The following is a 72,089-nucleotide window of genomic DNA, read 5'->3' on the forward strand; positions in this document are numbered from 1 at the left end:
ACACTCAAGTACCTTAGGTCTGTATCCCGCTGCGCATGCCTGCAACTTACTTATACCAGCCTGCACTCTCGACTGACAGAAACACTGTTGAATCCCAAGCAGCTAAACACCCTCACATGCTCATCGATCTTCTGGAGAATTTTCCAATTCTCCCCACTTATAGCAATGACTATCAACCACCGGTCGCCATTACCGACCTCCCTCAACAACCCTACACAACACAATCACTTGCACGCGAAATGATTCCGGCTAGCACTAGCAACCTTCACAAAATCACATATCAACACTGATCATCCCGAGCTCGAAAGAAACCCAATCTTCAGCTAACCAGTCCTCAGGCTGCAAATGCTACCCGGCATTCAGACCAAAAGCCATATTTCCACTAATAACGCTCATGAATGATAACCAACGAAATTCCCAATACTAAACCCATACCCATACCATAACCCTCAAGGAACAACGAATACCATAACGAAAACCACACAACGAGACTAGCAGATAAACAATACTCCTCAATGATCACAAGATAACAAGACATTAAGAAAGATACATACCCGCAGCTGCATCCGACACTGCTCTGACCTCCTCTACTGTAAGCTGAAAAGCACGACCCTGAGCCCTTGGTGGCTCCGCTCCACCCTGACCTCCACCCTTGACCCTCAATGTGGCCGGTGCTGAAGCCTGCACCGATCCTGCAGCAAGCTGTGGATAGTTGACCCTCAAGTGCCCAACCTGATGACAGTGATAGAAAATCCTCAAATCCCGAACCGGGGCTGACTGCCGAGAATCCCTCACATAGTGCACCTCTTTTCCGCACTTGTGACATGCACCACCGGACCTAAAAACTCCGGTGTGACCCTTCCCACACTTCCCATAAGCGTGGCCGCTCTAATCTCCCACCCTGGAATCAACGGTCTTGGACCGTTTCGACGCCAGCTGCGACTGCACCGGAGCCTGCCTCAACTCACGCAACTGCAACTCAATCTCCAACTCACGTCGCCTAACGACCTTCTACATCTCCAACAAAGTCTCGCACCTCTGCGTAGACACAAACTGTCTGATATCTCTCTTGAGAATACTCAGAGATCAAGACATCTGAGCCTTCTCCGAAGCGAACTCAGGGAAAAACATCACCCTCTCAGTGAACATCCTGGTGATCTCCGTCACCGACTCTGAATCCTGCTTCAGCTCAAGGAACTCCTGAGCCAATCTCTCCCTCTCGACTTGTGGAACATAACGAGTGCTGAACATCTCTCTGAACTGATCCCATGAAACCGCAGCCCTCTATGCATCCGAATATGACCCCGTGGTCAATCTCCACCAATCTTTCGCCCAGAGCCTCAACAGGTTCAGAGCACACCTCACTCTTTGATCAGCAGGGCATGAACATGTGAAGAAACACCCCTCCACGTCCGACAACCATCTCATAGAAACAATCGGGGCCTGAAGTCCATCAAAGGTAGGAGGGTTCGTATTATCGAAGTCCCGATACTAAAAACCTCGACCGGCTCCTCCCCCTGCCGCTACTACAGCCGATGTAACCGCCGCGGCAGCCGTCTCAGTGAGAGCCGCATAGCGCTCATCAAAATACTCATCCATGGCGGTCTTGATCGATCCAAATGGTTCCGACAGCTCAGCCCGGAACAACGCAACAACCTTATCATGCAGGATCTCACGAATCCTAGCATCCAACTCGTCTGTGCTCATCTGACCAATAACCTCGGGCGGTACGGACCCACCCTGACCACCCTCTTCGGCTCTCGATTCTGACTCGGATCCACTCCCTGCATGCCTCGGAACCTCTATACTGAAAAATACCACAAGATCTCAAATACTTCCCACACATCTGGGAACCAGCTCCCAGCCCAACCTTAGAGGTCATGGTATCCCTGATACGCGTATGGGTCCTGTGCTTTCAATAGTACGGGCCCATACTACCATGCACACCTACCCATATTTGTATGAAGTACTACTACAACACCCTAGTGAAAAACATATATAATAAGCACTCAACCCTCACTCCTAGAGGAACACCAGAAATCTCCCACGGAGGAACCCTAGGCTAGCAGGCATCATAAATCGGGCAACATTATCATGAATTCCTGAAGATCTCTAGCCTAATACTAGCATGCTGTTCTATGAAAGCTCAAAAACAAACATCATGTATGGTATTTTGGGGTTACTCACTGGCTCCGGCTGATCGTACCTCCGCGTCCTCCTTTTACTCATTTTGAAAACCATTTTAAATTTCCTTTTAAAAACTCTCCCTGCTTTGAGACTGGATTCACACGAATGTTCCTCCAATGCACTCAAACCAAGGCTTTGATACCAACTTGTAACGACCATGAAAATTCAACAAATTTTGACTTTTCAAAAACAACCCATTTTCTTAGTGTTATTACAAAAAGGTTTTCAATACAATTTTCATCAGAGTCTTCCCAGAATCACATCACAAAACGTAATCATGAGGAGCGGTACAATCATGCCTTTGCATTGCCACGGTCTCCTGTAGAACCTAAAAAACAATAAACCACAACTGTAAGCTCGAAAGCTTAGTAAGATACCCCCAATAAACCACAAAGCTAGCTTCTCCACTGCCATCTCAAACCCATGCTGAACTGGCTCTTGCATCTTCGGGTTGGGAAACCCGATACACTGACAACACCTCCAAACATCCGCCAGGATGAATTTCCACCACAAACATAAATCCTTGACCCAAAAACAAACTGGAAATCCAAGATGACATTCCTGCATTCCATCTGAGCCTTTTGGCTCTACACCCACGAAAATTTCTTCCGAGACCTCAACAACATCCATCCTAGTGCGATTCCATACTGCAGCCACAGACACACTTCTTATCAACCACGATTGGAACACTCCAATCATAACTCTGCACTACTACTTCCACTTCCGTGCATTTACACTCCCTCTCGGAGCTACATTTATTTCCCTTTACTTACCAAGGGAATCCACCCGGCCGCCTTGTCACTATGACAAGCACCTCAGTGATCACCCAATACTGTACCATTCTCTTATAGCATAACCGCTATCCCATGCACCACACATGCTCTGGATCCCCTCGCAAGGACTCCCAAGTCCATGCTCTACCATCCACTCACCACGATCAATACCCGGGGCCAGACCATCTAATGATATCACATCGCGACATACTCAATCCATTTCCTCGAACTGATCTAATAACGCCTGTAGAGTCTTCAGCATGACTGGACCGCCTGACCAGGCCTTCTGCCAATCTGGACCACTCTCAGAACATTCAGCCGATCTGGACCGCCCTCCAGCGCCTTCAGCCTGGCAAGCCCGTTCTCCGAGCCTTTGGCCTGACTGGTACGCCTACCGGCCTTCAGTCTACCCGGACCACTCAACTAGCATCCGTCCTTCCGGATTATCTCTCCGGGAAACCTTCCTATGCATACTGTTCTAGCCCTCAATGGTTCCGAGCTCTATCTCTCTCATACATACTCAATCCTGGCCAGATCCCAGGCCCTCCACACTCAAATACCTTAGGTCTGTATCCCGCTCCGCATGCCTGTCACTTACTTATACCAGTCTGCGCTCTCGATTGACAGAAAGACTGCTGAATCCCAAGTAGCTAAACACCCTCACATGCTCATCGATCTTCCGGAGAATTTTCCAATTCTCCCCACTTATAGCAATGACTATCAACCACCGGTCGCCATCACCGACCTCCCTCAACAACCCTACATAACACAATCACTTGCACGCGAACTGATTCCGACTAGCACTAGAAACCTTCACAAAATCACATATCAACACTGATCATCCCGAGCTCGAAAGAAACCCAATCTTCAGCTAACCAGTCCTCAGGCTGCAGATGCTACCTGGCATTCAAACCAAACGGCATATTTCCACTAATAACCCTCATGAATGATAACAACCAAAATTCCCAATACTAAACCCATACCCATACCATAACCCTCAAGGAACAACGAATGCCATAACGAAAACCACACAACGAGACTAGCAGATAAACAATACTCCTCAATGATCACAAGATAACAAGACATTGAGAAAGATACATATCCGCTGCTGCATCCGACACTGCCCCTGACCTCCTCTATTGTAAGCTGAAAAGCACGACCCTGAGCCCTTGGGGGCTCCGCTCCACCCTGACCTCCACCCTTGACCCTCAATGTGGCCGGTGCTGAAGCCTGCACCGATCCTGCAGCAAGCTGTGGACAGTTGACCCTCAAGTGCCCAACCTGATGACAATGATAGCAAATACTCAAATCCCGAACCGGGGCTGACTGCCGACAATCCCTCGCATAGTGCACCTCTTTTCCGCACTTGCGACATGCACCACCGGACCTACAAAATCCGGTGTGACCCTTCCCACACTTCCCACAAGCGTCGCTGCTCTGATCTCCCACCCTAGAATCAACGGTCTTGGACCGTTTCGGCGCCAGCTGCGACTGCACCGGAGGCTGCCTCAGCTCACGCAACTGCAACTCAATCTCCAACTCATGCTACCTAACGGCCTTCTGCATCTCCAAGAAAGTGTCGCACCTCTGCGTAGACACAAACTGTCTGATATCTCTCTTGAGCATGCTCAGATATCGAGACATCTGAGCCTTCTCCGAAGCGAACTCAGGGAAAAACATCGCCCTCTCAGTGGGCATCCTGGTGATCTCCGTCACCGACTCTCAATCCTGCTTCAGCTCAAGGAACTCCTTAGCCAATCTCTCCCTCTCGACTCGTGGAACATAACGAGTGCTGAACATCTCTCTGAACTGATCCCATGAAACCGCAGCCCTCTATGCATCCGAATATGACCCCATGGTCAATCTCCACCAATCTTTTGCCCCGAGCCTCAACAGGTTCAGAGCACACCTCACCCTCTGATCAGCAGGGCATGAACACGTGAAGAAACACCCCTCCACGTCCAACAACCATCTCATAGCAACAATCGGGTTCTAAACTCCATCAAAGGTAGGAGGGTTCGTATTATCGAAGTGTCGATACTAAAAACCTCGACCGGCTCCTCCCCTTGCTGCTGCTACAGCCGCTGTAGCCGCCGCGGCAGTCGTCTCAGTCAGAGCGGCATAGCGCTCATCAAAATACTCATCCATGGCGGTCTTGAGCGACCCAAATGGTTCCGGTAGCTCGGCCCGGAACAACGCAGCAACCTCATCATGCAGGATCTCACGAATCCTAGCATCCAACTTGCCTGTGCTCATTTGACCAATAACCTCGGGCGGTATGGACCCAGCCTGACCGCCCTCTTCGGCTCCCGATTCTGACCCGGATCCACTTCCTGCATGCCTCGGAACCTCCATACTGAAAAACACCACATGATCTCAGATACTTCCCACAAACCCGGGAACCAACTCCCAGCCCAACTCTAGAGGTCATGGTATCCCTGATACGCGTATGGGTCCTGTGCTTTCAGTAGTACGGGCCCATACTACCTTCCACACCTACCCATATTTGTATGAAGTACTACTACAACACCCTAGTGAAAAACATATATAATAAGCACTCAACCCTCACTCCTAGAGGAGCACCATAAATCTCCCACAGAGGAACCCTAGGCTAGTAGGCATCATAAATCGGGCAACATTATCATGAATTCCTAAAGATCTCTAACCTAATACTAGCATTCTGTTCTATCAAAGCTCAAAAACAAATATCATGTATGGTATTTTGGGGTTACTTACTAGCTCCGGCTGATCGTACCTCCGCGTCCTCCTTTTACTCATTTTGAAAACCATTTTAAATTTCTTTTTAAAAACTCTCCCTGATTTGAGACTGGATTCACACGAATGTTCCTCCAATTCAGTCAAACCAAGGCTCTGATACCAACTTGTAACGACCATGAAAATTCAACAAATTTTGACTTTTCAAAAACAACCCATTTTCTTAGTGTTATTACAAAAAGGTTTTCAATACAATTATCATCAGAGTCTTCGCATAATCACATCATAAAACGTAATCATGAGGAGCGGTACGATCACGCCTTTGCGTTGCCACGATCTCCTAGAAAACCTGAAAAACAATAAACCACAACTGTAAGCTCGAAAGCTTAGTGAGATACCCCCAATAAACCACAATGGTAGTTTCTCCACCACCATCTTATACCCATGCTGAACTCGCTCTAGCATCTTCGGGTTGGGAAACCCGATACACTGACAACACCTCCAAACATCCGCCAGGATGAATTTCCACCACAAACATAAATCCTTGACCGAAAAACAAACTGGAAATCCAAGATGTCATTCCTGCATTCTATCCGAGCCTTTTGGCTCTACACCCTCGGAAATTTCTTTCGAGACCTCAGCAACATCCATCCTAGTGCGATTCCATACCGCAGCCGCAGACACACTGCTTATCGACCATGATCGGAACACTCCAATCATAACTCAGCACTACTGCTTCCGCTTCCGTGCATTTACACTCCCTCTCGGAGCTACATTTATTTCCCTTTCCTCACCAAGGGAATCCACCCGGCCGCCTTGTCACTATGACAAGCACCACAGTGATCACCCAATACTGCATCATTCTCTTATAGCATAACCGCTATCCCATGCACCACACATGCTCTGGATCCCCTCGCAAGGACTCCCAAGTCCATGCTCTACCTTCCACTCACCACGATCAATACCCGGGGCCAGACCTTCTAATGCTATCAGATCGCAACATACTCAATCCATTTCCTCGAACCGATCTAATGACGCCTGCAGAGTGTTCAGCATGACTGGACCGCCTTACCAGGCCTTCAGCCAATCTGGACCACTCTCAAAACATGCAAAGTGAAACACAATAATAATTGAATCCAATATGGTATCAAAACCTATGAACATAAATAAAACACCTTTTATTTATCACCATATGATTACACATTATTCATTGTATACTGTTTCAGCTATCAACTTTATTATTGAATTTAAAACAATAGTAGTCCCATGCTCCAAGCATGTACACTATGTTTTCTAAACACTAGTCATGCCACACACCAAGTATGCATACTATGTTTGTCTATGATCTTTACTTTGTGAACTAGATCAATTGAACCAAACTTCAATGATTCTCTTTTCACACTCCCAAGTCCCTACTGAAAATGCAATAATTCCAAATTCATGCCATTTACTGAAATCTTTTAGATTCTAAACTTATATGCATTTGATCTTCTTGTAATGATTATGCACAAAGTCAAAAAGACTTGACAACAACCATTACAGAGCATTCCAAAGGAGATCAGCTCCTTGGAAACATCCTTGTTGCATTAAGTTTCCTAATCTTATACAGATTAAATAATTTCTAACTTTGAAACATTTCCAGATTCCATTTTGACTATCACTTCTGAACAAGAGTTGCCTCGTTATAGATTATGTCAATATGGTCCTTCCAGAATTATCACTATACTTCCAACTGTCCTTGAGCTACCAATATTTGGTAAACCTTAGATTGTCCTCGACAATTGTTTAATCCTTTTAGTCACATCCAATTCTAGACCTTTTCCCTTCTTAATGCCCCAGGCATTTGGAAAATTTTAGAAAGGATGAATATATATATATATATATATATATATATATATATATATATATAGCACATGTAATCGATCCTATTTCTGAAGCATATGGGACACGAATCATGATGTCTCACATAAAGACTAACCAAGTCTTTTGCTATACTATTTCCTTTTCAATTTGCCAAGTTCTCATAATTCAGATTATGAAAAGGGATGCCGTAATCATAATCGAATTTTATAACGCAAATAATGAACCTATATATAGAATTTCCTTATGTTGAGCCATTCCAACAGGAAATATATATATATATATATATATATATATATATATATATATATATATATATATATATATCCTCTAAATACTATTAAAACCTCAATCTAAGCTTTTATATTTGAGATGAAGTATAATTTCCTCTCCCTTAAATATAGCAAAACAACTTTTATCCCAATTGAGACCTTTTGTTTTTCTATAATTAACATTGCTAACTTGCAACCTTTATCATAAATATCATGCTCCCACTAACATGATGATTAATATCATAACACTTATGCTCCCACTAGCTTTGACATGTACCCAGAAATCAACTGGACTTCTAGAAATCAATACTTTATTGGCTTTCTTACCAATGTTTAGATTTCTGATACTAGATTGCCTTGATAAGACTTTATCAAAATCATACACCTCTTTGAGATAGCTCACATATGTGTCTAAACAATTATGAAGAGGGATGTCGTAATCATAATGTTTTGACCTTTTGTCATTCTTACAATTGCTATGTACTCAAAATCTACTTAGTGAAAGAGTTTCCTTACCATCTATTTCATGAATCGAAGAGAAACCTTATGACACTTAGATTTTATGGTGTAAGTGTTGCTATCCATGTGAATTTGTCAAAACCATAATCACAAGACTAGGTTAGTGACAAATCCTAACTCATATGGATTGAACTTGTGCAATCTTAACTTCTTGCCACCTGGCAGCTCAAGGGCCTGCCATTGCTTCCAAGTAGCTATACAAACAATTGAGAACATGTATAACTCAAATGTATAGCCAACTTAACTGGAATGTGCACAGAAATGTCAACACAATAGGTTATAAACCTCTAGTTGTGTGCTAGTAATGAAATACAGGTTTTTGTTCTTGATTACTTCTTGAAACCCTTTCAGGATCTTTTAGACTCCCACTGTCTCCTTGAAATACAGGTTTTTGTTCTTGATTACTGCTGAATCAGCAATGATTTGGAAGGCTAGTAAAGCAAATTTGATTAAAAGATCGACTCCAAAACTTTATGGACATTAACAATGATGACACTGGAAATCCAGAAAAAGAAACATTCTCTTCCTAATAGAAAGGGATCGGCCATAGTCAACTCGGTTGAACAAATGGTAAAGAGAAATGATAAGTCTGTGATAGTCCCATGTACCATTATCAAAGAGCCCATATGTTAAATTGCCAAAGGAAGGGGCATTGGTTACGAAGCTTCCAAGCTTACCTAAGGATGGTAAAGTCAATGAGTTTGACTTTATTTCAGGCAAAGTCCATTGTCTAACTCTGTTAAGCTCCTATTTGGAGATTCTTATTACATAATGTGATTGAGTCACATGGTGATGTTATAAGAATCAAAGAAAAAAAAAGAGAGAGAAAGCTTAAGGAAAGTATATGCTGCTTCTGATCGCGAGGATGGAATTCAATCGCATCAGAATTTTGAAGTTGTTACTCGGGAGTAATGACACATTGCTTAGGAATAGATAACAACAAGTTTTCATATGGATTGTAAGGATAAGTTCTTCCGTAAATTTTTTAAAATAAAAGGAAAATTTCTGATTTTATTTATTTTAAAAATATCCTTACAATGGCATCTGTGAAAATTTTTGTTGCTTATCAGATTCCATTAATAGCAAGACTGGAAATATGAAATTGATTCTTTCATTTGTGGTAATGTCTAAAGTTACCAAATAAGGAATGATTCTCATTACCCAAGTTTCAATTGGACCGGAACTTGGAATCATGTAAGTTGTATAATATGATGAATTAGAACTTTCAAGCATTGGAAAATTAAGACTAATTACGTGTTCACATTGATGTGTGGGTCAAGTTAAGGGATAAGGGATCGAGTACACAGTCATGTACACTGATCAAGCACGCCACAAATAATCGATAAGACTATTCGTCATGATTTCCTAAGGTTTAGTAAATATGATTATACTTACAAGCTTAATTATAATTCTGATACATTGAAAAAATTTCGATGTATGGCAGAACGAATGAGAAGAATCAAATTAGGCAGAAGGATAAAAGTTTCTCAAATCTGAAAAGATGGGAGAGTACTTTAGTATCATGTTATATGATCATCTTAATCATTAAGAGACCTTATCACAATTCATCCTCTAAGTGCATTTTGATAGCTAATAAGAGGAGCTATGAATTGTTGAAGTGGTCAAATCAAGAAGATGAGTCATACTTCATTCCAAAAAAATTCTTAGAGTCATACTCCAATATTGTAACGTGAGTGACATGTTTAAAAGAAGGTTTATTAACACTAGTCAAATGTAGGAGTAAAAGGTTATCTACTCTTGTACATTTAAAATTGGTAAGTTGTGATGTTTTGAATAAAACATAGACCAACTTAGGCCAATTGTGGGAAGTGTTTGTCTTGATAAAGAATCTGCACTATCCCCTCAATATTTGACAAGAGAGTCTTATATGTCAAGAGGACAGTAGGAGTCTTAAAGGTCTTGAAAGTCTCAAGAACTAATCAAGAATAAAACCTTAGGTTCTACACTAGCACACGACTTGAGGTTTATAACCTATCGTGTTCACATATTCTGTGCCCATTCCAATTAAATTTGGCTCTACATATGAGTTCTTAGAGTTCTCAATTGGTTGCATAACAACTTGGAAGAAATGGCAGGCCCTGTACTGCCAGGTGGCAAGAAGTTAAAATTGCACAAGTTCAATCCATATGGGTTTGGATTTGTCATTATCCGTGTCTTGTGAATAAGGTTTTGACAAATTCATATGGGTAGGAACTCATACACCATAAAAATCTAAGTGTCATAATGTTTCTCTCCGATTCATGAAAATGATGGTGAGGAAACACTTCCACTAAGTAGATTTGTAAGTAGATAGTAATCTTTGCATTCTCAAAGTTGGTAGTATGCACACTAACATGGACTTATGAGAAATAGAAAAGGTCTAAAAAATTAAGACTATGATTACGGAATCCCTTTTCACAGTTCTGAAATTGTTTAGACACACCTATGAGCTATCTAAGATAAGGTGTATGATTTAGATAAAGTCTTATCAAAGCAGTCTAGTATCAGAAATCTGAACTTTGGTAAAAAAGTCAATAGCTGATTTCTGAGTACATGTCAAAGCTAGTGGGAGCATAAGTGTTATGCGAATAATCATCATGTTAGATGGAGCTTGATAATTATGATAAGTATTGCAAGTTAGCAATGTTAATTATAGAAAACAAAAGCTTCAATTCGTGAGGTTGCAGGGGTTGAAAAAGTTGTTTTGCTATAATTAAGGGAGAGGAAATTATACTTCATTTCAATTATGAAAAGCTTAGAGTGAGTTTATAATCATTCTAAAGAGCTTACATTGAGATTGTAATCACCTTTAGTCAAGAATATATATATATATATATATATATATATATATATATATATATATATATATATATATATATATATATATATACACACACACACATATATATATATATATATATATATATATATATATATATATATATATATATATATATATGAATTTCATGTTGGATTGGTGCAACTTACGAAAATTCTATATATTGCATTCTCAAAATTCGATTATGATTACGGCATCCCTTTTCATAAATTTTTTTTGAGAATATGGCAAACAAAAAAAGTTATTATGGCAAAAGACTGGTCTAGAACCATGTCTTTATGTGAGACATCATGAATCGTATCCCATTTACTTTGGGTACAAGATCGATTACATGTGCTATATTAGTTATTCTTTATGAATTTTCCAAATGCCTTGGGGCATTAAGTAGGAAAATGTCTAGAATTGGATATGACTAAAGTGATTAAGCATTTGTCGAGGATAATCTAAGGTTTACTAAAGATTGGTTACTTAAGGACAGTTGGAAGTATAGTGTGAATTTTGGAAGGGCCATATTGACATAGTCTGAAAAGAGGCAACTCTTGTTCAGAAGTAGTAGTCAAAATGGGAATATAGAGTTCTCTCTATAGATAGTAGCAATCTGTCTAAGATTAGAAAGAACTTAGTGCAAGAGGCATGTTCAAAGCAATGCATACTTTGAACATAAAGCTTTATGTCCATGGAGTAGGTCTTCATTGGAATACCCTGTAATGGTTGTTGACAAGTCTTTGTGATTTTGTACACATTCATTGCAAGAGGGTAGTGCATTTAAGTTTAAAATCTAACAAATTTTGATTTAGGAGTGTGAAATTAGAATCATTGAAAGTTTGGTCAATTGGTTCACAAAGTAAGGATCATAGACAAATGTAGAGTGCATACTTGGTGTATGGCAAAGCTATTGATTAGAAAAACATAGTGTATATGCTTGGAGCATGGGACAACTAGTGTTTTTAATTCAAGTATAAAGTTGATAAAACCGAAACAATGAATAATGAGTAATCAGTATGGTGATAAATAAAAGTGGTCTATTTATATTCATAGGTTTTGATACCATATTAGATTCATTTATTCGTGTGTTTCACTTCGCATGTTTTGACTTCCATAATAACTAGGTTATTCTTCCGGAATGACTAAGTTATTCAAAACCATCCACAGTTGGTCATATGTTGGAAGTAGATATGAATCAAGACTGTCATGGGTTGGATTGTAGAGGTCAAAGTTAGTGGACAAAGTTGTGCTACAACGCTCATGAGTGCTCATAAGTTCTGAGTATTGGATTTAACTCGCGCTCGTTTGAATCACTTCATGGATTTTATCATGAGTGATCATGAGACGATAATATCTTATATTCTTCAAACCTAGAGATATGAGTTGTTACTATGAGTTGGTTATACATTGATTGCACGAAACCGAATTGGTAACTCGATGTTATAAAACGTCTCTTTGTGTATGATTCAACAAGTAGCAGAACAAGCCATATGAGTCGAACTTTATCCATTCCTTTTACCTTCGGGATAAAACCAATATCTGTGGGCCCCTTGATGATTTAATGATGATAAATGTGAGTGCTTGGCCAAGCCAGGACTGATTTGATTTGTTCAATCAGTCAGTCGTCATAAATCGGAAATCGGGAAACAACAAATTGACAGAGAGAATGATTTACAATCCATGTCTCAGTCCATATGATATCTAGAATGGAGGAATATATGATCCCTTATCTAATGGACAAGTCATTGACAAATGTCAGAGTTTATCTACAAGGTCAGAGTTCGACAGATGCTTTTGAAAGCTACGATTGCCAGTTGGTTCATGAAGTCATATGCAATAATAGTTTTAGACTTATCCAAGTGGGAGACTGTTGGATTAATGTCTAAGTCTATAACTATAATTGGTAAGACTTGACCCAACCCGACATGGTCCATTTAGGTTGCATGGCATCATGCATTTGGATAGACTATAATGAGAGAAATAACACTTAAGGTTTGTTAATATATTATAAGTTATAATATATTAATAAGATTATTTAATTAGTATTGATCAAGAATTAATCTAGAATTAATTAAGTGATCAAAAGAAGACTAATTAAATATATGGGTTGATTGTGTAAATCATCCATACTTGTATAGTGCGCTAGTGCTCCATGGATTATCAAGTTGGGCTAAAACCCATATGATGCTCCATGGTGTATTTGAACCCATGGATCCAAGGAAATGGAAAGTAATGACAATTAGGGTTTACACTAATTGTAACAACTATATAAGATCATATTCTTTGGAAAAATCAGCACTATGTGTGTGAATAGAAAGGGCTAGCCGATTTTCAAGAAGTGTTCAAGTTTCTCTCAAGTTATTACAAGTGTATTTGGTGTTGTGTGAACCATTTGAGGTGTCACACTTGGGGCACTAGGCACTCAAGCTTCTTGAGAACATTCTACATCAAAGAAGTATCTATTCTATCTTTTTATAGTTATTGTTTTGTATGCTAGATTAGGATAATACCTTGGATGTTCTTATTTGCATGTATAATAGAGAAAACATAGATCCAAGGTATTTAAGGTTGCATGTACATTTAGGAGTGTTAGAATGCAAAATAACCCAACAGATTCACCAATTTCCACCAAGATAAACGAAATGTATTATTAGTTTTTAATTGGATTTGAAACTCCTAGATGTTTGAGATTCATTGAACTGTTCAATGGCATGTTTCAATCTCGAGTGTGCCCTTTAGGTTTTGTGACTGGGATGCCGAGGATCACAAAACAAGGTGTGAAGTAACCATGCAAATTACTTGGTACCCTTAAGTGTTTACCCCTCAATCGATGTGCCGGTTAACCACACACGCTCCATCGATACTATGATATACATTAAGTTACCCTTTGCCTACCTTGCTAAATACGAGTTAGTGTGTCGGTTAACCACACACGCTCCAGTAACCGACTTAAACAAGGTGCAAAGTGTAATTTTATGGATTAGCACCTTATTCACATTTTCCTAAGTAACTAAGATTGGGTATTATTAAGAGTTTAGTTACTTAGTATTTATCATTAATACTTTTAATGAAGGGATAATTATAGTCCTGTCAAACCTGTTCGGCTAACGACCCTCCATCAGTCAAGGAAGCGGTGGGTGAGAGTGGACACCCATTAAACTGTCATTTTATAGGCAGTAACCTTATACCCCCCTTATATACCGGCTTCGTGAATGAGGCCTACTAATGGTAAGACTGACTTTACTCTTATATATATATATATATATATATATATATATATATATATATATATATATATATATATATATATATTATTAACTTAGAATATTATAAAGTATAAGGGTTGAATTTTAACTTTTAAAATTCTAAGGGCTAACGTGGAATTAAAGTATTCATAAGCGAAAACTTTTCAAATTCCAAAACTTGAGGGCAAGTTTTGAAACTATTCAAAACTAATTAATTCCATAACTTATGTGTTTAAAGTAGTTTTAATCCAAAAACTCTTCAAGTTCCATAACTTGAGGACAAGTTATGGAACACTTTAAACTAATAAAAGAATTAACTTTTCTTTATTTTATAACTTATCGAATTAATTAAGGTTACACTTTTTTTTATTATTATTTAATGAAGAGACTCTTGGTCCTCCATAACTTGAGGACAAATTATGGAGTCATAAAACCATTTAATTAGAACTAGACTCTTCATTTTGTATCCTTTGCCAACTTTTATGAGTTTTATAAAACTTTAATGTGACTTTTCATATATATTGAGGACAAGTTACAAAAACACATTTTAGAATCAACTCTTATATTAATTTGGATTGAAAACAACTATTTTACTCAACTTTTCTATTAATCTAAGCAACTCATAAGAACAAGATAATTCAAATCAAACTTTTTCATGTAATTAGTCTAAGCCTTAAACTAAAACAAAACATGAATCTATTGACAATTATCTTTGAAATTGGATTAGCATGAACATTACGACATCAAAAACAAGTTTATAAGTTCAAAAACAACTTAGGGTAATGTTCCTAGTCCATTTCTAGCCAAAAAAGTCGAATATATGTTGTCCGGGGGTCAAACTCGTCGAGTGCACGAACCAAATCGGCGAGTTGGATGCATTTTGCCTTGGACTCGGCGAGTCCATTCATGGACATGGCGAGTCTGCTGGGCAGACAGCATCAAAACTCGATTTTTCAGCTACTTTTGCAAGTATAACAAGAAAACAAGCCTAGGCTCTGATACCACTATTGGGTTTTGAGCATTCTAACACTCATGTGGTGTACATTCAACCCTATAAACCTTGGATCTATGTTTTCTCTATTATCCATGCAAATAAGAACTTTCCAAGGCTTTAATCCTAACTAGCATATTATGAAGCTCTTATACTAGAAAGTACTAGTTAGATGACATACCTTTTGATGTAGCTTGATGTATTCAAGCTTTAAGAGCTTAGCCCCAATAGTGTGGAAGCCTCAAGTGGAATCATAAATCACCAAAACACCTTGGAAGACTTTAAAGAATATGAATACTTGGTTCTCTCTAGTGAAATCAGCTAGCCCTCTTAGTGTAACCACACTAGTGCCAATTTCACCAACCAAGGACATCTTTATATAGTATGGAAACTAGGGTTAAACCCATGACCTTTCATTTCATATGATCCATGGGTTAAACACTCCATGGACTATCCATGAATGGTTAGCCCAACCTAAATGAACTTGGCCCATTCCATATATATAAGAGTCCATATTTAATTAGTTCATTTTGATCACTTAATTAATTATAATTTAATTCTTTATCAATACTAATTAAATATTATGATTAGATATTAATATATTAGAACTTATAATATATTAATATAAATCATAAATATACTATTCTCAAAAGACTATCCATATTAATTGTGTCGGTGAAGTGGAACCCAAATGGACCATGCCGGGTCGGGTCAAGTACATACCAAATATAGTTATGGACTTAGACATTAATCCAACAAGAAGATTATCATGAATCTGACTGTAGATTGTCTAAAGTGTTTTAGACATAGAAAAAGTTTGTTGCAGGGTTCGTGAGTGCTGCTATAAGATTAGAGTATTGGATTAAACCCACACTCACTTGGATCGCTTCATGGATTTTTTCTCGAGTGATTGGTGAGACGATAATATCTTATATTCTTGAAACCGAGATGTGTGAGTTGTATCTTGTGAGTCGGTTACACATTGATACTATGTAAACTCACCAATAACTTGGTGTTATAAAACATATTGTTGTATGTGATTCGATGAGTGAGTACAAGCGAGCATTGAGTCAAAGTTTATCCATTCCTTTTACCCAAAGTTGGATGAAAGCGATATTTGTGGGCCCCTCGATGATTTAGTGATGACTCCCTAACCGCTTGGCCAAGTCGGGACTAAGTTGATGTGTTCACCTGTAGTCAGTCGTCAGTCATCATAAATCGGAAATCGGGAAACAACCCATAGACTGAGAGAATGATTTCAATCCATGTCTCACGTCTATACGATATCTAGAATATAGGAATATATGATCCCTTATCTAAAGGAGAGGTTGCTGATAAGATCAGAGTTCGACAGCGTCTTTGGGAGCTACGATTGCTACTTGGATTGTACTTAAATTATAGTTACTAGACTTATCCAAGTGGGAGACTGTTGGATTAGTTGATGGGTTTTAAGCAAAACATCAATCCTATGGTGTACATGCAAACCCTAATAGCTTTTGGATCTAGTTTTTCTAATGAACATGCAATTGAATATCCAAAGCTATAAACCCTAGATCTAACATATAATAAACTGAATTAGGGCTTAGAGAATTACCTTTGATTGTTATATAGCAATAACAATCAATTCCTTGCTTTGATTGGCTTAAGAAAGCTTAGTGCCTCAAGTGCTCCACCTCTAATGGAGTCACAAACACCACTAAGCAACTAGATGAAGAAGGGGCAGAGACGAGGCACCTAAAAACGTCTAGAAACCCTAAGGATTCAGTTGCCTACGTTTTTGGGGCCTAAGGGTTTTTTATATACTTGTGTGGACTGCTAGGGTTTCAGTCAAAACCCTAATGGACAACTTAAACTCTAAGCAGCCCATGGAACCTTCTAAGATAAGGCCATGGATGAAAATATGATGGGCTTCCATCAAAATTTCGTTCACCCCTTGTTCCTTTAGCATTCCTTAGCCCACTAACTCAATTATCCAATAATTACAGTCCAATCCCCTATATTTAATTAATCTCTTTTAGCCACAAAATTAATTATCAATTAATTATTGACTAATATTAATTAAACAATATAATTTCTTTTCTAATATATTATTCTCATAATATACTAATAAATCATATTTTAACCTTTCTCTCCTTAATTCATCCTACATATTGCTATGGTGAAGGCAACCGAAAAAGACCATGCTCATAATTGGGTCAAGTACATACCAAAATAGTTATGGACTTAGACACTAATCCAATAGTCTCCCACTTGGATAAGTCTAATAACTATTTTCCGTATAACTTAAGAACCTGATCAGCAATCGTAGCTTTCAAAAGCCACTGTCATCTCTGATCTTTTCAGATAGCGTGTCCTTTACATAAGGGATCATATATTCCTCCATTCTCAAGATATCCTATAGACATAAGACATGAATTTCAATCATTCTCTCTATATTGTTTCCTGACTTCCGATTTATGATGATTGACAACAAACTATAATTGAACACATCAACTTAGTCTCGGCTTGGCCAAGCGCTTAGGTGGCATCACTAAATCATCAAGGGGCCCACAGATATCGCTTTTATCCCATTTTGGGTAAAAGGAATGGATAAACTTTGACTCAAATGCTCGCTTGCATTCAGTGATCGAATCACACACAATAATAAGTTTTATGACAACAATTTACTGGTGCGTTTAGTTAATATCAATGTGCAACCGACCAACAAATAACAACTCACACGTCTCGGTTTCAAGAATATTCAATATTATCGTCTCATTAATCACCCGTGATAAATCCATGAAGAGATCCAAATGAGCGTGGGTTTAATCCAATACTCTAATCTTATCAAAGTACTCATGAACCCTGCAACAAACTTGTGCTATGTTTAAACACTTTAGACAATCTACAGACAGATTCACGACAGTCTTCTTTCATACCTACTTCCAACGTATGATCGACTGTGGAGGTTCGAATAACCCAGTTATTCTGGAAGTCAAAACATGCAAACTGAAACACAACAACAATACTTAATCCTATATGGTCCCAAACTTGTGAGAGTAAATAAAACACTTCTATCTAACCACCATATTTATTACTCATTATTTACCGTTTACTGTTTCAGAAAATCAACTTATTACTCAAATTACAACAATAGTTTTCCCATGCACAAAGCATGCACACTATGTTTCCTATGGTCCATACTTTGTGAAATATATTAATTGAAATACTTTTTCAATTATGCTCATTTCATAATTCCCAATCCTTATCATTAGTGTTAGAACACAAAGTTCTTGCCACTACTAGAATATCCTAGATTCTAACATTTTATGTAACGATCCTTTCGCAAAGTCATAGCACAAAAGACACCAAGACTTGGCCAATGAAATTACAAACTACTCTATCGGAAATTGTTACAAGACAATTCCATACACGTGAAGTGCCACATTCAAAGTACATTCCTTTGAACATCCTTCTTGCATAAAAGTTTCTAATCTAGACATAGATTCTCAATATCCAACTACTAATATGGAAACATTTTCACATTTTCCATATGACAACTCATTCTTAATAGAATCTTATCTATTCATAATAATTGCGATATGGTCCATCCAATACCATACGTCCAACTACTCATAAGTGACCAATCCTCATCGAACTTTGGATCGTCCTTTGATAGTTGTTTATTTCTTTTAGTCAAAACCGATTCTAGTCATTTTCCCCTCTTAATGCGCTAGACAATTGGTAAATTTTAGAATGTTCAAATGTTATAGCATTTGCAATCGATCCTATACCTGAAGCATATGGGACACGATGCATAATGCCTTACATAAAGATATGATACTTTAACAATCTTCTGCCATAATATTTTATGTGTAACGTTCTCACAATTCGAACTATGAAAAGGGATGACGTAATCATAATAGAAATTTGAGAACACACTATGTATCCTTTGACTATATTTGTTAAAATTTCTCAATATAAGCTTTAGATTTTGAAACGAAGTATAACATTCTCTCCCTTAATTATTGCAACACAACTTTTCAACCCATGCAACTTTTCAAATTTAATCTTTGTTTTTTATAATTAATATTGCTAACTTGCAATTCTTGCCATAATAATGATACAAGCATAACACTTATGCTTCTGCTATCATGATGATTATTACCATATAATCATCATACTTATGCTCCCACTAGCTTTTACATGTATTCAGAAAACAGCTGAACTTCTAGAAAACAATGTCTATTGAATTTTTGAAATTCATATTTCTAATACTAGACGCTTCGATAAGCCTTTATCTATGCTTCTTAAACTTATACACCTTTTCCTTAGATAGCTCATATGTGTTTCTAAACAATTCAGAACTTATATCAATAAGTCCTAAATGTTAGACTAATTCCCAGATCTCCAAATTCGAACTATGGAAAGGGATGTCGTAACCATAATCCAATTTGAGAATACAATTTTCACAATTGCTATCTTCTTAAGATTCCCTCCTTCAAATGACTGTGAAGAAATCTTATGACAGTTATATTTTATGGTATATGAGTTCCTATCCATGTGAATTTGCCAAAACCAAGTTTGCGACAAATCCAAACTCATATGGATTGAAATTTCTTGACTTCTAGCCTTATGGTAATAGGAGTGCCCAGCATTTCTTCCAAGTAGTTTAGCAACTTGTCCTTACATATCTGTGACAACCCGAAATTTCCATTGTATGAACATTATCTATTCAATAGAAGCTAATCCAGTTTCAGCGATTTTTCATACTTTTCCGAACAAGTTTGTGTACATTAGGGCTTACATATAAGGAGATATTAGGAGAGTGGATGCTCCTGGTTTTGTGAAATTTGAGCATTTCAAGTTTCACAATGTTACAGTCCAATTTCCGGAATAAAAATATTTTCTGCCAAAATATTTCAGGACTATAAATAGATTTCTGAATTAAATTAATTCATCATTTACATTTCCAACTAGAGAAAAGCCCATTTCTCTCTCACGGATCTTCGGGTTTTCATCCCAGATTGTGAGTCTACTTTCCTAAATGTGTTTTAATGCTTGTTATATGCTTTATAACATTGATTACTTGTCTAAAATGCAAGATCCGGGACTTTACCGCCCAAGAACGTTCTTGCGGAGTAAACTCCATAATGGAGCTTTAAGGCTACCTAGTCCCGATTCCTTGTTAGACAACTGTTTAGGACTTATTGTAGGATCTTTAGAGGCTAGAAATCATCCAAGATCATAAGTCATTTGGAGTTTACGGCCCAAGAGTTCTTGGACCGTAAACACCATTTCCAAGGGCCAAAGTGAGCCCTAAACCACCCTTAAGGCTTAAGGCATTTACCTCTAATGCTTGTAGCTATTTTGGACACCAAAACACTTCAAAATCATGGAGTTATAGGAGTTTACGGCCAAGGATATCTCTTGGGCCGAAAACCCCTTTTTTAGGGCAAAATGTACCCTAAACACCACTTAGGCTTAAAGACAATTACCCTTGAATGCATAGGACTTGAATGGGGATTAAACTAGATCAAAACCATCCCTTAGAGGGAGTATACGGCCAAGGAACATCACTTGGGCCGTAAACTCCAAGTGAAGGCACAAATGTGTGCCTAATGTCCCCTTTAGCCTTAGATAAAAACATGGAAGCTATCCTACATGTGCAAGTGACTTAAATGAATTGAAACCAACACCCCATAGGAGTTTACGGCCGTAAACTCTAGGGGATATGGTCTTTAGGTCGTAAAATCCTCTATGGAGCATTTTAGGGCCTTAAACTACTTCAAGGATTATTCCAACAAAGCTAGGCTTATTCTAGGATCAAGATAGCATCTTAGAACACCCAAAACCACCAAGTGAGGAGTTCACGGCCATAAACTCATGAGTTTTCGGCCGTAAACTCCAAAGGTGGGGTTTGTTGGGTGGTGAACTCTTATACAAGGTCTTTGTAAGCTTCAAACCCTTTTGCCTTGTCCCGTAGAAACTTAGATGCAACCATTAGGGCCTTTAACACTTATGCAAAGTGTTTACATGTCGCTAAGTGTTCTAACTTAAATTATTAAGTTATTATTTGGCTCGTGCATGTAAACAAGTCTCCGTTTGCCACCTAGCACGGTATCCGACACTGCAATTTAAACAGCTCACCACAAGTGAGTTCATACCCATTTAATCAACCTTTGAAATGATTTTAAATGTTTTAAATACTTTATGGGGGGAATACGAGTTAAATACTTATTGTTATTGCATCAATCACATGTGATTGGATTAATCACATGTGATTTATAACTAGAAAACCAATGATTTATTCATTGTTCAAACTGTTTATCAAATTGTTTCACTTCAAAATGTTTTACAAACTCTTTTACTTATCAAATGCTTTTATTAAACTTTAGTTTATTTCCTTATAAATTGCATGCCCATATATGTATAGATATATAAACAATGTTTAAAGGGCTTAGGAAGGCCATCTGCCCTATTTCCTTTTTCTCGATTTGGATGTGGTCTGGTGGGATTTCGGGTGACCATCCGAAGGTCGTTTCAATATTAGTTATATATCATATATACATGTATAGACATAAAAGTACTTCCAAATTCATACTTATCAGTACATCAATAGTTAGTTACCATCGGGGTAACACAGGAACATATACAACTATACTAGAAACATGAACATATACAGCTATACAAGAAACATGAATATATACAGCTATACTAGAAACATGAACATATACAGCTATACTTGAAACATGTACATACACAACTATACTAGAAACAGGAACATATACAACTATATTAGAAACATAACATATACAACTATACTAGAAGGAGAACATATACAAGTATACTAGAACGAGAAACATTACATATACATGAATACGTTAACAATTGTGATCCACTGTGTCGGAGCATGCCTTAAATGTCATGGCCCGAGTTGTAGCCAAAATTCTCTTGGAGGGAGAGCATGAGTTTGTGTATAGATCTATACTTGATTGACTATCCTACACCTTGCTGCTAGCTACAGCCGGACCTGCAGGTCTGCGGGTGCCAAACGTCATTTCCGTTATTACGACCATTCATTATGTTCTTGTTACCAGTCGATTGCATGGTGCAATTTATCACATTATACCTTAATATAAATCCGGTTTAAGGTAGTTAGTACAACAGTAGTTCTTATTATACAAAACTACAGTACTACAATGATTTACCCATTACATATTTTAGTGATAACCTCACTTAAGCATTAATGTATAAACTATATTTTATTAAATGATAGTTACAATTGGGAAATTACACACTTTTACAACAAACGAGCATACAAAACAGTTAGGCCGTGGTAGAAGGCTACTTTAATAGAAAATATAGGTTTTTCTTAGAGATTTAAACTTTTACAAACACTTTCAAACACTTACTTACATTTTTACAAACTTATACATTGAGACAATTTCAAACGTTTTTGACAACAAACATTGACACTAAAATACTTATGAACTCACTAGCTTAATGCTGATAAACTCTTTCAAAATAACTTGTATTCTCAGGTCATCAGTAGACAGGTGTCGAGGCCAGCTTTTGAGAAGATGGAACGTATTCAAGACTCATCTTATTATTTTGATTTACATTATTTTGGTGTCTATAACTATACAGAACACGCTTTTATTAAAATTATATATATTTAATGCAATGGATGATGTTGTTTGCTTATTTACATTTACTGTGTTGTGATACTATACATGACGTCCTCCGCCCCAGAACGTTTTCGGCGTTCTTGGTTTTGGGGTGTGACAGATTGGTATCAGAGCATTGTTTATAGTGAATCAAGTATATCAACCCTTAAAAGATCTACTAAACTATAAACCCATTAGGGATTAGAGCACTCTGACTAAGAGTCTATACTTTATATATTTAAAATATTTAATTAAGTATACTAGTCTGCATTCATACTAAAATCAGTGTCACAATGACAAGAACAAAAGTATTACGATTGTTAAATATCACAAGTGAGCTCGGGGATGTATTGTCAGTCCTGGGAATGGCATAGCCTGGTCAACTATGCTGGTCCGAGGAGTGATTAGCATATGCCCTAGAATGGTTGTGATATGTTAACAAGTCTAAAAACATACCAACAATACCACAAGAAGATCAGTAGAACTTAAACTTAAAATACTATAGGTGTATTTTGTACTACTAGTTACGTGTGTACTATATCCTTATACCTCTCTTCTCGCGTAGATCTAAATGGCTAGATTCCATCATGGTGACCCGTACTTTCCAAATGAAGGCAATGCCGGGTGGATCGATGAAGAGCCCGAAGATGAGCATCCAATCCCTTTGGATGATCACCTCGCAGAAGGCTTTTCTGATGGATCTGACTCCGAGCCTGGAGTCAACAACCTACCGCTTGTAGGTCAAGCCCCGAACAACAACCCTCGACCAGCTTTTCCAGGTCCTACTCCTATGTGGGCAACCAACTTGAATCGCTGGAGTGATGAACAGGGTCAACCCTTACCATACTTTGGGGACCGAACCTTTTACAACGTCAGCGATGGTGGCTCTGGCTGAGCTCTGCCGGTCATAATCCGCAGAATAGCTCGTAATGTCGAGCAAGGTCGAGCAGCCATCGACCGGGTCATGGAGATTGATGCCAACTCAGGTGTCAACACAGTCCGCATCTGCCGTCTTGAAGAAGACATGGAATGGACCCGGAGAACCAACGAGACCCTGCAGCAACAGCTGGCTGCCTCCCGTGCTGAAGTTTTGGAACTTCGAGCTCGTCAGAGAGCTCAGGATCGACACCTTCTAAGGGCTAACGTGGAATTAAAGTATTCATAAGTGAAAACTTTTCAAATTCAAAAACTTGAGGGCAAGTTTTGAAACTATTCAAAACTAATTAATTCCATAACTTATGTGTTTAAAGTAGTTTTAATCCAAAAACTCTTCAAGTTCCATAACTTGAGGACAAGTTATGGAACACTTTAAACTAATAAAAGAATTAACTTTTCTTTATTTTATAACTTATCGAATTAATTAAGGTTACACTTTTTTTTATTATTATTTAATGAAGAGACTCTTGGTCCTCCATAACTTGAGGACAAATTATGGAGTCATAAAACCATTTAATTAGAACTAGACTCTTCATTTTGTATCCTTTGCCAACTTTTATGAGTTTTATAAAACTTTAATGTGACTTTTCATATATATTGAGGACAAGTTACAAAAACACATTTTAGAATCAACTCTTATATTAATTTGGATTGAAAACAACTATTTTACTCAACTTTTCTATTAATCTAAGCAACTCATAAGAACAAGATAATTCAAATCAAACTTTTTCATGTAATTAGTCTAAGCCTTAAACTAAAACAAAACATGAATCTATTGACAATTATCATTGAAATTGGATTAGCATGAACATTACGACATCAAAAACAAGTTTATAAGTTCAAAAACAACTTAGGGTAATGTTCCTAGTCCATTTCTAGCCAAAAAAGTCGAATATATGTTGTCTGGGGGTCAAACTCGTTGAGTGCACGAACCAAATCGGCGAGTTGGATGCATTTTGCCTTGGACTTGGCGAGTCCATTCATGGACATGGCGAGTCTGCTGGGCAGACAGCATCAAAACTCGATTTTTCAGCTACTTTTGCAAGTATAACAAGAAAACAAGCCTAGGCTCTGATACCACTATTGGGTTTTGAGCATTCTAACACTCATGTGGTGTACATTCAACCCTATAAACCTTGGATCTATGTTTTCTCTATTATCCATGCAAATAAGAACTTTCCAAGGCTTTAATCCTAACTAGCATATTATGAAGCTCTTATACTAGAAAGTACTAGTTAGATGACATACCTTTTGATGTAGCTTGATGTATTCAAGCTTTAAGAGCTTAGCCCCAATAGTGTGGAAGCCTCAAGTGGAATCATAAATCACCAAAACACCTTGGAAGACTTTAAAGAATATGAATACTTGGTTCTCTCTAGTGAAATCGGCTAGCCCTCTTAGTGTAACCACACTAGTGCCAATTTCACCAACCAAGGACATCTTTATATAGTATGGAAACTAGGGTTAAACCCATGACCTTTCATTTCATATGATCCATGGGTTAAACACTCCATGGACTATCCATGAATGGTTAGCCCAACCTAAATGAACTTGGCCCATTCCATATATATAAGAGTCCATATTTAATTAGTTCATTTTGATCACTTAATTAATTATAATTTAATTCTTTATCAATACTAATTAAATATTATGATTAGATATTAATATATTAGAACTTATAATATATTAATATAAATCATAAATATACTATTCTCAAAAGACTATCCATATTAATTGTGTCGGTGAAGTGGAACCCAAATGGACCATGCCGGGTCGGGTCAAGTACATACCAAATATAGTTATGGACTTAGACATTAATCCAACAAGAAGATTATCATGAATCTGACTGTAGATTGTCTAAAGTGTTTTAGACATAGAAAAAGTTTGTTGCAGGGTTCGTGAGTGCTGCTATAAGATTAGAGTATTGGATTAAACCCACACTCACTTGGATCGCTTCATGGATTTTTTCTCGAGTGATTGGTGAGACGATAATATCTTATATTCTTGAAACCGAGATGTGTGAGTTGTATCTTGTGAGTCGGTTACACATTGATACTATGTAAACTCACCAATAACTTGGTGTTATAAAACATATTGTTGTATGTGATTCGATGAGTGAGTACAAGCGAGCATTGAGTTAAAGTTTATCCATTCCTTTTACCCAAAGTTGGATGAAAGCGATATTTGTGGGCCCCTCGATGATTTAGTGATGACTCCCTAACCGCTTGGCCAAGTCGGGACTAAGTTGATGTGTTCACCTGTAGTCAGTCGTCAGTCATCATAAATCGGAAATCGGGAAACAACACATAGACTGAGAGAATGATTTCAATCCATGTCTCACGTCTATACGATATCTAGAATATAGGAATATATGATCCCTTATCTAAAGGAGAGGTTACTGATAAGATCAGAGTTCGACAGCGTCTTTGGGAGCTACGATTGCTACTTGGATTGTACTTAAATTATAGTTACTAGACTTATCCAAGTGGGAGACTATTGGATTAGTTGATGGGTTTTAAGCAAAACATCAATCCTATGGTGTACATGCAAACCCTAATAGCTTTTGGATCTAGTTTTTCTAATGAACATGCAATTGAATATCCAAAGCTATAAACCCTAGATCTAACATATAATAAACTGAATTAGGGCTTAGAGAATTACCTTTGATTGTTATATAGCAATAACAATCAATTCCTTGCTTTGATTGGCTTAAGAAAGCTTAGTGCCTCAAGTGCTCCACCTCTAATGGAGTCACAAACACCACTAAGCAACTAGATGAAGAAGGGGCAGAGACGAGGCACCTAAAAACGTCTAGAAACCCTAAGGATTCAGTTGCCTACGTTTTTGGGGCCTAAGGGTTTTTTATATACTTGTGTGGACTGCTAGGGTTTCAGTCAAAACCCTAATGGACAACTTAAACTCTAAGCAGCCCATGGAACCTTCTAAGATAAGGCCATGGATGAAAATATGATGGGCTTCCATCAAAATTTCGTTCACCCCTTGTTCCTTTAGCATTCCTTAGCCCACTAACTCAATTATCCAATAATTACAGTCCAATCCCCTATATTTAATTAATCTCTTTTAGCCACAAAATTAATTATCAATTAATTATTGACTAATATTAATTAAACAATATAATTTCTTTTTTAATATATTATTCTCATAATATACTAATAAATCATATTTTAACCTTTCTCTCCTTAATTCATCCTACATATTGCTATGGTGAAGGCAACCGAAAAAGACCATGCTCATAATTGGGTCAAGTACATACCAAAATAGTTATGGACTTAGACACTAATCCAATAGTCTCCCACTTGGATAAGTCTAATAACTATTTTCCGTATGACTTAAGAACCTGATCAGCAATCGTAGCTTTCAAAAGCCACTGTCATCTCTGATCTTTTCAGATAGCGTGTCCTTTACATAAGGGATCATATATTCCTCCATTCTCAAGATATCTTATAGACATAAGACATGAATTTCAATCATTCTCTCTATATTGTTTCCTGACTTCCGATTTATGATGATTGACAACAAACTATAATTGAACACATCAACTTAGTCTCGGCTTGGCCAAGCGCTTAGGTGGCATCACTAAATCATCAAGGGGCCCACAGATATCGCTTTTATCCCATTTTGGGTAAAAGGAATGGATAAACTTCGACTCAAATGCTCGCTTGCATTCAGTGATCGAATCACACACAATAATAAGTTTTATGACAACAATTTACTGGTGCGTTTAGTTAATATCAATGTGCAACCGACCAACAAATAACAACTCACACGTCTCGGTTTCAAGAATATTCAATATTATCGTCTCATTAATCACCCGTGATAAATCCATGAAGAGATCCAAATGAGCGTGGGTTTAATCCAATACTCTAATCTTATCAAAGTACTCATGAACCCTGCAACAAACTTGTGCTATGTTTAAACACTTTAGACAATCTACAGACAGATTCACGACAGTCTTCTTTCATACCTACTTCCAACGTATGATCGACTGTGGAGGTTCGAATAACCCAGTTATTCTGGAAGTCAAAACATGCAAACTGAAACACAACAACAATACTTAATCCTATATGGTCCCAAACTTGTGAGAGTAAATAAAACACTTCTATCTAACCACCATATTTATTACTCATTATTTACCGTTTACTGTTTCAGAAAATCAACTTATTACTCAAATTACAACAATAGTTTTCCCATGCACAAAGCATGCACACTATGTTTCCTATGGTCCATACTTTGTGAAATATATTAATTGAAATACTTTTTCAATTATGCTCATTTCACAATTCCCAATCCTTATCATTAGTGTTAGAACACAAAGTTCTTGCCACTACTAGAATATCCTAGATTCTAACATTTTATGTAACGATCCTTTCGCAAAGTCATAGCACAAAAGACACCAAGACTTGGCCAATGAAATTACAAAGTACTCTATCGGAAATTGTTACAAGACAATTCCATACACGTGAAGTCCCACATTCAAAGTACATTCCTTTGAATATCCTTCTTGCATAAAAGTTTCTAATCTAGACATAGATTCTCAATATCCAACTACTAATATGGAAACATTTTCACATTTTCCATATGACAACTCATTCTTAATAGAATCTTATCTATTCATAATAATTGCGATATGGTCCATCCAATACCATACGTCCAACTACTCATAAGCGACCAATCCTCATCGAACTTTGGATCGTCCTTTGATAGTTGTTTATTTATTTTAGTCAAAACCGATTCTAGTCATTTTCCCCTCTTAATGCGCTAGACAATTGGTAAATTTTAGAATGTTCAAATGCTATAGCATTTGCAATCGATCCTGTACCTGAAGCATATGGGACACGATGCATAATGTCTTACATAAAGATATGATACTTTAACAATCTTCTGCCATAATATTTTATGTGTAACGTTCTCACAATTCGAACTATGAAAAGGGATGACGTAATCATAATAGAAATTTGAGAACACACTATGTATCCTTTGACTATATTTGTTAAAATTTCTCAATATAAGCTTTAGATTTTGAAACGAAGTATAACATTCTCTCCCTTAATTATTGCAACACAACTTTTCAACCCATGCAACTTTTCAAATTTAATCTTTGTTTTTTATAATTAATATTGCTAACTTGCAATTCTTGCCATAATAATGATACAAGCATAACACTTATGCTTCTGCTATCATGATGATTATTACCATATAATCATCATACTTATGCTCCCACTAGCTTTTACATGTATTCAGAAAACAGCTGAACTTCTAGAAAACAATGTCTATTGAATTTTTGAAATTCATATTTCTAATACTAGATGCTTCGATAAGCCTTTATCTATGCTTCTTAAACTTATACACCTTTTCCTTAGATAGCTCATATGTGTTTCTAAACAATTCAGAACTTATATCAATAAGTCCTAAATGTTAGACTAATTCCCAGATCTCCAAATTCGAACTATGGAAAGGGATGTCGTAACCATAATCCAATTTGAGAATACAATTTTCACAATTGCTATCTTCTTAAGATTCCCTCCTTCAAATGACTGTGAAGAAATCTTATGACAGTTATATTTTATGGTATATGAGTTCCTATCCATGTGAATTTGCCAAAACCAAGTTTGCGACAAATCCAAACTCATATGGATTGAAATTTCTTGACTTCTAGCCTTATGGTAATAGGAGTGCCCAGCATTTCTTCCAAGTAGTTTAGCAACTTGTCCTTACATATCTGTGACAACCCGAAATTTCCATTGTATGAACATTATCTATTCAATAGAAGCTAATCCAGTTTCAGCGATTTTTCATACTTTTCCAAACAAGTTTGTGTACATTAGGGCTTACATATAAGGAGATATTAGGAGAGTGGATGCTCCTGGTTTTGTGAAATTTGAGCATTTCAAGTTTCACAATGTTACAGTCCAATTTCCGGAATAAAAATATTTTCTGCCAAAATATTTCAGGACTATAAATAGATTTCTGAATTAAATTAATTCATCATTTACATTTCCAACTAGAGAAAAGCCCATTTCTCTCTCACGGATCTTCGGGTTTTCATCCCAGATTGTGAGTCTACTTTCCTAAATGTGTTTTAATGCTTGTTATATGCTTTATAACATTGATTACTTGTCTAAAATGCAAGATCCGGGAGTTTACCGCCCAAGAACGTTCTTGCGGAGTAAACTCCAAAATGGAGCTTTAAGGCTACCTAGTCCCGATTCCTTGTTAGACAACTGTTTAGGACTTATTGTAGGATCTTTAGAGGCTAGAAATCATCCAAGATCATAAGTCATTTGGAGTTTACGGCCCAAGAGTTCTTGGACCGTAAACACCATTTCCAAGGGCCAAAGTGAGCCCTAAACCACCCTTAAGGCTTAAGGCATTTACCTCTAATGCTTGTAGCTATTTTGGACACCAAAACACTTCAAAATCATGGAGTTATAGGAGTTTACGGCCAAGGATATCTCTTGGGCCGAAAACCCCTTTTTTAGGGCAAAATGTACCCTAAACACCACTTAGGCTTAAAGACAATTACCCTTGAATGCATAGGACTTGAATGGGGATTAAACTACATCAAAACCATCCCTTAGAGGGAGTATACGGCCAAGGAACATCACTTGGGCCGTAAACTCCAAGTGAAGGCACAAATGTGTGCCTAATGTCCCCTTTAGCCTTAGATTAAAACATGGATGCTATCCTACATGTGCAAGTGACTTAAATGAATTAAAACCAACACCCCATAGGAGTTTACGGCCGTAAACTCTAGGGGATATGGTCTTTAGGTCGTAAAATCCTCTATGGAGCATTTTAGGGCCTTAAACTACTTCAAGGATTATTCCAACAAAGCTAGGCTTATTCTAGGATCAAGATAGCATCTTAGAACACCAAAAACCACCAAGTGAGGAGTTCACGGCCATACACTCATGAGTTTTCGGCCGTAAACTCCAAAGGTGGGGTATGTTGGGTGGTGAACTCTTATACAAGGTCTTTGTAAGCTTCAAACCCTTTTGCCTTGTCCCGTAGAAACTTAGATGCAACCATTAGGGCCTTTAACACTTATGCAAAGTGTTTACATGTCGCTAAGTGTTCTAACTTAAATTATTAAGTTATTATTTGGCTCGTGCGTGTAAACAAGTCTCCGTTTGCCACCTAGCACGGTATCCGACACTGCAATTTAAACAGCTCACCACAAGTGAGTTCATACCCATTTAATCAACCTTTGAAATGATTTTAAATGTTTTAAATACTTTATGGGGGGAATACGAGTTAAATACTTATTTTTATTGCATCAATCACATGTGATTTATAACTAGAAAACCAATGATTTATTCATTGTTCAAACTGTTTATCAAATTGTTTCACTTCAAAATGTTTTACAAACTCTTTTACTTATCAAATGCTTTTATTAAACTTTAGTCTATTTCCTTATAAATTGCATGCCCATATATGTATAGATATATAAGCAATGTTTAAAGGGCTTAGGAAGGCCATCTGCCCTATTTCCTTTTTCTCGATTTGGATGTGGTCTGGTGGGATTTCGGGTGACCATCCGAAGGTCGTTTCAATATTAGTTATATATTATATATACATGTATAGACATAAAAGTACTTCCATATTCATACTTATCAGTACATCAATAGTTAGTTACCATCGGGGTAACACAGGAACATATACAACTATACTAGAAACATGAACATATACAGCTATACAAGAAACATGAATGTATACAGCTATACTAGAAACATGAACATATACAGCTATACTTGAAACATGTACATACACAACTATACTAGAAACAGGAACATATACAACTATACTAGAAACATAACATATACAACTATACTAGAAGGAGAACATATACAACTATACTAGAACGAGAAACATTACATATACATGAATACGTTAACAATTGTGATCCACTATGTCGGAGCATGCCTTAAATGTCATGGCCCGAGTTGTAGCCAAAATTCTCTTGGAGGGAGAGCATGAGTTTGTGTATAGATCTATACTTGATTGACTATCCTACACCTTGCTGCTAGCTACAGCCGGACCTGCAGGTCTGCGGGTGCCAAACGTCATTTCCGTTATTACGACCATTCATTATGTTGTTGTTACCAGTCGATTGCATGGTGCAATTTATCACATTATACCTTAATACAAATCCGGTTTAAGGTAGTTAGTACAACAGTAGTTCTTATTATACAAAACTACAGTACTACAATGATTTACCCATTACATATTTTAGTGATAACCTCACTTAAGCATTAATGTATAAACTATATTTTATTAAATGATAGTTACAATTGGGAAATTACACACTTTTACAACAAACGAGCATACAAAACAGTTAGGCCGTGGTAGAAGGCTACTTTAATAGAAAATATAGGTTTTTCTTAGAGATTCAAACTTTTACAAACACTTTCAAACACTTACTTACATTTTTACAAACTTATACATTGAGACAGTTTCAAACGTTTTTGACAACAAACATTGACACTAAAATACTTATGAACTCACTAGCTTAATGCTGATAAACTCTTTCAAAATAACTTGTATTCTCAGGTCATCAGTAGACAGGTGTCGAGGCCAGCTTTTGAGAAGATGGAACGTATTCAAGACTTATCTTATTATTTTGATTTACATTATTTTGGTGTCTATAACTATACAGAACACGCTTTTATTAAAATTATATATATTTAATGCAATGGATGATGTTGTTTGCTTATTTACATTTACTGTGTTGTGATACTATACATGACGTCCTCCGCCCAGAATGTTTTCGACGTTCTTGGTTTTGGGGTGTGACAGATTGGTATCAGAGCATTGTTTATAGTGAATCAAGTATATCAACCCATAAAAGATCTACTAAACTATAAACCCATTAGGGATTAGAGCACTCTGACTAAGAGTCTATACTTTAAATATTTAAAATATTTAATTAAGTATACTAGTCTGCATTCATACTAAAATCAGTGTCACAATGACAAGAACAAAAGTATTACGATTGTTAAATATCACAAGTGAGCTCGGGGATGTATTGTCAGTCCTGGGAATGGCATAGCCTGGTCAACTATGCTGGTCCGAGGAGTGATTAGCATATGCCCTAGAATGGTTTTGATATGTTAACAAGTCTAAAAACTTACCAACAATACCACAAGAAGATCAGTAGAACTTAAACTTAAAATACTATAGGTGTATTTTGTACTACTAGTTACGTGTGTACTATATCCTTATACCTCTCTTCTCGCGTAGATCTAAATGGCTAGATTCCATCATGGTGACCCGTACTTTCCAAATGAAGGCAATGCCGGGTGGATCGATGAAGAGCCCGAAGATGAGCATCCAATCCCTTTGGATGATCACCTCGCAGAAGGCTTTTCTGATGGATCTGACTCCGAGCCTGGAGTCAACAACCTACCGCTTGTAGGTCAAGCCCCGAACAACAACCCTCGACCAGCTTTTCCAGGTCCTACTCCTATGTGGGCAACCAACTTGAATCGCTGGAGTGATGAACAGGGTCAACCCTTACCATACTTTGGGGACCGAACCTTTTACAACGTCAGCGATGGTGGCTCTGGCTGAGCTCTGCCGGTCATAATCCGCAGAATAGCTCGTAATGTCGAGCAAGGTCGAGCAGCCATCGACCGGGTCATGGAGATTGATGCCAACTCAGGTGTCAACACAGTCCGCATCTGCCGTCTTGAAGAAGACATGGAATGGACCCGGAGAACCAACGAGACCCTGCAGCAACAGCTGGCTGCCTCCCGTGCTGAAGTTTTGGAACTTCGAGCTCGTCAGAGAGCTCAGGATCGACACCTTCAATAGGTGTTTCGTCAAGTGTCCGACCTCAGGGCTCGCCCGAGGAATTCCCATCGCCGTTAGATGATATCTAGTACATATCTGTCTTTTGATTAAGGAATAGCCTTGAACATTTGTGCTCTAAGTAGCACTTGTCTGTAAAATATTCCTAACTTTCGGTACTCTAATTAGGAATCTAAGAACTGTCAAACTTATCCATTTGGTATGATGTAAGACCTACTGTTAGGTCGATTTTCCTTGAACTTATTACATCTGTAATACCAGTATGATTGACATCTATCTAATATGTGGGAAAAATCTATACACTTGTGTTTTCCTACTAATATTCCTTATTGTGATTTCAAACACTCATTCAACTGTTGGGATATGGTCAGTTAGTCCATGTGTCACTCTCACATTGCTTACGAATTGATTCTTATTATTTTCCTTATCTTATTAAACTTATAGCTGAAAGATGCCTCCTCGCAAATCTCCCAGGAATAGGAATAACCCTGCACCTCCACCGCCTCCACCGCCCTCGGTCATCGATACTGTAGCCCTGAATGCTGCCGTAGCTGCAGCAGTGGCAACTGCCATGGCTCAGTATCACTCATCTGACGCCAGCAGAGGTGGAACCCCTGTTGAATCTATTCCGATCGAAATCCTTGTGCGCTCGAGAGAGTGCTCCTACAAGGATTTCACAAACTGCAAGCCGAAGCCTTTCTATGGCACCGGCAGAGTCATTGCCCTCTTGCAATGTTTCGAGAAGACTGAATCAGTCTTCGAAATCTGTTCATGCCCTGCTGCGTGCAAAGTAAAATATGCCGCATGCACCTTTGAGGGAAAAGCCCTAACGTGGTGGAATGGCCACGTTAAAGCCCTAACACTCGTCATGGCTAACGACATGGGCTGGGAAACGATGAAGGACCTCATGAATGAGGTATACTGCCCGAGGGGTGAAATCCAGAAGTTGGAACAGGAACTCTGGAACCTGACCATAAAGGGCACCAATGTGATCGCGTACACTGCCCGATTTAGCGAACTGGTGGCCCTCTGCCCCAATATGGTTCCCACTGAGGGGAAAAAGATTGAACGGTACATATGGGGGCTAGTGCCTCCGTACCAGGGGAATGTCCTAGCATCAAACCCCGCTACCTTCGACAGTGCCAAGCGTTTGGCACAAAGACTCATTGACCATGGAGTCAAAAACCCTGCAACGACAACCACCCTAGCCATCCCAGAACCCTCCAAACCCGCTGACACTAAGTGGAAATTCTGGGATGAGAAGAAGAAACAGCGAGCTGCCAAGAAATAGCAAATCGTGGCAGTGCATGCTGCGCTAACCCCTACTACTGCTACTGCTCCGGGGAAGCTTCGACGTTATTATCAGTATGGATTGGTTAAGTCTTCATCGCGCCGACATCATGTGCTACGAGAAAGCAGTCCGTCTAAACCTCCCGTCTAATGAAACTCTTATAGTCTACGGCGACAAACCTGGTGCGAGTCTTCGCATTACATCAAGTATTCAAGCACATAAATATCTGCGCAAAGAATACCACACATTTCTTGCTCACGTCGTCGACATGAACCTAGAAACGAAAGAACTAAAGAACATCCCAGTAGTGAGTGACTTCCCCGACGTTTTCCCAGAAGAACTACCCGGGTTACCTCCACAATGACAGGTCGAGTTCAGAACCGACTTAGTCCCAGGAGCTACTGTGACAACCCAATATTTCAAAACGATATGTTGGGACGCAAATCAAATTTAGGTCAAAATATAACTTTTCTAAAATCTTGTTTGGATTAAGTAAAGTAGTAGGAATCGTATCAAGGTTTTCGTGCATATAAAGAACCCTAAAATCCGAGTTATAACGAAGAAGTTATGACCAACCGAAGATTCTCGACAAAACCAGCATCAGCGATTAATCGTAAAACGCGAAATTTCGATGCAATAGTTTTTAGCCTTATGTATCTAACTGAAAGTTAGACAACCTCAATCTATGATCGTACATAAAAAGAACGTCCAAATCTGACTTCGGATGTGAAAGTTATGAATTTTAGAAGAAATTCCTTAATCGCATCATTTTATTTAATAAATAATAAAAATAATTTTGGAATTTGCCAAGGGATTCTAAACGAAAGTTGTAGATCTTGGTCTCACCTTCGCGTGGATATAAAGAACGTCAAAAACGGAGTTCGTATGAGGGAGATATGAATTTTAGAAGTTTAATTAAAATAAATATAAATTTAATTATAAACTCCCGGTATTATCCGAAGGGGAGTCATCGGATAGGGCCGAAGTACGCCCTACGTACCTTCGTACGCCCTGCGTACTGAGATCAAGGGCTTCGGATCGTCCACGTCGCCAATATCCGAAGAATCTGACCCGTCCGAAGCTCCGACCCGCCGTCCCATCCGACCCGCGTACCCAGCAACCCGTCCCATCCGAAGCCGAGGCAGTCGAGGCTCCGGTCACGCATGATGTACGCGTACGCGCTGTGTACGAGCGTACGCCCCGCGTACGGAGGCGGTTCAGCCTTCCTATAAATAGGATGCGAGGCTTTCCGAAAAAGTTGCTCAATTCTCTCTTTTCTCTCTCGATCTTGCCTCGTTTTCCGTGCCCGTTCAAACCCGAAGCTCTGGCCTTTTTACTCAAGTCCCGAGGGTCGATTTTACTCCCGAGATTCCCGAGAATCCCGAGAAAAATCCGTTTCCCAAGACGAAACTCTGCCCGGTTTTCCATCTAGCTATCTTCAAACTTTCAGGTGAGTTCATACCCCTATAATCCACACTTTTAAATGTTTTATGAGTATTTTTATATGCTTTTAAGGGGGGGAATACAAGTAAAACACACGATGATTATCGTATGTTATATAAAGTTTCGTTTTATACTTTTATCAATGGAATCGCATGTGATTTATAATCATTATAAAGAAACTTTCGTGTGCAAAATGTATCACGATAATATCATATCTTTCGGAAATTGAAAAGTGTTGTTATTTATATATAAATCAAACACTCCGCTTATACTGTCTGTATATGTGTCCACCTTTTATACTACAAACATACGATTATTTTGGGACACTTCTTGTTAATAAATCAATCATATGTGATTTATAACTAGTATGCAAATAGATTCACTACAAGTTCAACAGTTTCACCAAACATATTACTTCAAATGACTTTCTTAAACGTTTTTACATGATTAAAGCTCGTTATCAAACTGTCTTGCATACTGTAAGCTTCCTTTCAAAATCGGTTACAAAGGTGTTTTCAAACAATGGTTTTACGTGTACTTAAACTGTCTTATCAAACAAAATACTTTCAATCATTTTATAAACTGACATCAAGTCACAATTCTTTATTAGACTTTTCAATGGTTTTACAAAACTTCTTTATGCTTTTATATTATAAATTGCATGTCTCTATATGTATAGTTATATAAGAAATGTTTAAAAGACTTAGAAAGGCTATCCACCCTATTTCCTTCTCGCACCTTGAGATGTGGTCTGGTGGGATATTGGGTATTCGTCCGAAAGTCGTTTAAATATTAGTTATATATTATGTATACATATATGGTCATAAATGTTCCATCAGTTAATTTAGTTCCGATACAAATAGATATCAATGGTGTATAAACCTACTTGGTCACTCATCAATTACATTCTAGTAAACTATTATAGGAATAGTTTAGAGTAAACAAAACATTTTCACTACTACAAGAAATTACACCAGAGTCAGTTCATTCATGAGTCCAGACTACATGTTATATGAAGGGATACTTTTACATGAATACTTATACATGAATACTTTTACATAGACACTATATGGCAGATTACTACTACATGTTAAATAAAAGAATACTCTTACATGAATACTTATACATGAATACTTTTACATAGACACTATATGGCAGATTTCTACTACATGTTATATGAAGGAATACTCATACATGAATACTTATACATGAATACTTATACATGAATACTTTTACATAGACATTATATGGCAATTTAATATTACATGTTATATGTCTAGATACGGTTATATTGTTCACCTTTCTATCTTTACCTTGTGATTCAATCACATCATCGACGAGGTAGACTGGGACTTTATCTCCTAGTACCACATCATACTTTGAGGGACTAACCATTCCGACAACCACTGCTAGCTACAGAGGTGAATGAACAATCTACGGATGTTCTAGGTTGATACCATAGTGGGTATACATAAGGGACTAACTATTCCTAAACCCGGCTGTTAGCAACAGAGGTAAATGAACAGTCAGGTCTAGGTAAAAGACTACTTTCAAAACATTCGAGTCTTGGTAGAAGACTACTTTTATACTAGTAGGAAATATGGGATTTTCTAGAGCTTTTCATACTTATACTAAATGTTTCATCATTCATTTACCAGTCTTTCATATCAACTAATCAAAACAATGACATTAAATACTTATGAACTCACCAGCTTAAATGCTGATCTACTCTTTCAAAATAACTGGTATTCTCAGGTTACAAATAGACAGGTGTCGATACAAGGTTTAGAGAAGATGGAGCACTCAAGACTCGTCTTTTATTTTGATAAGTTATCATCATGTCTTGTTCAATGAAAGAAAACACTTGTAACTAAAAATATACTATTAATGCAACGGATGATGTTGTTGCTTGGTTACTACTTTACATTTGTTGTGATGCATACATGACGTCCTCCGCCCCAGAACGTTTCCGCCGTTCTCGGTTTTGGGGTGTGACAGATTGGTATCAGAGCATTGTTTATAGTGAATTGAGTATATCAACCCATAAAAGATATACTAACTATAAATACAATGGGATTAAAAATACTCTGATTTAGAGTATATACATTAAATAATGAGATATTTAAGTAAGTATACGTGCTGCATTCATACAAAAATCAGTGTCACTAGGACAGTACAAAAGAATTACGATTGTTAGGCAACACAAGTGGGCTTAGAGACATATGGTCAAAACTGGGAAGATATAGCCTGATCGCCTATATTATCCGAGGGTTGACTAGCATGTGCCTAATTTTAAGTGTGTAGTCGCAACAATGCTAAAATCTTACCAACCCTACCACAATGAGAACAATAGAACATAACATAAAAATTAAAATACTATAGGAGTATTTGGTGTTACTATAAGTACTTTATACTTGACAATTAAAACGGGATCCTCATTACTAAGTTGATAGTTGCTAAGTGGATACACTAAGGCTACATGTAATTAGGATGTTATAGACTTAGAATCAGTGGTAATTTTGCCTTACCCCTATTCTGTGTGAATTTGGAAATAAGGTCACTTATTCAAAGGTCTATCATGTTTAGATTACACATAGCTGGTATGCACTTCACAAATAATGATGTAACTAATGAGGGTTTTCTAAATAATTATCTAGATAGTTCGTCTAATAATTATCCACTTACCCTAAATTCTCGCATAGAAATCATAGTTGGACTCCATCCCCTTGACAACCAGTATCTTCCGAATGAAGTCATAGCTGGTTGGTTTGGAGAAGAACCAGAGAATGATCATCCTATCCCTTTGGATGATCACCATGATGAAAACCTTTCAGTCGATGCTCATTCCGAACTAGAGGTTGAGAACCTACCCCGAGCAACTCCCTTTCCAATTCCTAACCCTCGTCTTGCTTTCCAAGACCCGACGCCTGAGTCAGTGGAATGCTTGGAAACATGGAGCCAAGAACAAGATCAGCCCATGCCATTTATTGGGGACCGAAACTTTTACGACCTGAGCAATGGGGGCTCAGCAGGTAGAATCTTGCCAATCATGGTCCGTAGAGTGGCCCAAAATGAGATTCAAGGCAGGTCAGCCCAACATCAGATTGCCGAAGTTGTCACCGATGCGAGAATGCATACCCTCCACACCACTCATCTAGAAGATTCTCGCAAGAGATCAGAAAGAAACCATGAGAACCTGCTGCAAACACTAGCTGAAAACCCGAGCCAAAGTCATAGAGCTCCAAGTGCGCCAGAGGGTGTACTAGAGACACCTACTTGACATGGAACGTCAATTGGTTGGACTAAGAATTCACCAGAGGAATTACCGTCGCCAGTAGTAGACGCTTTACTTTATTTCCCTTATAAAAAGAGGAATCGTATTTTCTGTCTATGCCTGGTGTGGCATTTTTTATGAAATTATCTGGTACCGTAAGTACTTTAGTTAGGTCTTTATGCTGTCAGGAACTATCTCCTGTGGATATGATGTAAGACCTTTACAAGGTCATTTTCCTGAACCTTTACGCCGTAAATATCCAAGATATTGACAGCCGGCAAACTTTTATGTCATTTCCTTCATTCAAGTACTCTTATCATACTCTCATTGGAGTCTATCTGAAACCTGCTTTAGTTAAGTCATTGGACCATAGCAAGTTAGATATGGAGACATTTCCAAGTCTCTTTCAGTGGTTGGATTTTGTTATTCACCAATCCACGATACCTCAACTTGTACAACAAACGTCTTGAGACCATTCTACGAACTTACCTCTATTCATTTCTAGGACTGCATCATAGGGATGTAGGTCAAACCTTCGCGAACATACTTTCATTCTGTACTAGGACTGCATCATAGGGATGTAGGTCAAACTTTCGAGAACATCGTCGTACTCTTTACATGAACAATCTAAGTACATCAGGGTCAACCCTTTATACACACACTTTCATCCAGTACTAGGACTGCATCATAGGGATGTAGGTCAATCCTTTAAGAACATACTTCTATTATTTACATGAACGATCGAAGTACGTCTAGGTTCAACCATACTCACTCACAAATTTATTTTCCTTTCCGTATAACAGAATCATGTCGCCGAAGAAAAACGATCAACCCATCTACCAAACACCAACTCTTCAGATTGATGCAGCTACCTTTCAAGCTGCAGTCTCGGCTGCTGTGTCAGCTGTTCTGACCCACCTTAACGCTAACAACGCGAATGTTAGCGGGATCGTTAACAATAATTCCAATCCAAGTAACAGTCAAGTACCTCAACGAGAAACAAACTACCACGACACCCCGAATCCCAAGCCCAAGAATAACAAACGAAAGTGCTGGGCTAAGACTAAAGGCAAATCACCCCAAGGGACGAGCAAAAGACAACAACATGTGGCAACCCTCGCAGCCACGACTTCTGTACCTCATACTACGATCCCTAACCCGGCCAGACAATATGCTGGCAATCTCCCAAAGTGTAACAAATGCAAATATCACCATCATGGATTTTGTCGGAAAATGCAGTGCTTAAACTGCAATAAAAAGGGACACACCGTCCGTTACTGCAAGAATTGGATCGAACACATTACTCCAACCACCAATGTCGAAATCTCTCGAATATGCCATCTATGTGGCGTAATGGGACACTTCAAGAGGGACTGTCCAACATAGGAGAATGATGGTGAATCCAGAGGAGTTTGACCTCATAATGGAAAGAAACAACGAAGGACCCTACTATAGTATAGGTTCACTTCCAACCGTCAGTAATATGTGTGTTTTTATAAACCATCTAGAACTGGTGCAACTAGATTCTTACCTTTTGCGAGATCCTGTCTGTATAGGAATTCTCGTGCTGCGTATACTTGTCTTTTGTAGTATATCTTATTCGCAGCGATAGTCTTGTGGTAAACCTAAAGTACTGTAACTCTGTTCACGGTTGCTTAGTTGTGTTTTGTCTGTAACCGTCTTATGTTAATTCTAATGTCTTTAAAGTTTCTGTATGATTCCGACATTAACATACGACTCGATTAAAAATTGATCCTCACGAAAACAGCTTCATACGTACATCTATTCCTCCAAAAATCGTCTTTCTTGCAAAACCGTTATTCCGGAACAACAAAGTACTCGTTCATAGAGCACCTCATGTTTCTCATCCCTCTCCAGAGAGAAACTTAGCAAACCGCCCGAAGTACCACTCTTTCAATACGTCAAGTTCAATCCAAAGACCCACAGTTTCAAGCTTATTTATATAGGACTCGTATACCCGATACTACGATTGGTGAGACTGGTATAGGTTCTACTATGAACTTCAGGATGGAGACTGCCCAAGATTTACGAGTGATTATGCTACCATGCGAATAAACTTAGAAGCCAACACGTGCCCTTTCTGTCGATTGGGACAAGAAAGTCAGATAGAACAAAAGTACCTACCCTTTTTCCTTAAGTCATGAGCAATCATACTTTAGTTTAGATCTTCACGTCACCTAACCAACCACAAGGTTTTGACTTCATAATCAGTATGAATTGGTTTTGTTCTTATACAAGAGGAAAGGTCACTGCCCATACCTCGAGTCAGCTTAAGACGCAGGAAGTTAACTATACAGCACATAATCTTGAGTCAGGGACAACAGTAATTGTATGGAAGATCTGGAAGCACTACTTGTAGGATACAAGATGTACTATCCTCACAGTCCACAAAAACATTCAACATACGTTCGACCAAGAGGAGTTATCACACCGGTTAGGCCAACAAAAGAAACAAAGCCGTTCCCCAATAGTGAAAGGTTCGCTGGAAGGCCATGCCAGGATCTAAATTCACTTAGGAATACAAAAGATCAAATAAAACTTCTATCTGTAGCATAGTATCAATTCTGCTTAAACTTTAATTTCGGGACGAAATTCCCTCTAACGGGGGGATAATGTGACAACCCGATATTTCAAAACGATATGTTGGGACGCAAATCAAATTTAGGTCAAAATATAACTTTTCGAAAATCTTGTTTGGATTAAGTAAAGTAGTAGGAATCGTATCAAAGTTTTCGTGCATATAAAGAACCCTAAAATCCGAGTTATAACGAAGAAGTTATGACCAACCGAAGATTCTCGGCAAAACCGGCATCAACGATTAATCGTAAAACGTGAAATTTCGATGCAATAGTTTTTAGCCTTATATATCTAAATGAAAGTTAGACAACCTCAATCTATGATCGTACATAAAAAGAACGTCCAAATCTGACTTCGGATGTGAAAGTTATGAATTTTAGAAGAAATTCCTTAATCGCGTCATTTTATTTAATAAATAATAAAAATAATTTTGGAATTTGCCAAGGGATTCTAAACGAAAGTTGTAGATCTTGGTCTCACCTTCGCGTGGATATAAAGAACGTCAAAAACGGAGTTCGTATGAGGGAGATATGAATTTTAGAAGTTTAATTAAAATAAATATAAATTTAATTATAAAACTCCCGGTATTATCCGAAGGGGAGTCATCGGATAGGGCCGAAGTACGCCCTGCGTACCTTCGTACGCCCCGCGTACTGAGATCAAGGGCTTCGGATCGTCCACGTCGCCAATATCCGAAGAATCTGACCCGTCCGAAGCTCCAACCCGTCCGACCCGCCGTCCCATCCGACCCGCCGTCCCATCCGACCCGCGTACCCAGTAACCCGTCCCATCCGAAGCCGAGGCAGTCGAGGCTTCGGTCACGCATGACGTACGCGTACCCGCTGTGTACGAGCGTACGCCCCGCGTACGGAGGCGGTTCAGCCTTCCTATAAATAGGATGCGAGGCTTTCCGAAAAAGTTGCTCAATTCTCTCTTTTCTCTCTCGATCTTGCCTCGTTTTCCGTGCCCGTTCAAACCCGAAGCTCTGGTCTTTTTACTCAAGTCTCGAGGGTCGATTTTACTACCGAGATTCCCGAGAATCCCGAGAAAAATCCGTTTCCCGAGACGAAACTCTGCCCGGTTTTCCATCTAGCTATCTTCAAACTTTCAGGTGAGTTCATACCCCTATAATCCACACTTTTAAATGTTTTATGAATATTTTTATATGCTTTTAAGGGGGGGGGGGAATACAAGTAAAACACACGATGATTATCGTATGTTATATAAAGTTTCGTTTTATACTTTTATCAATGGAATCACATGTGATTTATAATCATTATAAAGAAACTTTCGTGTGCAAAATGTATCACGATAATATCATATCTTTCGGAAATTGAAAAGTGTTGTTATTTATATATAAATCAAACACTCCGCTTATACTGTATGTATATGTGTCCACCTTTTATACTACAAACATACGATTATTTTGGGACACTTCTTGTTAATAAATCAATCATATGTGATTTATAACTAGTATGCAAATAGATTCACTACAAGTTCAACAGTTTCACCAAACATATTACTTCAAATGACTTTCTTAAACGTTTTTACATGATTAAAGCTCGTTATCAAACTGTCTTACATACTGCAAGCTTCCTTTCAAAATCGGTTACAAAGGTGTTTTCAAACAATGGTTTTACGTGTACTTAAACTGTCTTATAAAACAAAATACTTTCAATCATTTTATAAACTGACATCAAGTCACAATTCTTTATTAGACTTTTCAATGGTTTTACAAAACTTCTTTATGCTTTTATATTATAAATTGCATGTGTCTATATGTATAGTTATATAAGAAATGTTTAAAAGACTTAGAAAGGCTATCCACCCTATTTCCTTTTCACGCCTTGAGATGTGGTCTGGTGGGATATTGGGTATTCGTCCGAAAGTCGTTTAAATATTAGTTATATATTATGTATACATATATGGTCATAAATGTTCCATCAGTTAATTTAGTTCCGATACAAATAGATATCAATGGTGTATAAACCTACTTGGTCACTTATCAATTACATTCTAGTAAACTATTATAGGAATAGTTTAGAGTAAACAAAACATTTTCACTACTACAAGAAATTACACTAGAGTCAGTTCATTCATGAGTCCAGACTACATGTTATATGAAGGGATACTTTTACATGAATACTTATACATGAATACTTTTACATAGACACTATATGGCAGATTACTACTACATGTTATATAAAAGAATACTCTTAAATGAATACTTATACATGAATACTTTTACATAGACACTATATGGCAGATTTCTACTACATGTTATATGAAGGAATACTCTTACATGAATACTTATACATGAATACTTTTACATAGACATTATATGGCAATTTAATATTACATGTTATATGTCTAGATACGGTTATATTGTTCACCTTTCTATCTTTACCTTGTGATTCAATCACATCATCGACGAGGTAGACTGGGACTTTATCTCCTAGTACCACATCATACTTTGAGGGACTAACCATTCCGACAACCACTGCTAGCTACAGAGGTGAATGAACAGTCTACGGATGTTCTAGGTTGATACCATCGTGGGTATACATAAGGGACTAACTATTCCTAAACCCGGCTGTTAGCAACAGAGGTAAATGAAGAGTCTACGGATGTTCTAGGTTGATACCATTTCAGGTATACTTAAGAGACTACTAACAAGAGTTAAACAAGGAAAAACCATCACATTTTCAAGAGATGCGTACTTTCAAAACAGTCAGGTCTAGGTAAAAGACTACTTTCAAAACATTCGAGTCTTGGTAGAAGACTACTTTTATACTAGTAGGAAATATGGGATTTTCTAGAGCTTTTCATACTTATACTAAATGTTTCATCATTCATTTACCAGTCTTTCATATCAACTAACCAAAACAATGACATTAAATACTTATGAACTCACCAGCTTAAATGCTGATCTACTCTTTCAAAATAACTTGTATTCTCAGGTTACAAATAGACAGGTGTCGATACAAGGTTTAGAGAAGATGGAGCACTCAAGACTCGTCTTTTATTTTGATAAGTTATCATCATGTCTTGTTCAATGAAAGAAAACACTTGTAACTAAAATTATACTATTAATGCAATGGATGATGTTGTTGCTTGGTTACTAATTTACATTTGTTGTGATGCATACATGACGTCCTCCGCCCCAGAACGTTTCCACCGTTCTCGGTTTTGGGGTGTGACAGCTACCCCAGTAGCCAAGTCGCCCTACCTCTTAGCACCAGCTGAGATGCAGGAACTCTCTGGTCAACTTAACGAACTGCTCAGCAAGGACACGTGGACCCATCCAAAATTAAAGCCATTGAGAACTGGTCAGCACCTAAGACGCCTACTGAAATTCGTCAATTTCTAGGTCTCGTTGGCTACTACCGCAATTTCATTCAGAACTTCTCCCAAATAGCGAAACCTCTTACGACCCGAACCTAGAAAGGCGTGGCCTTTGACTGGGAAGAGAAACAAGAGAGAGCGTTCCAAACGCTCAAACGAGCCTTGTGCACCGCGCCAATACTATCCCTTCCCGAAGGGATAGAAGACTTCGTAGTCTATTGCGATGCATCCAATCAAGGACTCGGATGTGTTCTAATGCAGCGAGGTAAGGTCATTGCCTACACTTCGAGACAGTTGAAGACATACGAGGTTAAATACACGACCCACGATCTTGAACTAGGAGCAGTAGTGTTTGCTCTGAAGATCTGGAGACATTACTTGTATGGAACGAAGAGCACTATCTTTACCGACCACAAGAGTTTACAACATATTTTCGATCAGAAGGAGCTCAACATGAGACAACGACGGTGGGTCGAGCTACTCAGTGATTACGAATGTGATATTCGTTATCATCCGGGTAAAGCCAACGTAGTAGCAGACGCCCTAAGTCGGAAGGAATATTTTGGTCGCAAAGTCAAGTCATTGTCAATAACCATCCATTCACACTTGTCTAAGCAAATTTAGGTGGCTCAACTTGAGGCCACGAAACCTGAAAATGTGATGAGTGAATCCCTTAGGGGAATGGAAAAGAATTTAGAAGCCAAGGGTGCCGGAGCTTTATATTTCATGAACCGGATCTGGACACCGAAACACAGTGGTTTCCGAGACTTGGTCATGACCGAGGCGCACAACACTCGGTATTCCGTCCACCCAGGTTCAGATAAGATGTATCTGGATCTTAAAAAGCTATACTGGTGGCCTAATATGAAAGCAGAGATTGCTACCTTCATAAGTAAATGCATTACTTGCGCAAAGGTTAAGGTCGAGTACCAGAAGCCCTCTGGTTTACTGCAACAACCAGAGATTCCAGAATGGAAGTGGGAGCGGATCACTATGGATTTCATAACCAAGTTGCCCAAGACAACGGGTGGACTTGACACCATATGGGTCATCGTTGATAGATTGACCAAGTCTGCACACTTCCTGCCTATCAAAGAAACCGACAAGATGGAGAAACTTACGAGAACATACATTAGGGAAATTGTACGGCTACATGGTGTACCTATGTCCATTATCTCCGATAGAGATAGTAGGTTACCTCAAGATTTTGGCAATCACTACAACATTCCCTAGGAACGAGGCTGGACATGAGCACAGCCTACCATCCACAGACCGACGGACAAAGTGAGCGGACCATTCAAACACTGGAAGATATGTTGCGAGCCTGTGTGATTGATTTTGGGAAAGCATGGGATATTCATTTACCCCTTGTCGAATTTTCCTTTAATAACAGTTATCACACAAGCATCAAGGCTGCTCCATTCGAAGCTCTCTACGGCCGAAAATGCAGATCCCTTTGTGCTGGGCTGAGGTGGGTGATACCCAATTAGCCAAGGGGCAAGCTTCTGACGATACTCTCACCGGTCCGGAAATCATTCGGGAAACGACAGAGAAAATCGTTCAGATCCGTGAATGATTGAAAGCCTCTAGAGACCGACAGAAGAGCTACGCCGATAAACGAAGAAAACCTTTGGAATTTCAGGTGGGAGACGAGTCCTTCTCAAAGTCTCACACTGGAAAGGCTTGATACGCTTCAGCAAGCGTGGGAAGCTTAATCCGAGGTACATAGGGCCTTTTGAGATTCTTGCCAGAGTCGGCCCCATAGCTTACAAACTCAACCTACCCGATACACTTCGTCACGTACATTTTACATTCCACGTATCTAACTTGAAAAAGTGTCTATCCGACGAGACTCTTGTAATCCCACTCGACGAGATCGAGATCAACGAGAGCCTCAACTTCGTAGAAGAACCTGTAGAGATCATGGACCGTGAGGTCAAGCAGACAAAGCAAAGCCGTATCCCTATCGTGAAGGTTCGCTGGAACACCAAGCGAGGACCAGAATTCACTTGGGAACGCGAGGATCAGATGAAGCTGAAATACCCTCATCTTTTCGCTTAATTGTTGTAACTTCGTATTTGCTTAAATTCTAATTTCGAAATGAAATTCCTTCTAGCAGGGGGATGATGTGACAACCCGAAATTTCCATTGTACGAACATTATCTATTCAATAGAAGCTAGTCCAGTTTCAGCGATTTTTCATACTTTTCCGAACAAGTTTGTGTACATTAGGGCTTACATTTAAGGAGATATCAGGAGAGTGGATGCTCCTGGTTTTATGAAATTTGAACATTTCAAGTTTCATAATGTTACAGTCCAATTTCCGGAATAAAAATATTTTCTGCCAAAATATTTCAGGACTATAAATAGATTTCTGAATTAAATTAATTCATTATTCACATTTCCAACTAGAGAAAAGCCAATTTCTCTCTCACGGATCTTCGGGTTTTCATCCCAGATTGGGAGTCTACTTTCCTAAATGTGTTTTAATGCTTGTTATATGCTTTATAACATTTATTACTTGTCTAAAATGCTAGATCCGGGAGTTTACCGCCCAAGAACGTTCTTGGGGAGTAAACTCCAAAATGGAGCTTTAAGGCTACCTAGTCCCGATTCCTTGTTAGACAACTGTTTAGGACTTATTGTAGGATCTTTAGAGGCTAGAAATCATCCAAGATCATAAGTCTTTTGGAGTTTACGGCCCAAGAGTTCTTGGACTGTAAACACCATTTCCAAGGGCCAAAGTGAGCCCTAAACCACCCTTAAGGCTTAAGGCATTTACCCTCTAATGCTTGTAGCTATTTTGGACACTAAAACACTTCAAAATCATGGAGTTATAGGAGTTTACAGCCAAGGATATCTCTTGGGCCGTAAACCCCTTTTTCTAGGGAAAAATGTACCCTAAAGACCCCTTAGGCTTAAAGACAATTACCCTTGAATGCATAGGACTTGAATGGGGATTAAACTACATCAAAACCATCCCTTAAAGGGATTTTACAGCCAAGGAACATCACTTGGGCCGTAAACTCCAAGTGAAGGCACAAATGTGTGCCTAATATCCCCTTTAGCCTTAGATAAAAACATGGAAACTATCCTACTTGTGCAAGTGACTTAAATGAATTAAAACCAACACCCCATAGGAGTTTACGGCCATAAAATCTAGGGGATATGGTCTTTAGGCCGTAAACTCCTCTATGGAGCATTCTAGGGCCTTAAACTACTTCAAGGATTGTTCCAACAAAGCTAGGCTTATTCTAGGATCAAGATAGCACCTTAAAACACCCAAAACCACCAAGTGAGGAGTTCACGGCCATAAACTCATGAGTTTACTTCCGTAAACTCCAAAGGTGGGGTTTGTTGGGTGGTGAACTCTTATACAAGGTCTTTGTAAGCTTCAAACCCTTTTGCCTTGTCCCGTAGCAACTTAGATGCAACCATTAGGGCCTTTAACACTTATGCAAAGTGTTTACATGTCCCTAAGTGTTCTAACTTAAATTATTAAGTTATTATTTGGCTAATTAGTTATATATATGCTTATTATATGATAACTAGGCTCGTGCGTGTAAACAAGTCTCCGTTTGCCACCTAGCACGGTATCCGACACTTCAATTCAAACAGCTCACCACAAGTGAGTTCATACCCATTTAATCAACCTTTGAAATGATTTTAAATGTTTTAAATAATTTATGGGGGGAATACAAGTTAAATACTTATAGTTATTGCATCAATCACATGTGATTGCATTAATCACATGTGATTTATAATTAGAAAACCAATGATTTATTCACTGTTCAAACTATTTATCAAATTGTTTCACTTCAAAATGTTTTACAAACTCTTTTACTTATCAAATGCTTTTATTAAACTTTAGTTTATTTCCTTATAATTTGCATGCCCATATATGTATATATATAAGCAATGTTTAAAGGTCTTAGGAAGGCCATCCGCCCTATTTCCTTTTTCTCGATTTGGATGTGGTCTGGTGGGATTTCGGGTGACCATCCGAAGGTCGTTTCAATATTAGTTATATATCATATATACATGTATAGACATAAAAGTACTTCCATATTCATACTTATCAGTACATCAATAGTTAGTTACCATCGGGGTAACACAGGAACATATACAACTGTATTAGAAACATGAACATATACAGCTATACTAGAAACATGAACATATACAGCTATACTAGAAACATGTACATATACAGCTATACTAGAAACAGGAACATATACAACTATACTAGAAACAGAACATATACAACTATACTAGAAGGAGAACATATACAACTATACTAGAACGAGAAACATTACATATACATGAATACATTAACAATTGTGATCCACTGTGTCGGAGCATGCCTTAAATGTCATGGCCCGAGTTGTAGCCAGAATTCTCTTGGAGGGAGAGCGTGAGTTTGCGTATAGATCTATATTGGATTGACTATCCTACACCTTGCTGCTAGCTACAGCCGGACCTGCAGGTCTGCGGGTGCCAAACATCATTTCCGTTATTACGACCATTCATTATGTCGTTGTTACCAGTCGATAGCATGGTGCAATTTATCACATTATACCTTATTATAAATCCGGTTTCAGGTAGTTAGTACAACAGTAGTTCTTATTATACAAAACTACAGTACTACAATGATTTACCCATTACATATTTTAGTGATAACCTCACTTAAGCATTAATGTATAAACTATATTTTATAAGATGATAGTTACAATTGGGAAATTACACACTTTTACAACAAACGAGCATACAAAACAGTTAGGCCTTGGTAGAAGGCTACTTTAATAGAAAATATAGGTTTTTCTGAGAGATTCAAACTTTTACAAACACTTACTTACATTTTTACAAACTTCTACATTGAGACAGGTTCAAACGTTTTTGACAACAAACATTGACACTAAAATCCTTATGAACTCACCAGCTTAATGCTGATAAACTCTTTCAAAATAACTCGTATTCTCAGGTCATCAGTCGACAGGTACCGAGGTCAGCTTTTGAGAAGATGGAGCGTATTCAAGACTCATCTTATTATTTTGATTTACATTATTTTGGTGTCTATAACTGTACAAAACACGCTTGTATTAAAATTATATATATTTAATGCAATGGATGATGTTGTTTGCTTATTTACATTTACTGTGTTGTGATACTATACATGACGTCCTCCACCCCACAACGTTTCCGCCGTTCTTGGTTTTGGGGTGTGACAATATCAATGTACTTTCCATCGATCAAGGCGCTTTGTCTTTATGCATTCAAATGAGAACTCATAAAACTCACATACATAATTAACTCAATTAGAATGGCATAGAAACAAAATAATGTCAACACAATAGGTTACAAACCTTAAGTCATGTGCTAGAGATGACTGATAAGGTTTATTCTTGATTTTTTTCTTGAAACTTTTTCATGATCATTAAAACTCCCACTGACCTCTTGACATATATGACTCTCTTGTCAGAAAACGTTTCTAGACAAAACAAATATTCAAGAGTTAGTGTAGTTCTTATCATGACAAAACACTTCACATAATTGGTCCTAGTTGGTCTTTGTCTTATCCAAGACAGCACAACTTACTAATTTCAAATGTGCAAGAATAAGAAAACTTTTCCAAATTCCACATTTCTTGAGTGTTATAAACCTACTAAAACTTGTCACTCAATTCGCAATCTTGGAGCATGACTCTAAGATTCGATATTTGAACGAAGTATGATTGACTTCTTGATTTAGCCAATTCCCGATTCCTCTTCTTATACATACAAATGTACTAAGACTCACTTAGAGAATCAATTGATATATGGTTCTTAATCATTAAGACTTATCATAACACACAATAAAAGGTACTCTCCCTTATTCTTAGAATAGAGAAACTTTTATCTTTCTGCCTACTTGATTCTTGTTATTCGTTCTGCTATTCATTGAAACATTTTTCAATCAACTCAGAATTACAGTTAATCTTATAAGTACATTCATATTTACTAAACTTTAGTAAATCATGACGAATATCTTTATCACTCTTGAGGTGGACTTGATCAACGTACAATCTTCTGTACTCGATCTTCTAGTCCTTCAATTTACACTTTTTTAAAGAATTTGTCTAATTTTGTAATATGAAGTTTCTCATTCATCGCACAACCATGTTGTATGATTCGAAGTTTTTGTCCAATTGAACCTTGGGAAATGAGTGTGACAACCCGATATTTCAACTCTATGTAATGACCTAAAAAGTCAAGTATTGTAACCACTTTTGATAAAATGAAATTAACTTCGAAAATAAAATGTTCAAAAGTCTCTATTTGGTTACCTACTATGTTAGATATCATTAAACCATGATCGTACATAAAAAGAACGTCCAAATCTGACATCGTATAAGGAAGTTATGATTTTTCCAAGTTCAGCATAGCGACAGACCGCTAAAAACTCGAAACAGAGATCGAGCGACTTTTGGCCGGAATGACCTAAATGAGAATCAAAGGTCTCGACAATGGTCTTTCAACGGTAAAAAGTCTAGCAAAAACAGACGTCGGATAATGATGTTATGGATTTCTAACGAAATTTTCTTACGGCGACCTTTTAAAAATAAATAATAATAATAATTTCTAAATTTGCCAACGGAGTCTAAACGAAAGTTGTAGAGCGCAGTCTCACCTACGTGTGGATATATAGAACATTGAAAACGGAGTTCATATAAAGAAGATATGAATTTTTGAAGTTTACTAAATAATAAAAATATAAATTTAAATTAAATTTCGGTATTATCCGAAGGAGGAGTCACCGGGCCAATCCGAGTTATGCCCATCGTAGTCTCCTACGCCCAGCGTACTCGAGGACTAGGCCTCGAATCGTCCACGTTGCCCCCTATGCGAGGCTATGCCCTGTCCCATCCGAGCTCCGAGGGAGTCGAGGATGCGGTCACGCATGACGCACACGTACGCCCAGCGTACCGAGGCGGTTCCCAGCCCTTATAAAAGGGATGCAAGGGTTCCGAAGAAAAGGCTCATTTCCTCTCATATTTCTTGCATTTTTGCCTCATTTTCCGTGCACGTGATATCCCGAAACCCCAGATTCCATACTCAAGCCTCGAGGGTCGTTTGTGCTCCCAAGATTCCCAAGAATCCCGAGAAAATCCGCTTTCTCGAGTCGAAGTTCTACTTGGTTTTCATCTCGCCTTCTTCGATCTTTCAAGTGAGTTCATACCCCTATAATCCACACTTTTAAATGTTTTATAAATGCTTTCATATTCTTTTAAGGGGGGGGGGGGGGGGATTTAAGTAAAACACACGATTATTATCATGTGTTATATAAAGTTTAATTTTACACTTTTTATCAATTGAATCATATGTGAATCATAACTATTATAGGGAAACTTTCGTATGCAAAATATATGTGACAACCCGAAATTTCCATTCAAATGAAACCATTTCAATCCAATAGAAGTAGAGCAGTTACAGTGAAAATTCAGACTTATGGTATGAGTTTTGCAGTTTTCAGGGTTTTACACCTAAAGAGATATTAGGAGAGTGGATGCACTAGGATTTTGTGCAACACTGTAATTCCATTACTCTAGGTCATTAGAATCCATTCCGAGAATAGAAATATTTTCTGCCAAAAATCTCAGGACTATAAATAGAATTCTGAACCAAATTAGTTCCTTAGTTGAATTCCAATTAGAGAAAAGCCAATTTCTCTCTCACGGATCTTCGGGTTTTCATCCCAGATTGTGAGTCTACTTTCCTAGATGTGTTTTAATACTTGTTATATGCTTAATAACATTATTTACATGTCCAAAATACAAGATCCGAGAGCTTATGGCCCAAGAACGTTCTTGGGGTGTAAACTCCCAAACAAGGCCTAAAAGCTATCTGGTCCCATTTCCTTGTTAGGCAACTAGTTAGGGACTTTATGTATGAACATTAGAGGCTAGAAATCAATCAAAACCATATAGTTTTAGGAGTTTACGGCCAAGGATATGCTCTTGGGCCGTAAACCCCTTTTTCAAGGGCTAAGAGTGCCCTAGTCACCCCAAAAGGCTTGGACTCTATTATAGACAAATACCCTAATGTGCTTAGGACCTAGAAAACACTAGAAAAGCACAAGTATTGAAGAGTTTACGGCCAAGAGTGGTTCTTGGGCCGTAAACTCCCATACAGGGGTCAAAGAACACCCTAAACACTTCCTTAACACAAGAGACAATTTGGGCATGTACCTAGATGAGTTATGGACTAGCTTAAACATTTAGAACCCCATGTGTGAGGGAGTTTACGGCCCAAAAGGTTCCAAGGCCGTAAACTCAATAAAATGGTACCAAATGGTGCCATAAACCCCCCTAAAGCCAAGTACTAAAGCCTAGAATTGTTCCTAGTTATTATAGAGACTTGAAAGCACCATAATCACCCTCCCAAGGGAGTTTACGACCGTAAACTCCAAGGAAAAAGGGTCTTTGGGCCGTAAACTCCCCAAAGGAATCAATATGGTGCCCAAACACTTGTATAAGCCTTGAATCAATTCCCACTAGAGTTGTAGTAATTCTAAGCACCATTTCAAGACTTGGTTGGGAGTTTACGGCCAGGAGCTTACTCCCCTGGGCCGTAAACTCCAATGAATATGGTCATTAGACATTAAACTCACATTAGGGGCATTGCACTCCTTAGTTGCAACCCATTAACCTCCTAACACTTGACCAAAAGTGATATCCTCGCACTTAAATATTATTACATGTATAATTAGTGTTAAAATCACTAATTGTTTATATACATATGTTTTCATATGTAATTAGGATCATTGTGTGTGTCTAAGTCTCCACTTGACACCAAGCACTTGTCCGATCCTTCCGTAGAATAAGAGTCCATTCAATTCCAGTCACTTACTGCAGGTGAGTTCATACCCCTTAACTAATGTTTTAAACTATTTTTAAATGTTTTATGGGGGGCATACAAGTAGAATCATATTACTTATTACATCAATCACATGTGATTAATATATAGCATTCAAATGATTTGGCTACTTATTAGCCGTTCTACCAAACAGTATCCTTCAAATGATTTTTATAAACATTTTATATGTTTTAAACTCCTTATTACATTGTACATCTTACTCCGTACATTACCTTTCAAACTTATTTACAACTGTGTTTCAAACAAATGTTTCCTTATACTTGAACTGTTTTATCAAACCTTATGCCTTCAAATTGTTTTATAGATTGACATCAAGTCAATCTTTTCTTAAAATAATATTTATGTTACAAATGTCTTACAAAACTTATTTATGCTTTTATATTATAAATTGCATGCATCTATATGTATAGTTATATAAGAAATGTTTAAAAGACTTAGGAAGGCTATCCACCCTATTTCCTTTTCGCGCCTTGAGATGTAGTCTGGTGGGATATCGGGTATTCGTCTGAAAGTCGTTTAAATATTAGTTATGTATGATGTGTACATATATAGTCATAAAAGGTCCTTCTAGTTCAACATACGCCCTTGGGTAGCAAGGGTATACATCGATGTCCTTACTTACCAGATAGATTACTAGTAAACTACCATATGGGTAGTTTAGGAAGATACTAAAACAATTACTAGAACACGATATCATACAAAAGAGTCAGTTCATTCATGAGTCAATACCTTCTAGAACATTACAGTACATTATTATACTTGCTAGATAGAGAGAACACACATTACAGCTAGCACACGTAGAACATTACAGTACATTATTATACTTGCTAGATAGATAGAACACACATTACAGCTAGCACACGTAGAACATTACAGTACATTATTATACTTGCTAGATAGATAGAACACACATTACAGCTAGCACACGTAGAACATTACAATACATTACTATACTTGCTAGATAGAGAGAACACACATTATAGCTATCACACTTATAGGAGTACTTTCACATAGATATATCAGGAGGAGTCCTATTACATTTTATATGTATCGACTCTGTTATCAAATCCTCATTCTTATCCTTACCTTGTGATACAATCACATATTTGACGAGATAGAATGGATTTAATATCCTAGTACCAAAGGATACGATTATGGGATTGACCATTCCTAGAATCTCTGTTAGCTACAGAGGTAAAAGCACATCCACGGATGTCAACGGTTGGTAGCATTACAGGTATACTTTAAGGGATTAACTATTCCCATACCCAGCTGTTAGCAACAGAGGTAAGAGTACGTCTACGGATGTCTTAAAGTGAATAAAGTTAGTTACCCTAGTACCAAAGGGTAATATTCAGGTTAGTTATATTATTACCTTTATTTTGTGACTCATTCACATAACCAATGAGGTGAATTATATTTAGGTATCCTAGTACGAAAGGATATAATTTCTTATAATAATAATAATAGTAACACAGCTAGGTCTTGGTAGAAGATTACATTGAGAACAGTTAAGTCTTGGTAGAAGACTCCTTTTGTTACTAATAGGAATCATAGGGCTTTCTAGGGTTTTTCAAACATTTATAGTTGATCTACAAACATTTTCATACTTATACGAGCTTTTTTTCAAAACAATGTCAAGTCTTAAAAATTATAAGTTTTACAAATTAAGACACATTAATACTTATGATCTCACCAGCTTCAAAGCTGATACTCGCTTTCAAAATTACTTGTATCCTCAGGTCATCATAGACAGGTACCGATGCAAGGAGAAAGGAAGATGGAGCTTGTTCAAGACTTATCTTTCATTTTGATTTATACTTTGGTGTTTATCAAAATTTGACAAAACACATTTGTATAATAATTATATTATTAATGCAATGGATGATGTTGTTGCTTGTTTACTACTTTACATTGTTGTTGATATTATACATGACGTCCTCCGCCCCAGAACGTTTCCGCCGTTCATGGTTTTGGGGTGTGACAGATTGGTATCAGAGCATTGTTTATAGTGAATTAAGTATATCAACCCATAAAAGATATACTAACTATAAATACATAAGGGATTAAAAATACTCTGACCAAGAGTTTAGACTTTAAATAATAAAATATTTAATAAAGTATACGTGCTGCATTCATACTAAAATCAGTGTCACTAGGACAGTACAAAAGAATTACGATTGTTGGACAACACAAGTGGGCTGAGAGACATATGGTCAAAACTGGGAAGATATAGCCTAATCACCTATATTATCCGAGGGTTGACTAGCATGTGCCTAAGTTTAAGTGTGTGGTTGCAACAATGCTAAAATCTTACCAACCCTACCACAATGAGAACAATAGAACATAACATTAAAAATTAAAATACTATAGGAGTATTTGGTGTTACTATAAGTACTTTATACTTGAGAATAAAATGGGATCTTCATTACTAAGTTGATAGTTGCTAAGTGGATACACTAAGGCTATATGTAATTAGGATGTTATAGACTTAGAATCTGTGTTAATTTTGCCTTATCCCTATTCTGTGTGAATTTGGAATTAAGGTCACTTATTCGAAAGTCTATCTTGTTTAGATTACACATAGCTGGTATGCACTTCACAAATAGCGATGTAACTAATGAAGGTTTTCTAAATAATTATCTAGATAGTTCGTATAATAATTATCCTCTTACCCTAAAGTCTCGCATAGAAAACATAGCTGGACTCCATCCCCTTGACAACCAGTATCTTCCAAATGAAGTCATAGCTGGTCAATTTGGAGAATAACCAGAGAATGATCATCCTTTTCCCCTTGAATGATCACCATGATGAAGACCTTTCTTATGATGCTAACTCCGAACCAGAGGTTGAAAACCTACCCAGGGCAGCTCCCTTTCCAATTCCTAACCCTCGTCCGGCTTTTTCATGGCCCGACCCTGAGTGGGTGGAATGCTTGGAAACATGGAGCCAAGGACAAGATCAGTCTATGCCATTTGATGGCGACCGAAGCTTTTCCGACTTGAGCAATGGGGGCTCAGCAGATAGAGTCTTGCAAATCTTGGTCCACAGAATGGCCCGAAATAAGATTCAAGGCAGGACAGCCCTAAATCAGATTACAGAAGTAGTCGCCTATGCTAGAATGCATACCCTCCACATCGTTCGTCTAGAAGATGCTCACGAGAGATCAGAGAGAAACCATGAAACCCTGCTGCAAGCGCTGGCTGAATCACGAGCCGAAGTCTTAGAGCTCCGAGTACGCCAACGGGTGTACGAAAGACACCTACTTGACATGGAACGTCAATTGACTGAACTGAGAGTTCACCAGAGGGATGACCGTCGCCAGTAGTAGACGCTTTACTTTATTTCCTTATAAAGAGGAATCGTTTTCTGTCTATGCCCGATGTGGCATTTTCTATGAAATTATCTTGTTCCGTAAGTACTTTAGCTTGGTCTTTATGTTGTCAGGAACTATCTTCTGTGGATATGATGTAAGACCTTTACAAGGTCATTTTTCAGAATCTTTACATCTTGAATATCAAAGATATTGACAGCCGGCTAACTTCTGTGTCATTTTTCACTCAAGTACTCTTGTCATTCATTCATTAGAGTCTATCTGAATCATGCTTTAGTCAAGTCATTGGACTATAGCAAGTTAGATCCAGAGACACTTCCAAGTCTCTTTCAGGTTGGATCTTTTTATTCACCAACTTACGATACCTCAGGTTGCATAACAAACGTCTTGAGACCATTCTACGAACTCACTTCTACTCAATTCTAGGACTGCATCATAGGGATGTAGGTCGAACCTTCGCGAACATACTTTCATTTTGTACTAGGACTGCATCATAGGGATGTAGGTCAAACTTTCGAGAACGTACTTTTACTCTTTACATGAACAATGTAAGTACATCAGGGTCAACCAGAACCGCTCACAAAATCCATATCTTTCATGTTAACTGAATCATGTCGTCATCTGGAAGCAATGAGTCGAACCGCGAAATCTCAGCTTTTCCTATGGACGCCGCTAACTTTCAAACAGCAGTTACAACTGCCGTGGTGGCTGCCGTAACCGCGGTCCTTGCGCACCGTAGCGCTATCAGCACAGTCAATGTTGCTGATGGGAATGAAGTTTTCCAATTGTGGTATCCATCCAGGAGGTTGCCAAATAGTAACAGTCACAGGCTCGCAAAGCCGAAAAGTAGAGAACAAGAAACGAAAGCATCAAGCCCGGAAAGAACGCAAGAGATTCCAAAAGCTGGCTATACAACAACAGCGAGTGGAAACCCCTGCCGTTCCTATACCGCGCAGGCCATACGAGGGAAAACTCCTGAAGTGTGATTGGTGTAGTTTCCATCATCATGGGGCTTGCCATGAGATGCAGTGTTGCAATTGCCTAAACATAGGGCATCATGCTCGTGACTGTGGAGCACCGAAACGACCCATCACTCAAGTCCCTTTCATCGGGACTAACCCTGCACACAAGATAAGTTTTAGCGCATAATGATTTAAGAAGCAATTTTCAAGGTGGAGTAACGAGGAAGGCACTCGTGTCCACATAACATTAGCTAAACACCGAAATCCCATCACCAAAGCTAGTACTAGCCAGGCATGCCACCAATGTGGTGAGACAGGGCACTTCAAGAAAGATTGCCCGATAGCAAAGAACTCTGGCGCAGATGGGAGAATTCTCAAGATGACAGCTGCAGGAGAGCCTGCTCAGGAACCACGTTAAATGTAATTTAGGCTTTTCGTTGTAACAGACTTATAAACTATCTAGAACTAGTGCAACTAGAGTCTTACCTTTTGCGAGATCCTGATTGTATAAGGAGTCTCGTACTGCGTATACTTGTCTTTTGTAGTATATCTTATTCGCAGCAATAGTCTTGTGGTAAATCTAAAGTACTTTAACTCTTGTTCATGGTTGCACGGTTGTGTTTTGTCTGTAAACGTCTTATGTTCAAATCTAATGTCTTTAAGATTCAGTATGATTCCGACATTATCATACGACTTGATTCAATTTGATCCTCACAAAAACAGCTTCATACGTACATCTCTTTTTTTTCTAGATCACTTTTCCAGCGAAACTGTCACATCAGAACGCCGATGTACTCATTCCAGGAGTACCTCATAGTTATTTTCTTTCTGAAGAAATCCCCAAAGTACCACTCGTGCAGTACGTCAAGTTCAATCCAGGAATTCATGCGGATGATCTATCACTGAGGAATGTATACATAAGAGTGTTATATAATCAAGGTTCTACAGATTTAGAGTTAATGATTTCGCCTTAACTCTTTTCCTCCTTCGGATGTGAGGGTAAGGAAGAATCAGATATTCGACTACCTTTTCAATCTTAATTATATACGACTCGTATACACGAGATTGTGATCGTGAAGCCAAGTATGAATTCTAAAATGAACTTCAGGATGGAGAACTGCTTAAGCCTACGAGTAATCGCATCGTCATGCGAACAAACTTAGAACCCAGTACGACTCCCGAAAACAGATCGCCTTATAGTTTAAACACATACGGAGATACCAGAACAGTACAAACAACTTAGCGAACTACACAGAAATAGAATTAGAAGACTAGGTTTCTCACCCTAGAGAACCCCGGTCATATTCTTCCAGAGATCGACGGATCGCATTGTATGTACCTCGGTTATTTAGGACTCCGTCAAGATTTCCATAGAAATCGTTATCTCTGCCTCGCATAGATGAAATGGTTGAGCAAACACCAAGAAAGAATTACTTCCAGGAATGGATCTGAGATCCGAATATCACCAGTACGAGTGTTAGGGAAAGATGCCCGGAAGACTATCTCCTGAACTTGATGCGGACACTTCGAGTCCGTAGTGATACCCTTCGGATAGGACCCATACGCCCATAGCTTTTATGAACTAAACGAGTAGGGTACATCTTTCTTACTTGGATCAGTTCATCATTTCTCCATGTAATGACTTACTCATCTACCCTTGTAGTAAGATGGAACCTATGGGACCATTACCTCCAGAGGAACTTCTTGTGAAGTTCTCTAGGCACGAGTTTTGAAATTGAGGAGTCAAATTTCTATGACACGCTGTTAGTAATGTGAGAAATTTTGAGCACTTTTTCAATTTGTCAAAGCCGTAGAGCATTTATCAACACCAGAGACGCCGACAGTCTTTCGCCAAATTCTAGGTCTTACTGACCTACCGCCTTAGTTCATTCAGAACTCCTCGCAAGCTACAGATACTCGTACGACTTTGACCCAGCAAGGGGTGGCCGTTGACTGGGAAGTTACGCAAGAAAGAGAACCTTTGAAATTCCAAGTGAGTGACCAAGCTCTTTAGGTTAACTCACTCTGGGAATGGCTTAATACGCTTCGTAAAGCGTGGAAAGCTAAATCCAAGATAGACAGGACCTCCGAGATTCTTATCAAAATCTGTCCGCGCCTCGCACAAACTATACCTACTCCGCGAACTCAGTAACGTACATTCTACCCTTCGCATCTCGATCGTGAAACCATACCTTTCCGTTAGGACTCTTACAAGTCCACTCGTCGAAATCCTCGCCTTCGTATTAGGACCGTAGTGACCCTCGACCGAGAGCTCAAGCGGATTTCACTTAAGTGCGCTTGAACCAATCGATTAGGAAGTTTCCTCCTCACGACTCGATCATTCGTGCATACTTCCTTGCCTAAATTCTAATTTCGGGACGAAGTTCCCTTTAACAGGGGGATGATGTGACAACCCGAAATTTCCATTCAAATCAAACCATTTCAATCCAATAGAAGTAGAGTAGTTACAGTGAAAATTCAGACTTACGGTATGAGTTTGGCAGTTTTCAGGGTTTTACACCTAAAGAGATATTAAGAGAGTGGATGCACTAGGATTTTGTGCAAAACTGTAATTCCATTACTCTAGGTCATTACAAGTCATTCCGAGAATAGAAATATTTTCTTCCAAAAATCTCAGGACTATAAATAGAATTTTGAACCAAATTGGTTCGTTAGTTGAATTCCAATTAGAGAAAAGCCAATTTCTCTCTCACGGATCATCGGGTTTTCATCCTAGATTGTGAGTCTACTTTCCTAGATGTGTTTTAATACTTGTTATATGCTTAATAACATTATTTACATGTCCAAAATACAAGATCCGGGAGCTTACGGCCCAAGAACATTCTTTGGGTGTAAACTCCAAAACAAGGCCTAAAAGCTATCTAGTCCCATTTCCTTGTTAGGCAACTAGTTAGGGACTTTATGTATGAACATTAGAGGCTAGAAATCAATCAAAACCATATAGTTTTAGGAGTTTACGGCCAAGGATATGCTCTTGGGCCATAAACCCCTTTTTCAAGGGCTAAGAGTGCCCTAATCACCCCAAAAGGCTTGGACTCTATTATAGACAAATACCCTAATGTGCTTAGGACCTAGAAAACATAAGAAAAGCACAAGTATTGAAGAGTTTATGGCCAAGAGTGGTTCTTGGGCCATAAACTCCCATAAAGGGTTCAAAGGACACCCTAAACACTTCCTTAAGCCAAGAGACAATTTGGGCATGTACCTAGATGAGTTATGGACTAGCTAAAACATTTAGAACCCCATGTGTGAGGGAGTTTACAGCCCAAAAGGTTCCAAGGCCGTAAGCTCAATAAAATGGTACCAAATGGTGCCATAAACCCCCCTAAAGCCAAGTAATAAAGCCTTGAATTGTTCCTAGTTATTATAGAGACTTGAAAGCACCATAATCACCCTCCCAAGGGAGTTTACAGCCATAAACTCCAAGGGAAAAGGGTCTTTGGGCCGTAAACTCCGCAAAGGAGTCAATATGGTGCCCAAACACTTGTATAAGCCTTGAATCAATTCCCACTAGAGTAGTAATTCTAAGCACCATTTCAAGACTTGGTTGGGAGTTTACGGCCAGGAGCTTACTCCCCTGGGCCGTAAACTCCAATGAATATGGTCATTAGACCTTAAACTCACATTAGGGGCATTGCACTCCTTAGTTGCAACCCATTAACCTCCTAGCACTTGACCAAAAGTGTTATCCTCGCGCTTAAATATTATTACATGTATAATTAGTGTTAAAATCACTAATTATTTATATACATATGTTTTCATATGTAATTAGGATCATTGTGTGTGTCTAAGTCTCCACTTGACACCAAGCACTTGTCCGATCCTTCCGTACAATAAGAGTCCATTCAATTCCAATCACTTACTGCAGGTGAGTTCATACCCCTTAACTAATGTTTTAAACTATTTTTAAATGTTTTATGGGGGGGATACAAGTAGAATCATATTACTTATTACATCAATCACATGTGATTAATATATAACATTCAAATGATTTGGCTAATCATTAGCCGTTCTACCAAACAGTTTCATTCAAATGATTTTTATAAACATTTTATATGTTTTAAACTCCTTATTACACTGTACATATTACTCCGTACATTCCCTTTCAAACTTATTTACTTCTGTGTTTCAAACAAATATTTCCTTATACTTACATTGTTTTATCAAACCTTATGCCTTCAAATTGTTTTATAGATTGACATCAAGTCAATCTTTTCTTAAAATAATATTTATGTTACAAATGTCTTACAAAACTTCTTTATGATTTTATATTATAAATTGCATGCCTCTATATGTATAGTTATATAAGAAATGTTTAAAAGACTTAGGAAGGCTATCCACCCTATTTCCTTTTCGCGCCTTGAGATGTGGTCTAGTGGGATATCGGGTATTCGTCCGAAAGTCGTTTAAATATTAGTTATGTATCATTTGTACATATATAGTCATAAAAGGTCCTTCCAGTTCAACATATGCCCTTGGGTAGCAAGGGTATACATCCATGTCCTTACTTACCAGATAGATTACTAGTAAACTACCATATGGGTAGTTTAGGAAGATACTAGAACAATTACTAGAACACGATATCATACAAAAGAGTCAATTCATTCATGAGTCAATACCTTCTAGAACATTACAGTACATTACTATACTTGCTAGATAGAGAGAACACACATTACAGCTAGCACACATAGAACATTACAGTACATTATTATACTTGCTTGATAGATAGAACACACATTACAGCTAGCACACATAGAACATTACAGTACATTGTTATACTTGCTAGATAGAGAGAACACACATTATAGCTAGCACACGTAGAACCTTACAGTAATCTACTATACTTTTACATGATCACACTTATAGGAGTACCTTTACATAGATAGATCAGGAGGAGTCCTATTACATTTTATATGTATCGACTCTGTTATCAAATCCTCATTCTTATCTTTACCTTGTGATACAATCACATATTTGACGAGATAGAATGGATTTAATATCCTAGTACCAAAGGATACGATTGTGGGATTGACCATTCCTAGAATCTCTATTAGCTACAGAGGTAAAAGCACATCCACGGATGTCAACGGTTGGTACCATTACAGGTATACTTTAAGGGATTAGCTATTCCTATACCCAATTGTTAGCAACAGAGGTAAGAGTACGTCTACGGATGTCTTAAAGTTAACAAAGTTAGTTACCCTAGTACCAAAGGGTAATATTCAGGTTAGTTATATTATTACCTTTATTTTGTGACTCATTCACATAACCAATGAGGTGAATTATATTTAGGTATCCTAGTACCTAAGGATACAATTTCTTATAATAATAATAATAGTAACACAGCTAGGTCTTGGTAAAAGATTACATTGAGAACAGTTAAGTCTTGGTAGAAGACTCCTTTTGTTACTAATAGGAATCATAGGGATTTCTAGGGTTTTTCAAACATTTACAGTTGATCTACAAACATTTTCATACTTGTACGAGCTTTCTTTCAAAACAATGTCAAGTCTTAAAAATTATAAGTTTTACAAATTAAGACACATTAATACTTATGATCTCACCAGCTTCAAAGCTGATACTCGCTTTCAAAATTACTTGTATCCTCAGGTCATCATAGACAGGTACCGATGCAAGGAGAAAGGAAGATGGAGCTTGTTGAAGACTTATCTTTCATTTTGATTTATAGTTTGGTGTTTATCAAAATTTGACAGAACACATTTGTATAATAATTATATTATTAATGCAATGGATGATGTTGTTGCTTGTTTACGACCTTACATTGTTGTTGATATTATACATGATGTCCTCCGCCCCAGAACGTTTCCGCCGTTCTTGGTTTTGGGGTGTGACAATATATCACGATAACATCTTGTCTTTTGAAATGAAAAATGTTGTTATATATATATATATATATATATATATATATATATATATATATATATATATATATATATATATATATATATATATGTATACATCAAACACTCTGCTTCTACAGTATGTATATGTGTCCATCTTTGGCACTACAAAAGTTATACTTTTCATAACAAGTGAGCATTTCACTAGGGTTTACTATACAAACGAGACACACTTTTAGAAAACAATAATAGATATAGTTTTACGAGAACATCACGAACTTTTACATAATAGAAACACTATTTCAAAGAGATACATTCATATAAAGAGCAAACGAACATTTTCATACGTAAATCGGTTTTATACTAAGTTTTTTGAGACATTAAACTTCACGTACGTTCGAGTACACATTTCAAGTCTTGCATTATATAACAGAATCCCTTGAAGGGGGAGCATGGTGTTTGTGTATAGATCTATACGGGATTGACAACCCCGCACCATAACTGTTAGCTACAACACACCATTTGGGATGACAAACGTCAGAACATTCCAACGCCTGAAGAACGTTGTGCATAGGTCGTCCTAGTCAACAGCATGGTTATAAAACTCACATGGAGTATTAAAAATACATTGATTTACGGGGTTTTTCAGACATCGTGGCGACTTTACATGTACATAAATTAACTACTTTTGGCATGAAAAACACTGTTGTGTTACAGTTTTGGAACTTCTAAACTGCCATCCACATACAGAAAAACATCAATTTTCTGGAAACAAACATTGGTCTTGATAGAAGGCTACATTTATACCAGTAGAAAATATGGGGTTTTCTAGGAACAAACAAACAAAAACAAACCATTTCATTTTAATTCATACCAACATTGTCATTTAATAATTATGAAACTCACCAGCTTAAATGTTGATCTACTCTTTCAAAACTACTTGTATGTCCCAGGGATTCAGTAATTACAGGTAACAAACAGCTCTTGAAGAAGAGACGCTGCGGTGCCAGTTAATTTCATATTTTGGCATCATATTTTAATTGGTTTTTAACATGTACCTTTTAACAATGTAAACTTTCAATTATATATATGATGGTTATATTACTTTCTTTACTATGTATTCAATTGTTACGGTACTACATGAAGTCATCTGCCCCCGAACGTTTCCACCGTTCTGGTTTGGGGGTGTGACAGATTTGTATCAGAGCAATGTTTATAGTGAACTAAGTATATTGAACCACATAAGATATACAAACTATAAATGCTTAAGGGACTAATACTCTGTGACAAAACATTTTTTTGTTTTACGCCTAAGCTGCGTTTCGTTTACCTTAAATTGTTTGTTCATTTAAGTACAAATACATGAATACAAAAACTTGTTTTCATGATTATAACTATACAACAAGTATTTAGACAAGTTGGACACTACGATTAAGACTCGATATATGTAATCAGATTTGGGCCAAATATAGCATGATCAACTATATTTATCCGAGATCGGACTAATGTATATCGAGGAATGCTCGTAGTGAGCAACAAGTCGAAACTTACCAAAACATCGCAAGGATCAAACACACGAATTTAAATACTATTGTAGTATTTGGTACATAAAATAGTTTAACCTACATGTTTAGTCTTACATGTTCCAAATTTTGTTCAACTCTTATAACCCTATTCTCGTACAGTCAAATGGCTGGATTTCATCACCCCGACGACTCCTACTCTCCCAACCAGGGCAACGGGGGATGGATCGAAGAAGATCCCGAGGAGGACGAAGAATCCATAGAATTAGATGACAGGGAGGACTCCGGTACTGACTCAGGGCCGGAAATAATCAACCCACCACCCACACAGCCTCCCGTCTTTGTGAGAAACTTTCAAGGAACGACTCCCGTTTAGGGAAGTCACCTCCACAATTGGAGCCAGCAACAAGGGATACATTCTCCCTACAGCATGTGTCGAGACTTCTATGATCTCCACGGCGGAGGTTCAGCCGACCGAGCACTCCCAGTCATGGTGGGCAAGCTAGCCAACCAGTCCTATCAATCCAGAGTTCAAGCTAGCCGGATTCGGGAAGTCAACGTGGAAGTACTTCCGACATCTATAGGCTGGACAGAGCTCAGGACAATGCCTAACTCCAAATCGAAGAATTCCAAGCACAATTGATTGAAGCCCTCTCCGAGATGAGGGAACAACAAGCCGCCTTCGATAGGCATCTTATGGAAACAAAGCAATCGGATGCGGAGTCAAGCTCCAAGCGCAACCTACGTCGCAAGTAGTGCTCGCCAAAAACTCAAATTTTGTTAAAAGTTAGGACCTTGGCTAAAAGTTTTATTTTTCTTGAACTTTGTAACCGGAGACCCTTAGAGGGGTCAAATTTTCGTGATCGTTGTATCAACTATTATACTAATATAATTGGCACGCTATTATTACTACATTGAGTATTTCGTTCAATCCTTAAAATATTATGGAGAAACGATACGCTTGTTTCATATATTCAGATTGGCGAATAACTTCCATTCGTCTAGCTTTGAGACTCATACTATCATCTGTTGTTGAACTATAACGATTTAGTTCATGAGACACATTCATTTTCTATGCTATGGAATTCTTATCTTTATATTCTCAACCTATAGTTGAAGGATGCCTCCACGTAGAAACCCGAGACGAAACAAAAGTGGCGAAGCACCGATACTACCACCACCTCCACTTCCTCAATTTGATGTTGTTATGTTCCAAGCAGCAGCCACAGCAGCTGTGGCGGCTGCCATGTCACAGATCAATACCCCTGTTACTACTGGTTCGGGAATTAGCACACTTCCTTCCAACCATGGCGAGAGTCATGGGCAACCCCGAGAATGCACCTATAAAGACTTTACGAATTCCAAAACCCTGGATGTTTAATGGAACTGGTGGAGTGATGATTATAAGGCAGTGGATCGAAAGGACATAATCAGTCTTTGAAATTTGCCCCTGTCCCGAGCATAGCAAAGTCAAGTTTGCAACTTACACGCTTATTGTTAGAGCTTTAACTTGGTGGAATGGCGACGTTAAGACACTTACGATGATAGTGGTGAATTCAATAAGCTGGGAGAGCTTAAAAATCATGCTGATGAGAGAGTATTGTCCATGAGGAGAGATTCAAAAACTCGAGCACGAACTCTGGACTCCTGGAATGATTGGTACCGACATATCAACTTATCCCAACAAATTCTGCGATTTGGCAATCCTTTGCCCAGATATGATTTCTCCTGAGAGCAAGAAAATAGAGAGATAAATTTGGGGACTGTCACCCCAAACTCAGTCAAGCGTGTTAGCTTCAAAACTTGATACTTTTGACAGTGCCAAGGAGCTGGCACAATCTATTATTGATCACGGAAATCATCAAAACTCAATGATTTCTGCACCAGAACCACAAAAGGGAAACAACAACGACAATAACAGGAAGAGAGGATGGAATAAGGGGAAGGGTGGGTCTTCCCAAGAATGCTCGAAGAAACAACAAGTAGTTACATTGAATGCTGCTACTGTACCTAATACCATTCCTACAAATCTCTACCCAACAAAGCCTTATGTGGGTAACCTTCCAAAGTGCACCAAATGCACTTACCACCACAATGGACCTTGTCGGGAAATGCAGTGCTCTAACTGCAATAGAAAGGGACACACTGTCCATTTCCGCAAAGCCCGTAAAGCCGATCAATCAAGTTCCCAATGCTGGTGTAGGCCAAGCTTGCTACGGTTGTGGCGAGATGGGCCACTACAAAAGAAACTGCCCGAAGGCAGCGAATACCGGCGGAGTGGGACGAGTTTTGGATATAGGCCACAAAGAAGCCGTAGCTGATCCTACAGTAGTTGATGGTACATTTCTTCTCGATAATTCATATGCATGCATACTATTCGATAGTGGAGCAGAGAGAAGCTTCGTAAACCAAAATTTTATTCACTTACTTAAACATAAACCTAGCATGTTAGAAAAATCATTCACTGTAGAAATTGGAAACGGAAAAACGGAAAACACTAACTGCATATACATGAGTTCTACATTAACTTTAGACGGTCATTCTTTCCCAATCAACCTCATGTCGGTCCAAATTTCGACGTCATAGTCGGCATGGATTGGTTAAGTCTTCTTGGCGCCGACATCATGTGCTTTGAGAAAGCAGTTCGTCTTAATCTCCCTACCGATGAAACAGTAGTGATTTATGGTGACAAATCAAGTACAAACCTTTGCATCATTTCGTGCATCCAAGCTCGAAAGTGTTTGCGGAAGGATTATCATGCATTTCTTGCACACATCGTCGATACGAGTCAGGAAGTAAAGGACATTAAGACCATTCCAGAAGTACGCGACTTTCCTGATATCTTTCCAGAAGAACTACCAGGATTACCATCGCAACGTCAAGTCGAGTTTAGAATCGACTTAGTTCCACGGGCTACCCCAGTAGCAAAATCGTCTTATCGTCTGGCACCAGCAGAGATGCAAGAACTTTCTAGTCAACTTAACAAACTCCACCAAAAAGGATTCATTACACCAAGCTTCTCACGTTTGGGAGCACCGGTTTTGTTTGTAAGGAAGAAAGACGGATCGTTCCGTATCTGCATTGACATATAGAGAACGGAACAAACTTACTGTCAAAAATCGTTATCCTCTACCCCGCATTGACGACCTATTTGATCAGTTTCAAGGAGAAAACTACTTCTCGAAGATAGATCTACGATCCGGATATCACCAATTACGACTACTGGGTTGAAGTTGGCGACACATAGTTAGCTAAAGGACGAGTTGCTAAAAGCACTCTCACCGGTGCGGAAATCATACGAGAAACGACAGAGAAGATTGTTCAGATTCGTGAACGGTTGAAAGCCACTAGAGACCAACAGAAAAGCTACGCTAACCAAAGCAGGAAACCTTTGGAATTCCAGGTAGGAGATCGCGTTCTATTGAAGGTCTCACCTTGGAAACGCTTGATATGCTTTGGAAAGCGTGGAAAGCTAAATCCAAAATACGTAGGGCCTTTCGAGATTCTCGCTAGAATCGGCCCTCTAGCTTACAAACTTAATCTACCACGTGAACTTAGTAACATATATCCAGCCTTCCACGACTCGAACTTGAAAAAGTGTCTGTCCGATGAGACTCTTTTTATTCCACTCGATGAGATCGAGATCAACGAGAGCCTCAACTTCATGGAAGAACCGGTAGAAATCATGGACCGAGAGGTCAAACGAACGAAACAAAGTCGCATACCCATCGTGAAGGTTCGCTGGAACGCCAAGCGAGGACCTGAATTCACATGGGAACGCGGAGATCAGATGAAACAAAAGTACCCACATCTTTTTCTCTGATTCACAAGTATCTTTCTTACTTTAAATTTCGGGACGAAATTCCCTCCAACCGGGGGATGATGTGACAACCCGATATTTCTGATGGGGTTTGAGCATTCTAACACTTCCTAAGTGTACATGCAACCCTAATAACCTTGGATCCATGTTTGTCTAATTATCATGCAAAGTTGAATTCCAAGGTTATATTCCTATCTATCATACATGGGGAACAATTTCTAACTTGAATGAAAGATAGAATAACTTACCTTGTTGTTGCTTATGTTCCTTGAAACCTTGTGAGCCTAGTACCCCAAGTGTGATGCCTCAAATGCTTCACACAACCCCAAATGCTCTTGGAAAGACTTTTGAGAGAATACACACTTCTTGAAATCGGCCTAGCCCTCTAGTTTCTTATGTGTAGCCAATTTTGGTGGAGAATGGGATCCTTATATAGTGTTGACACTATTGGGTTTGGAGCAATCTAACACTTCCTAAGTGTCCATGCAACCCTAATAAGCCTTGGATCTATGTTTTCTTCTAAAATACATGCAAATAATAATTTCCAAGGTTTCTTCCTAACTAGCATAGCATGGGGATTATAAATCATAAAACTACTAGTAGAAATACATACCTTTTGATGGTGGTTGATTGTTTGGAGTTTGAGAGCCAAGAACCAATAGTGTGAATGCCTCAAATGGAATCACAAATCACCACAAACTCTTGGAAAACTTTAAGAGAGTGTATACACACTTATTAAATCGGCCACACACTAGTGACACTCGTGGCTATTTCATGCAACATAAGCATGCTTATATAGTGTACATGATTAGGGTGAAACCCTAATAACCCATGACCTTTCCTTTTCCAAGGATCCATGGGTTAAAAGCTCCATGGATCATCCATGGACTTCCATATAAGCCTAGCCCATTAACAAATGAGTGTTAGCCCACACCATATAAAACAATAGCCCACAATTTAATTAGTCTTCCTTTTAATCTCTAAATTAATTCATAATTAATTTAAAACTAAGACTAATTAAATAAATTCATATTAATATATTATAACTTACAAGATATTAATAAACATATGTGTATAACTCTCATAAGCCAAGGAGACAGTGGGAGGCAAATCGAAGCTTGATAGGATGCAACTATATTAGGCAAGTATTTGATCCGGTTGTGCATGGTCCTTTTGGGTTGCCTTCACCATAGCAACTTGATAGGATGATTTATTAAGAGAGAGTAAATATTATTGATATATTATAAGAATTAATTAGAATTAATTTGGTGACTTAAAGAGATTAATTAAATAAAGGGGTATAAACTGTCAATTCTTTGATAGTTAAGCTTTAGACTGTAAATCCATTAGGATATGCCTTGGACGAATTCTAAGAGCTTTTGGATAGCTAAAATCGTTCATATGCTTATCTATGGAATGGATTTGGATAGCCTTAAGAGAAGATTATCCAATTAGGGTTTAGGTTGTAACCCTTAAGGAGTCTACAAGTATAAATAGACCCCATGGCTTAGGGAATTCGACACCTCTGATTAAGTAAGAGAACCCTGGTCGAAATTCCTCCCTCTCCTCTCTCCTAAATCATTCTTCTTGCTATTGGTGTTTGTAAGCGATTAGAGGAGTGACACTTGTGACTCTAGAAGTTCCAAGACCTCAAGATCAACAAGGAACTCAAAGGTATGATTCTAGATCTGTTTCAATGTTGTTATTTAACCTAATTAGTAATTAGAAGTCTTGGATTCAAAGCATGTTTATTAGAAAGCCTAGATCCAAGCATTAGGGTTTTGCATGCGCACATAGGAAAGTTCTTATGGCTAAAACCCATCAGTGGTATCACAGCCTAGCTTGGTTTTCTTTAAATTGTTGCTTGATTAACTGAAACAAACCTGCAAAATTCGATTTTTAGGGT

The sequence above is a fragment of the Lactuca sativa genome, chromosome 5 (genome assembly GCF_002870075.4).
Source record: "Lactuca sativa cultivar Salinas chromosome 5, Lsat_Salinas_v11, whole genome shotgun sequence".
Lineage (NCBI taxonomy): Eukaryota > Viridiplantae > Streptophyta > Magnoliopsida > Asterales > Asteraceae > Lactuca > Lactuca sativa.